This window comes from Protobothrops mucrosquamatus, unplaced genomic scaffold (genome assembly GCF_001527695.2).
Source record: "Protobothrops mucrosquamatus isolate PMUCROS unplaced genomic scaffold, P.Mucros_1.0 scaffold_22, whole genome shotgun sequence".
Taxonomy (NCBI): domain Eukaryota; kingdom Metazoa; phylum Chordata; class Lepidosauria; order Squamata; family Viperidae; genus Protobothrops; species Protobothrops mucrosquamatus.
In genome coordinates, this window is record NW_015386098.1 from 953,878 (window position 1) to 1,025,966 (window position 72,089).

A 72,089-nucleotide genomic window follows, 5' to 3' on the forward strand; every position below is an offset into this window, starting at 1 on the left:
AGGGTGAGCTTCCATTACTTGCACCAGCTCCTGCCTACCTAGCAGTTCAAAAGCATGCAAATGGGAGTAGATAAATAGGTACCACTTCAACAGGAAGGTAACAGCATTCCATGTGCCTCAGCATGTGCCTGAAGCATCTTCAGACAACGCTGACTCCCTCAGCTAAGAAACAGAGATGAGCACCACCCTCTAGAGTTGAACATGATTGTACAGGGGAAATCTTTACCTTTATATATAAATATATATTAAAACAACAACATAGCAAAAGGAGAAGAATTTGGGTGAGGTACTTGGAAGGAGAAAGCAGCAGATTTAGGAAGGATTACACTTTCCATGTTTTTTTTCCCTTTGACAATATATGCATTTTCATCTGTGCATTTTTTCCATGTCTTTTTTGTCACTCTTTTGAAAGCAATAAAATAATAAATTAAAAGAAAACTCTTTGAAAGGATTAAACAGTTCCTCTGATTGTCATCACACCAGTACAAAACTTTACTTTCAATTGTTTTTCTTACATCAGAGAAAGAGACCGAGATGATTTAAATAACATAATGAATTTTTGCACTGTCAAGCATAGTTTTGCAGAGTTTTGGCTTGAAACTTTATATCACATCATCACTGGATGCTCTCTAAATGCCTCTAGGAATTTGAATATTTATGAAATTACAGAATTTGAGTAGTTGCTTGCATAAAAATGACTGCAAAATGACTGTATTAATTCCTTTTTATTCTGGTGGTTCACTGAAGTGGCTAGTGGGTTCTGAAGAAGCTATGTAGCAGACTTACCTAAAACAGTTCTGCTGAAGCCTTTCTTTATCCGTGGGTGAGCTTAGATGTACAGTATGTCAGTATTAGGTCATGGCCTATAATAGCTGGACAAAAGTATTGTGTAGTTTAAGGTGAAAATTGAGGTGGTTAACTTTGAGCAGAGATTTCCATCATGCCCAGCATTCTATTTCTAATTCTTTTGACACTCATCAGACTGTTCCTGGTTGGGGAGATATATTGAGCCAACAGAAGCCTGATTGGCTTTATTGTAACAAAGCATCCATTTGAACACAATATACTGTCCTGAGATTTTAGTTCAACACATTCTTTAAATGGAAGAATTATGAATTGAGTTGATTTATAGTTCAGGATAACTCTGATGAACTTGAATGGCATTTTGAAGTTAGCAGGAGGACGATCTTTATGCCAGACTGAAATAATAAAGTCACTTTAAGTCCGTGGTCATGTGGCTGGCATTACACTGACAACAAGAACCATTACTGTTCTGTTTGGAAGTTGACGTGCTTTTCTTTTTGTGAGGTGTGATGCTCTGAGGAGGAGCTGGTTTTTTTAATAGTTCTATTCCATTCTCTTCAAGTGTACCTTTCTCTTTCAGAGGGATGTCTTATAACCAAATGCCACAAAAAGACAGCTGGACAGTTCTAAAATATACACAGTTCTATACAGTGCTTTTTTTCTAAAAAAAAAAAAAAAGGTGCCGGAACTCACACACGTCATACAACCCACCTTGCCTACCCTACAAAGTTCCATCCAAAAAAGGTGCTGGAACTCCGTTCTGGGCGTTCTATGAGAAAAAAAGCCCTGGTTCTATAATATACACAACCCCAGGACAAAATTAATGGAAAGATGGTGGCCAAAATAGTGTTTTTAAACTTCTATCTCTTTTTTATGTTCTCACATTAAAAACAAGTGGAGCTTCAATCATACCAACATGACTGCCATTTTGACTTTTTTTACCATATCCTGTGGCAATCGGGGCACATAAGCTTCACTCTCTCCTTAAAGGTATTAAAGATAGGAAACTCATGAACAGCTAAACTGCTGACACTGAATGGGCTAGTTATCAATAACATCAACAGAAAATACAGTTTTGCCATTTAAAAAAATATTGGTTCAGAATTCAAACTTTCAGTATAAGCATACTTTCTGTGACAGGGCCCTACATTTCTGAAAATTCTGATGAGCTTTTCAAAATTGCTATTATTCCTTTCTATATCTGGGTTTCAAAATTAACCTTGCCAATTCTCACAACCAATGTTATTCTCCTACTCAGTTTGCAAAATTATCAGTAAGTAAATATGGTCCACTGAGAGGAACAAGATCGTCTCTGATCCTACTTGCTTCACAGAGATGCTAGCCATTCCAAGAAGTTCTTTGCTATTAGATATGCACCATTTATTTGCTCAAAAATTTAGGTACATTATAGCATGGGGGGAGGGCTGGAGGTCAGGCCATTCTTCAGTCCTGGCAAATAACATCACAAAATCTTTTTTTTTGCAAGCTGCAGACATCAGCCCCCATAAGGAACAAGGGGAATAAAGGGAATAAATCACCCCTGTACATAAATACTGTTTTTTTGTATCCTTGAGTTGTTCTGTTCTCACCCACCAAACTGGTGGTATATTCACCTACAATTCACACCAAGCAAATACAGTGAAAAATTGGGAGGAGGTATTTCATAACAGCTCTATTTAGGTTTGTTCCATTCACAGGTGATAGGCTTACAGGGAGTCTGGAAAATGGAGGCCAGTTGCCTGGGGTTGCAGCAGTTAACTAGGTGGCCCACTGTTTCTTCAGCTTCTTTGCCAAGATAGCATTTGCTGTCTCTTGCTATCATTTCAATTCTGGCTTGGTATGTATTTGTCTTTAAGACTTGTGCAGGCAGGATTAGCCCCTCTGAATCCTTCAACTTTCCAGCTCTTAACCATTGCCAGGTTTTGCAATTATCTGCTTTTTCTGCTAGTTTTTATTTAATGTTTGTGTGTACTGGCTATGTGATACTTTGCATTGCCACGTCTCTTTTCTATTCTTCTAGTACACGGGTGTCAAACTTGCCGCATCACGTGATGTGTCGCGACATATCACAACTTTTTTTGCATTTCCAGAGCTGGGGTGGGCGCGGCCTCTGTATGATGCAACCGGCCTGTGGGCCGGCAATTTGACACCCCTGTTCTAGTAGGTCATTTTTGTCTCTTTGATATTCAGTAAGCTTTCTAAGTGTACTAACTTCAATGTAACTTCATTGCTCTTCAGATATTCTTCCAATGACCTTTTATCTTCTTCAACTGTCTAGTGTACTTGCAGAATTCCACATCCACCTATACTCCTTGGTAAATCAAGTCTTCAACATTGCAGTGTGGATGAAAGGCATGATTCATTGTCATTGTTTTTCTAGCTTGAGTTCAGTGCTCTATTATAGCTGTGTATTTAATGACTGGATTTGCCCAAATGTTAATTGTCTTGATGGTATTTCTTCCACTGAGTTGATCTTCTTCACTCTCATGATATATTCACTACCTTCTCTTGGGTTCAATATGCTTAATGTTAAAGCTTGAAGGGTGTCCAGGTATTTGGAGTGATCCAGACTCTTGTTATTTCCATAGAACATTAATATTGCTGTTTTATTAATGTGCCTGTTCACCGCCCTGAGTCCCGCAAGGGAGAAGGGCGGTATATAAATCAAATAAATTTGAATTTGAATTTGATTCATTCGCTTTTCACTCTTGTTTGCCCAGGTTTCACTTGCATGATTGAAAAATGCTGATTAAAATATGAGCTTTTAAGTTTGCCATCTTGAACTTCAACACTTTCCTTTATGTTGAGTTTTTCCTGGTGAGTATGCCCTGAGAAGTCAGAAGTGTCCAGGATAAATTTGGTGTTCCTTTTTGACTGAGGAAGAACTATCTTTGGGAATAGATATCAAGTTGCCTAGTTCAACATTAAATTTAGGGTCTAGATTTCACTTTTTACACTAGACAGACTTTGATCTGATGATTCAGTGGACTCTTCTGATTCAGCATTTGTTCTCAAGAAGCGAGCATTAGGAAAGATACTATGGGATTATATACATGAAAACATTATTTTTCCTGAAGTGCAATCCTGTAAATAGGAGTAGAAATAATCCAGTCCACTGGGCAGTTCTTGAAAAAAAAATCAATATAGCTGATCAATATCTCAGTCTATTTTTCTAAGTGTATGTCTCCACAGGAACCACTCCAAAGCTGTTCATTTGGAAGAAAGTATTACAGATAGTCCTCAATTTACACATATTCATTTAGCAACTGTTTAAAGTTATGACGGTGCTGAAAAGAGTGACTTTTGATGTATCCTTGCACTTAGCATTATTGCAGCATTCCCATGGTCATGTGATCATGATCTGAGTGCTGTGCAACCAACATATATTTATGATATTTAGAGCATCTCAGTGTCACGTGATCACCATTTGTGACCCTCCCAACTGGCTTCTAACAAGCAAAATCGATGGGAGAAGCTGGATTCACTTAATGGTCACATGATTCGCTTAATGGCCACAGCAAAAAAGATCATAAAATCAGGTGTGATCATGTAATGACTCACTAAATGACCACACTGCAGTCCAACTGTGGTCATAGGTTGCGGACTACCTGTAGTGAAACTGGCATTATGTTTGTATATGAGACTTATGCCAACCTCAATTTTGCCATCTCATATTGCTTTGCACAAACTTCAACTGCAAGAAGACACACCATTCAGGGCCTGGCTCAGCAGAGGGTTCCTTCTGACCTTAGCAAATGCCAAAACAAGAAGAGGAACACAGATAGCGAATAAGAAAATAGGAGATCCACAGCTTCTACCGTTCTTGCTCTACTTTTCTTCTATTCTGTCAGTGTTTGTTTTCATCTTTCCCTAGATTATTTTCCTTTGCTTCACTTCATTGAACAAACTTATAATGAAATAATTGTTTCATTCATTTTTCCCCCACTTTAATAGTGAGATCATGTACCTGACATTACCTGATGTCAGAACCTAAGCAGGATAGGTCCTGGTTAGTATCTGAGTGGGGAATCAAAACTGAAAGAAGACAATGGCAAATCACTTCTTTAATGCTGCTTGGAAAACTGCATGGGCTTAACCTGAGAGTATCGTTATATAGTATGCATATTTTAAATTAGCATGCTCTGATTTTCTTTATTTGACTATCTTTTGGGTGTGATATATAGGACTGCTAAAATTCCCAGCCAGTTTGGCCCTTAGTATCATGTGGATGTGAAGCTCCCTGAGGACCAACGTGCTTCTGGGTACATTGAAGCTAAATAGAGGATTCTGATCCTTTCAGATATTCCTGGATCTGACATTCTCTGGATGTGTCAACCCTTCAAGGTAGATCAGATTAGCATTTGATATCATGTAGGTCAGTACTATTTTTATTGTAAGGCTGCCGCAATAGAAATTTGCAAGTCTGAGTACATTTCCCCCTCTCTTTATCCTTGTCAGAACTAGGGAGGCTCTTGTCCAAGACATTTGCTCAGGTTACATTCCTGGCCCAGGCTCAGGTCACTTTTAACTAATCATGGCCTTGGTAGCAGCTCTTCCTTCTGCCCCTCAAGGCCATTCCTCCCTCCCTCCGTTTGAGATGTTTGAGAAGTGTCTCTCTGATTCTGAGAAAAAAACAAACCTTGAACTTCTGCCTATTTGTATGGAGTTCTTGTTTTAGAAATGCAGGCTCAGTTAGCCACTATTTATAGAAGGAATAGAATTGATACAAATCAAAGTTTATTCATAAGTACTGCAAAAACCTTTTCTGGCAATCTGCAGTTGAGCCCTCAATAGGATCCGAGACTCAGGCCCGGAAGAATTCCTTAAAATCTTTGGTCTACTTAAAACAGTGACTTTATATTCACCGAAACCCTGAATCTGATATACAGACACTGGCCTCGCTTATTGTTGTAGTTCAAAAACACAATTATACTCTAGGGAGGTTGGCTGATCATTCTTGCTAGGAATTCTGGAAATTAAAATCTGACTACTGTACATCCGCAGGTTATCAGAGTGCGGAATTACTTCAATTCTGCAACACAGAGAAGTGTTATAGTGGCATGTGTTATCCCACTTAAAAGGAGTTAGTGAGAATGTTTCTCTTCGCCTCCAGATGCAATTATTATATTATTTATCCATTGCTGGAGGCATCCTCCTTTATCATATATAGAAAGTCAGCATGACTTATTGCATGTAAACTGTACGTTAAAAGAAGAAATGCACAATCTTTGTTCAGAATGCACCAACTTTTAATTATAGTAACAAATCCATACTCTTGTTATTATATTACTGGTGAAGTTTGACGTGCTGGCTATTGTTTATAAAGCCCTGAGTGGCCTAGGTCCAGGTGATTTGTTGGACTGTCTCTCTTTAAGGGTATCTGCATGTTCCACTACGTCTGAAAGGATGGGTATAGTTCTGGTTCCTTCTGTTACATGTTGCCATCTGGTGGGATCCATAGCTGCTCCTGCCCTCTGGAATGCCCTTTCTCCTGAGATCTGGCAGGCACTCACCTGCCAGATCACACAATTTACATTGAGGTAGTATGAGACTATTACTATTGGTACTACCTTTGCTTTCTTTTGCCACACTCATTATGTTATTATTATCATTACTACTATTTTACTATTGTTTGTGATGTGCCCATGGTTATGCTGCATAACCATAAGTTCATCCTCCCCTCTCCTAAACAAACAAACAAAAAAACAAATCCATGATTTGTCATTTCTGAATTATTCACCTACAGCGTCTTTACATTATTGTTCAGTCATTGTTGAAATAATAAAGCTATCCACATTGTTGTTATTTTAGCACAATGATGTCTGGATGACTCTAAAAGTTGACAGAAATCATTACTATTGTGGAACTGTTGTTAGTAAAACTATTACTAATCTGAATTTAACAGAAGCAGAGATAGTAGTAAAGAGGCATATGGGGTTGCAGTGGAGAACAATAGTGAATATCAGAAACAATTTGTAGGGTCAATAAAATTTATATAATGTGCTTTTTAAAATAATTTTGTTGCATTTGGTTGCAATAATTAATTTTTTTTAATAAAGATAGCCAAAGATAGCCAAACTCTGGAAAAAGACCGCTTTGGCAGTAAAATCTAGCAAGTGCAGAATCTTAGGTGAAGAATATTAGTGTTCTAAGATGCTACCACAATTATGGGAAATGAACAGAATATCTTCCTTCTCTCAAAAATATATGATACTCCAGAAAAGATTGGAGGATGCAAAGAGATTTCTGAGACAGAAAACAGAGACAATTACTCTGATCACACTCAGAGTAATTCTGCAGTGTAATTCTACATCAATTATTGATTGATCGATCTTTCATGAGCTTTCAAAGAGAACTGGCCAGAAAACGAGACCACATAATCCCAAAATGCCAAAGACTGAAATCCATTAAATTTGTGGTCTCAAATCAATTTTAGTAAATATACAGTACTTTGGGACCTTTTCATAATATCCATACAAGTTTAATGTGCTTTTGCTTATTTTGAAAACATTCTCAGATTTGAGTGCGTATTCTGATATGGACTCAATAGTAGTTAAACCAAACCATAAACCTAGGATAGCTTTATAGGTACATCTAAAATGCAGATCAAGGAGAGAATCAAATGATTTCTCTTTTGAAAGGGGTAATTTCAAGTTATGATAGGAAGGAATTGGATGAGATGGATGAAGGTTAAGATTAAACAAAAAAAATAATATCTTCTATTTTAATTTGTCTATTAAGTGTGCAATGTAAAATGCTCTGATTTAATTTGGATATTTTAGGGATCCCTCTGACTGATTAAATAAAACAGGGCATGAAATTTGTCAAGTCTAACAAATACCAGAATCAAGTCTAACAGCATCTACATTTTTACAGCGCTAGCAAATATATTGAACCTATGCTTGTAACTGAATTTAACAGTAGTAACTGAATTTATGAGACATAGTACAATTATTTTATTGGCTTTGTTGCTTTTCAGTGGCCCTTTCTATTTCTGAAATTCTGCTGAAGTGAACAGGAATACAACAGTGTAAGTCGAACATTTCTTCCAATATTTTTAATAAATTACCAAGAGACCTCAACAGTATGTAAGTCTAATAATAATAATAATTCTTATGTAATAATACTAATGAGAAAACATTACACCTTCCCATCCTTAATTGCCTTCTTAACACCATTTGTTCATATTGCTATCTGCAATGAATAGAACTTCTGACCTTTAAGAGTTTTCACACACCATTTCAGCTTTTCAGTCCACCAATTTAGTTTTATATCTGAAAGGTCAATTTTGGCTCCTAATTCTTATCATAATTCACTGTGGAATTTTCCTTGCCATTCATATGGCTTTCCCAAGTGCTCATGTCATCTGATAAATTCTAGCTGACTCTTGGAGACTCTTGTAAACTTACATGTCATATTGAATGCGGTAGAATTTATGGCTTACAAATGTTTTTAGTGCCATACTTTATTTTTCTGATCATTCTGCTTTCTTCCCATAATTTACCTAGAGCTTCTTCTTTTTTGTATTACTTCCCACACAACATTTCTCTCATTCTTGAATTATTCTAATGTCACAAATAGTTTTGCAAATATCAATGTCCCCTTTTCAAATTCAATTTTTTCTCAGTTTTCCTTTCCCTGAATCTTGTTAAATACAATACTTGTAAAGAACTCCCAGTAAGTGCTTTTGAATTTAAGTTTTAGCTAGCAAGATTCATGTTGTCTTCTCATACATTTAAGATTACACAAGTTTTTATATGTGCTACTATATAAGAGTGCTATTTTCTACTAGTAGCAATTAAGAAGTTTAATTATTAGCCATACTAAATAAACAGCATAGGTAAGGGAAAGGATTAAGTCTATTTTTCTCCAAATTTGGACAATTATATATATATATTTAACCTATTAGAAATAGGAGCTAAGCAGACCACCATAAAAGCAAAACAACTATTCTTTTTTATACCCCCTTTCTACATAAGTTCAAACAACGTAACTAAACATTTTGTAACTTGACTAGAAAATGTTGAAATTCTTTCAGCATTTTCCCAATGCCAACTGGTGCAATACTATTTTATTGTGGAGACAATTACTGAGGGATTGTTACATGGAATAGGCTCTTCATTATTATGAACTGAGACTGGGCAATGGGATACATGTAATTTTATGAGCACTCTGGACCCTATCAAGTATTTTGAACTAGCAGAAGTAAAATTTATCTATCCCATGAAATATCTATCGCAAATAAGACTTCTACAACTATTCCCCCTTCCCTTTAAATAGCAAAGTGCTTCTATATTGTTGCCAAGAAAGCGACATGGCTGTGTTCTTGTGGCCTCTGTGATTGAGCTCCCTAATGAGTGGAACTCAGAGAGCCCTGTCCTATTCTGTGTAGATCTGGAACAATGAGTCAGGCACATTATCTGCCTAAGAGTTTGTTTCTGAACTGTTTTTATCTCCTTTCTCTTTGCATGTTTTGGTGGAATGTGAACATTCAGCAGCTGCCTAATCGATAAGAGAAGGGAAGAAATCAATGCATGTCAGCCATTAGTTCTAAATAGAGGGCAGGCTGTTAATAAGGCATACCAGCTGAAATAATGGTTTTCTGTGTGTGTATATTTTTTGGGGGGGGACGTTTGTTAGGAATATAGGTAAATTCTGTGAGAGAAATCAGACTAAAGATTAAAATTCATATTTATGAATTCTTATGCAGTTATGCCAAAAGCTATGGGCTTTCTCTCATCTGTAGACATACAAGGAACAGAGAGATATTTTACAAATCAAATACTTTTTTTTGGCTGCAAGTCAAATTAAGCAGAACATTCTCTATTCTTAAATGAAGATGTCTGTACAATGTACAATGCTATAAAACTGGAGGAAGATTTACCCTCAACTTATGCACTGCCTAGAAAAGTTGATACACCCATAGTCAAAACATCCTTATTACAAATACATCTGACATGGAAATCTTAGGGAGTTTTTCTCTGCAAATAGGGCATAAATGCTTAGGATACTTCCAAGTTCTTTAGACTGCAAGATCTGGAACTGATCTAGTTCTTTGCAATGCACGTAAAAAAAAACCCAACAACCCATAAGCCAGCATTGCAACTTTTGGATTTTGAGTTAATATATTAGGCATTGTTAAATGTAATAAGAGACATATAGCTATGATTTAACTATGGTACACTACAATAAATATAATGACATTATCTAACAAGCTGCATGTTGTTATATCTTGATTCAGACATCTGATGCCTTAAATGTAGAAGAGGCAAGGTTGGAAAGAGTATATACCTACAGTGGTAAACCCAAACAAAAATGATCAGTGTTTGGTAGAGCAATCCTTACCCAAGAAGAACACTGCTGGGGTAGAGGAGGAAACATTAAGGAGCATATCTCAAAGAGGTGATGTCATGTATTGAAACTCCAAGATGATTGACAGATTTTATTAATTGATTGATTTGTATCCAGAGAGAGAGAGGGTGGGAGAGAGAGAGGGAGGGAGGGAGAGGGAGGGAGAGATAGGGAGGGNGGGGGAGAGAGAGAGGGAGGGAGGGAGGGAGAGGGAGAGAGAGACTCTCTGGCAAGGAAATGTTGATAATCTTTTCAAAAGAAATTATTGTTTGTGACAGTTTAATACTGAAGGAATCAGAAAATGAAGAAAATCAAGCAGAAACTAAATGTTTCTTTTCTTAAACCCTTCACTGTACTCTTTTTTGTAAGCTTGTTAGCATTTTTAACTAAGAATTAAAGTCTACGTACAGCTAGGTCAACCCCATAGTGTAGAAGTAAGCAATGTACCCCATATTAGAAATGGAGTTTTAAGTATGAATATAAAAGATAAAGATGAACTGTGGAATACTTTTTGATTTTCCAGTGGAGACAACTTTATAATTCATAGGATTGCTTCTGCGTTCTCCCATAAATGTCTTCCTTTTTTTAAAAAAAGAAAAGCCAACAAAATTAGAAGACCCCAGCAATACCAGAACTGGCTAGCCATGATATTCACATGCTGGACGAATGAGGTAAGATAATAATTTCTGATTAAATAAATATTTGTGATGCAGCTATGCTTAGATTTTTTCTGTTTAAAGAGGAGATGAGAAAAATGAGAGAATCACAAAATGAGAGAATATTATATATCAATGTGCGGACAATAAAAGTACAAATACATTAAAGCAGCAATTGGGCTAATTCACAATGATTCTTACAGAGCAGTGATGTTGCATACATTTTTATTTAAAATTTGTTTTGTTCTATGATCTGCAAATCTGAAACTGTCCCTACTCTTTAGATAAAAAAAACTACATCTTTCTATGCTGCTCTTACTACAATGATACCAGGCCTACTTTCATTACAAACTCAATTGTCAGCACTTTTATGTATTTCATCTATTAGTAGATACATGTGCAACGAACAATTCCAAAATTGTTACGTTTTGTGCTACAGTTTGTTACCTGTTAACAATTGTTCAATACTGAATGCAGTCATTGATCTGTCACTCTTTTATCCCTTGGCTTTTAATTTAGCTTTAATTTTTGTACTTTGTATTTTATTCAGTTTCTTTTAATTGACTGTGTTACACTGTTGGCAGCACTGATCTTGTTACCAGAATAAAATGAAATGAAAATGAAATGCTGGTCATTTTTCAAGTGCAGGTGCAGGTGGCAATGGGAAAAACAAATCAGTTGTTTCTTGATTTGCTGAAGCTACTTCCCACAGTTTCCATCTCTGCTTAATACTTACAAACCAGAACCCCTTCTAAGAAACATCATTACCTGAATTCTGTACAAAACAGACTTGCTTGCCAGAAACAGTGTGTGGAGAGTAATAATAAAAAAAACTGCCACCATAGACAAGCCCATTGGTCCTTGAAGCTCAGCTCACAATTTCATCATAGACACCGGCTAACCCTGATTTTTTCCCCAAGAGAACTGTAAGGCAAACAGAAGAAACTCTTGACTTTTGTTCACTCTCACCTTCTGGCATTTCAAAATTTAGGGACAAGCCGGCATTATTAGAGCATCATGGCTAATAGCAATAAATGGACTTTTTCATTTGGATCCTTCCTGAAAACCCTAATCAAAAGATTATTGCTTGGTCCCATTATTTCGGTCTTTGGTCATAAAATGCTTAGGCTGGAGGAGTGCGTTGCTATAGATCAGTGATGGCGAACCTTTTAGAGACCGAGTGCCCAAACTGCAACCCAAAACCCACTTATGTATTGTCGGATGCTGGGTGGGCGTGGCCCATTGGGTGGGCATGGCTTCAGTGGTAGGGGCAGACTGGGTGGGACTAAACAGTTCAATCAATCAATTCCAACTTTGCGAGATCTTTTTTTTTCCCTGCGAGAAGTTGAAATTGATTGATTGATTGAACCTTTTTTTGTACACGGCAGCAGAGGCCTAAAGCGAAAAGGTTTTATAAAACCCAGCTGAAGGCCTAGGACTGGGGCGATGGCGCGCATGCCCACAGAGAGGGCTCTGCATGCCACCTGTGGCACGCGTGCCATAGGTTCGCCACCACGGCTATAGATTCTTCTCATTCTCTAATATCCTGAGCCTAAAAACATAATTTCTAGAATGTTGTCACATAAAAAACCCAATGGTCAAAAGAGGATTGCTGCAGTGAACATTTAAAGAGGCGGACCTGGTAAGTAATTGGAAAAGGTTGTAGACTAGATAGGAAAGCCAAAAAAGTCCTGGAAGAAAACAGCAGGAAACCATTCTGGTATTTTTTTTCCAATGAAACAACATGGAAACCAGGAATCTTTACCTAAGAAAATACTAATTCTGGATTTCATTAGCCATGTTTGATTTTTCATAGATGGAAACAACCTCGGTAAGAGAAACAAACAAATCAAAACTTTATGAACTCAGTGAGAACAGAACTCTACAAGGACTGATCGCTTAGAAGTCAAATAGCATACAGGCAGTCCTCATTTAGTGACCAACTCATTTAGCAACTGTTCACAATTTTAATGGTGATAAAAAAGTAAATGTGACCAGTCTTTGCACTTACAACCTGCAAAGTAAAGGAAAGTTTGTAAAAGCATGATGTTTATTTAATGCATGCAGGTCCCAATTGTGGTTGTTAGATGAAGACCAACTGTAGGAAACTGATATTTGCATGTAAACACAGATATAATACAAAGGAAAACTAACCATTAACAAACTAACTAAAATAAGAAACCTGACAATTAACATATGGCTGTTGCAGGAAACTCAAAGACCTAACAAAAAACACTCTGGTGTACTGGTTAAGGTGTTAGACTATAAACTAGCAAAGAATAAATGGTATCCTTCCAGTGACATTGGGCCCACCTATGACCCAGGGTAATTGTGAGAAAAATAGGAGAAACAGCAGGTTACATCACAAAAATGAAAACAAAAACCCTATAAGGCAGAAGAAGCAAATAAATAGAAAATGCTATTTCTATAATATTGCCACTTAACTGATTTGCATCAAGAGCAAAATGGGCAGTGCTGAATTTCTAAAATTTAAAAAAGTACTAGGTTTTTAATCCACTTGGAAGTCATTTCAATCCTTTCCCACTGGCTCAATATTTGTAATTAGTTTTTGATAATGGGGAGGGGAGGAGTTAGGATATGGCCAAAGTAAGTTGCCACATTTTAAAAAATCTGAATTCTTTTAACTTAAATTCAGTTCAGAGTTTAATCCTGGCTGCAAGCCTAGGAAATAGGCGGAACGCCCAGTGTTGTTCTCACAGTTATTCTCATTAATATTATAAGTATGGATGGGAGACCAAGGGTGGATTGAAGCTCTGTGAAAGAGTGTCTTGCTTTCTGCCTTTGAAGCACATGCTTTTTTATTCATTTGTCTAATCTATTTTTGACTTTAGTTCATTTCCAGATGCTCCTGAATGAATGGTTTACCATGTATAAAACTCTAAATAGGTGTAAGGACCATGAGCGGAAAGAAATGGTCTGTCAAATCAATAAGCAAGTGAATCGTATCTTAATAGTTAAATGTCAGTGCAAATGGAATTCCCTCTAATTTTACAGAAAACAATAGCTGATTCCATATTTGCATAGCAATGTATATTGACATGGCTGGTTTTTATTCATGGGCAGTTGTTAAGCAATCCTATTAACAAAGTGGCAAGAATTTAAGTTGCTGGGTTTCAAAGCGTAATCAATTGTTGTCATTATCACTCTTCCTCTTTAGGCCATTGTGCTATGTCATGTTATTAAAAATGCCGTATGTGTTAAGCAGAACTGTCTGGAGGCAGAAAATCTGGCAGCATCTGTTTATACATATTGTAAAAAAAAAAGTACCGTATATGTGTATCTAGAACTTCACTGTTGCCAATTTACTGAAGTATCCCTGGAACTGTTAGGTATTGTAGGAGAATTATGAAGGAGAATATTCATATTTTTGAATATGATTTGGATGAAAAATTATAAGCCCACAAAGTAACTAACCCATTTACTGGATGAGAATGTGAAATTCAAGACTGCTTTATAGGACCAAGTGTTATATGTAGTTATCTCTGAATCTGAACTACAATATGTCTTTTCTAAAGCTTTACCTTTTCATAAATACACCAAAATCTGTCTTAAGCAATGAGACATATTAACATTCCAAAGTAAAAATATTCAAAATATAAAATTTCACAAATATATAACATTTTTTTACAACACGACGACCAGCTATAGATTGACTACAAATGATGGATGACAAAATAGCAATAGTAGTGCATTGGAATATCTGCAAGGAATACTATTTGCCTGCAAGCAAAAACTGGTGGAATCACAAAATAGACAAAGTAATAGAAAATGAAGACGATAAAGTGCTCTGGGACTTAAGAAATCAAACAGACAACCAACAGACAAAAAGTCTGAATAGTAGATGTTGCAGTACTAGAGAAAGCAGAATGGAAGAAAAATGTAGATGATTCTCCAGATGTGTTTTGGGATTCCATGCAAAGGGCCTATTACCATTGGTACTATCTTTCATATCTTTTGCCTCAGTTGTTCTACTTCTATTTGCAAGTTTTTGTATTTTAAAAAATCACAAACTACAAAAACTTGCAAATAGAACAACTGTGCCCAAAAGACATCAAAGAAAGTACCAATGGTACTAGGCCCTTTGTATGCAATACCAAAACATCTGGAGCATCACTTGAACACCTTCTACACTGACAAATCACCAACAGTCAATTGCAAAAGGCAGCTTTACTTGGAACAATTTACACATTGCGACCATATCTTTAACACCATCAAACATCCACAACTGCCTGTCCCAGGTCATTGGGAAGATCTCTGGTGGATAAAAATGCCAAATCCAGTCTAAACATTTGGCTGATTGTGACTAACCAAATCTAATGTTATGACAAAATAATCAAAAAGTTAAATCAGTAATATTATATATATAAACACTCTTTATACTCTGCCCTCCCAGTTTATGTTACAATCAGAAGTAAACCTCAAGATATTCAAAAGGAGTATATAGGCTAGGGTTTTCGGGGGCAGAACCTTAAATATAATAGAAAGGGATACAAATAAAAAGCATATGTCATTCCAACTGTTCTGTTGATAGGCATAATATCAAATAATCTCCAGGAGCATATCTATTTATATTTTATAAGCTACCTTTTCTCCAGAGGTTCAAGATGTATTGGTTCCAATGGAGCTCCTCCATAAGTAGCAGTGAAACACGAAGAATTGCCCTCCTTATCAATTGCCAATTATGCCATATGAATTTTTCATAATGTATAGTCAGATCTATTTTCCAGTACTGTATGCTTTATTGTTCACCTCATAAGACTGGAAAGAGTAGGCTTTCCAGTGGGTGGGTCACTGGAGTGGGACCATTTTCTTAGAAACAATCATCTTCAGGGCCGTGAAGTTGATGTTTCTCAATTGTAGCCCCCCTTTGGAACTGATCAACTAGCTCCCATCTTTGACTTTTAAGAACACCATTAAAACCAGACTAAGCAGGACTTGGGAATGACAGATATAAGACTCCCTTTGACGAATTATGTTTTGATGTTTTGAGTATCGATTGGATGCAACACCTTTTGTGATTTAAATTGCATTTTTAATGGTTATCCTGTATTATTATTATTTTCCCTTTTTAACCTTCTTACTGGAAAAGGGGGAATGTAAGATATCCATAGACATTTTGGATTGGAGTGAACTATAAGCCACAAAATGTTCATGCTGTCATGAGAAACTAAACTAATCTTGAGACAATCTTTATTTTACATGCAACGAATCCAACAATTGCTATGATTGCCTTTTGCAGAAAAGTAGTGATTGTCCTTTTACAATAGCCACACATGCAAGTAACACATCTTCAACTGAAGGATAAAGTATCCAATATATTTTATCCATGTGATTTCTGCTATATGCCATGTTCTTGGTAGCTTGCCCAAAGACACTAGATACTCCAGTTTTACATAGAGTCTTATCTGTAATTGGCCTATATTCATCTTTAGCTCCATTTGTTCTGGGCTATATTTCTCTTTTGACACAAATACAGTAGAGCCCCTCCCCCTTGAATAAACACCTTTGCACATTCAAGGACAAAGTAGAAATGAAATGGATCACAACTTAACCCACTGGGATTTGCAGTTTTACAGCTTGTCCCCTTATGATGCTGACAGTATTCTCACTTTACTTCAAGAGCGAGAGAAGGAAATGGACTAAAAGGAGGTAGAGAAAGATAGAACTGAACTAAAAGGAACCTAGAAGGGGTAAATACAGAGGTGAAAGTAATACTGTATATGAGAAGCATTACATAAAGGAGCATAAAAGAAGTGATGTGCATTAGTACAGAGGAAGAGAAACTAGGAAGAATGACAAGATAATACTAATCTATATAAATAAAAATGTAAATGTTCGTTTGTTCAAAATCTTAAATCTCCGAAAGGTCTTCACCGATTGCTTTGAAATTTTGACACAACGTTGCATTCGAATACGCGCGTGTTTTTATATACCTATATTATATAGATGTCACACCTGTGACAGGTAAAAACATGCTTTTTTTGAAAAACAGTGCCATCTGTTGGACGTAAAAGCAACAGACTGAGCCACAGCAATGCGTGGCTGGGTACAGCTAGTAAATTAATACAAAAAGAAAAAAAGAATATATTTCCCAATGTTCCTCTGAATGAAATATTTAAAAGTAACTAGTGTGAACTGCATTTTGGAATGCACAGGCAATAAGCGTATCAGCTATTATTATTCATTCAGATGCATAAGCCAGTGCAATGGAGTGATTGAAGTATTGGACTGGAACCACAGAATCAAGTCCCAGTTAACCCCAGAAATCTTTCAGTAGCTTTGTGACTGTCACTTTTACTGGTAGCACAATTCACCTCCTAAAGTTGCTGTTCTGAGATAAAAGTAGAAAACGTAGTGTGTAAGCTACCTTGGGTTCTCATGTCATGAATTTTTAAAAAATCAGGTAAAATAAAACACATTTACAGCAAAGTTGGAGCTGCTTCTGTAAAGCTGATAAAGGGAACTTTATACTATATGAAGTTGCCTTTATCATGGATAGATAAAGACAGGAATTGTTGTAAATAGTGCAAATAGACTTTTCAACATATTAAAACGAGATGGATGGAAATGTGGAATTTAGATAGCAAAATTTTTTGGGTCAGCTTTGAAAAAAATGCATTCAGGCTGCAGGAATAACACCATATATCAACACATCACAACCAATTACAAAGTGCTGTCTAATTTGTTCAGAATGCCAACATTTCTGCCACACAGTCTCTTTGATTGCTGTAACTTGCATACAGACCAACTAATATGGATTTGATGGAAATATTTCTCCCTGAAATTGTCACTGCTCATCAATTATTTGTATGACCAAACTGATATGACATCTATAAAATTAAAAAGAGGAACCTTAATTACTTTTACCCTTTTAAACTACAGCTGAGTTAATGTGTCTCCTCTATATAGTTGAGTGGCATATTAAGATACACAAGCATGAAAAGCAAACTTGAGTAAACGAGGACGGATCATGTGGATTTACAAAAGCAAGCAGAATTGCTTTGTCAAAAAATACTTAATAGCTCACTACATACGTACACTATCTTAGAAGAAAATAATCGAAAAGATAAATGAGCTTATGAAACATAATCCTAGCTAGACTTCAGTTTCTAAGACATTAGTTGCTAAGAAATGCACTATAAAGCTAAATTTCATTACAAACAACATTAGCTAAAACAAACTCTACTAGTTAAAGAGATCAGTATTTATTCATAAGCAACAAGATGTGAACAAAACACTATGCCCTTAAAGACAAACCATTTTTTAGTTTACTGTAGGCTAGTTCCTACAGTTTGATAGGTATTAAAACTAAGTATCATGGGATCTAAATCTGGTTAACAATTAAATTTTAAGGAAAAACGATCACATTATGCATAAATGTCCATGTTTAAGGAAATGACTGGTTTTGTGGACAGTTAATATAAACATGAGATATATCACAGAAGTGCTTTAAGTACATTCTCTATATGATTGCAGAGGGATAAAAAGCACTGCTATTACAAGTAGCCCTTGACTTATGATCACACTTGAGCCCCAAATTTCCATTGCTAAGCAAGACAGTTATTAAGTGAGTTTTGTCCCACTATACGACCTTTCTTGCCAGTCATTAAGTGAATCACTACAGTTGTTAAGTGAATCTGGCTTCCCCATTGACTTTGCTTGTCAGAAGGTCGCAAAAGGGGACCCTGTGACTCTGGGACACTGCAACCGTCATAAATACATGCCAGTTGCCAAACATCCAAATGTTGATCATGTGACCCTGGGGATGCTGCAATAGTCCTGTGAAAAAGTCATAAGCGCACTTTTTTTCAATGCCTTTGAAACTTTGAATGGTACTAAAGGAATGGTTGTAAGCTGAGGACTACCTGTTGGTGAGTTATGATGAATATAAACTTGAGTATAGCTTTTGGGTGTGTTTAAACAATGTTTATTCATCATTTACAAAACCATGGTTTATTCAATTAATCCAATTTTCTGGATTTACAAGACACACTGAACCATAAACCAACACATATGCTGCATTCAATTATGTGAGACTAAATATGGTTCTGTGAGTTATATGAACGTGGTATTTGAGTCTTTCCCCAGAAATTATAGGAAGTGTATCATCCATAATGGAATGGGTAGACATTTGTAAAAATATTGAAGGAAAACCTAGCTGCTTTAGAAAAGAATCAGCTCGCCTTGTTATGGTCTTGGAGTATGGTATATAAGACATGTATGCAGTGATATAAGACTATTCCTTCCTATAAAGCATATGTGGCATATTCCCCGCCATTCATTCAAGCAGGGAGAACTTTTCTCTTCATTTTAAATAGAGAAACTAATCTCATTTTACTTTAAATAATAAAATCAATCCCCCCCCCCTTTTCCCCATGTTATGGTGCCTATCTAGCTCTTTAGAACTTGTCTAAGTAATATAATTTGGCCATTGCTGTTCATCTACTGGGATGTAAATAATAAGACATCTGATCTTGCATGGACTATGGGTCTTGAAATTCTAACCTCAAAGAGCATCTTGGCTAATGAGAAGCCACTACAGTTGCTTTGGCTATCAGTTCCCCATGCCATATAAAGTCATGGAAATGTTAGGACATCTGTATACATGTCCTTGCACATCTGTCAATATGCATCCTCTGATGCAGCAAAGATGCATTAAAATGATGTATTAACTGCTTGAGGACTTGTGGTGAAGCCTCCATTCCAATACATTCTCTTGGCTCAACTCTGCAGGTGATGCTTGCGAATTTATGCAGCTGCTCCATTTCATCCTGCTCCTTCTTCACAGCATAGAAACTGAGATCTTAAGGAGCAAAGAATCTCTTTAAATGTTAGTCGGCCGTCAGCAATCAAACTGTTGGATCTGCTTTTACTTCATCATCCATATAGTCCATCCAAGCATGCTCATTCCATATATATATGTATGTAAGTAGCCTACAATTGGATATTTTACTGTTTCTGGCCATATGGCTGTAATAAACTGATTTGATTCCTGTTGATGAAGCTCCAATTGCTTGGGAAGATGGTGGGGTCCCTACATTATGGTGAAAAGATGTTAACAAAGGGGGTCCTGCTGATACCACCCTACGCCTGGTAACCATTCCATATATTTGTGCATTATACACCTCTGGAGGCTTTCCTGGTGGTACCCTTACTTCAGAAGAATGTGAAAATATGACAGACATTACAGCCACAAGAACCATTTGCACAAAATACCATCATATAATACAGAAATTTTAAAGACAAACACCCCATTCTCTGGGTCATGTAGTAGTAGTTGACCCAGATATACTGTCCATTTTGCCATTGCAGCTTATGCTCCAATTTTAGTCTCCCAATCTGACATCATCAAGGTTTCTCTTTTCCAGTGTTGTGATAAGCTTACTTTTGCAATTGTTAACAAATAACTTAGCAAGCTGTGATATTTTTGGGGGGTTTCTAGAATCATACCCAATAAAAATATATGTGGCTGCAATTTGAAATGTATTGTTTGGGATTTTTTGAATATGTTGATTATTTCTTTATGGTACCTTTGAGGTTTTTAACATAACTGCCACACATGGTAGAATTGTTCTTGCTTTGTTGTGGCATTTCCAACCATCAATCTTGATTCATGCTGTTCCTATTTTCTCATTGCTAGAGGGAAAAATGAAGTCATTTTGTCAGCAACTACCAAGTCTGCATATCCCTGTCTTCTAATATCTCGGTATCTTTAAATGATCTGGTTATTTAATCTCTATTTTATTACATCTATAAGTAGCCTATCAGTCTGCCTTCATACCACAGTTGCTTGTCTCCTCTGACCCTCCCCAAATCTTGCCTTCCTACAGCCCATCTTCCTGCATCTCAAATATTTCCAAGCCCTTGCTCTCTGATATGGCAGCAAAATTTTTTGTTGCTGACCGCTGCATTGCTAGGAGACAAACACATGCCCGGCCTTGTGCAGGCCAATTTCCGCCTGAGTGCCCCAAGTCACATATCTCCAGCATCATCTCCAGCACTGAAAAGCAGATGGTAAAATAAATGAAAGCAGTCTTGCTAGGAAAATGAAGGGGATGCCTGCTTAGGATAACCCTAATTCAAAATTCATTTTTAAACTCATATTAATACTGATAATTAAATTTCAATCCTTTTCTAGCACTGTGAAGTAAATAATAATCTTAGGTATCAATATCAATTGAAACATACCAATGGCTGGAAAAAGGTGTAGACTCTATCTAGGATTTCATATAAAAATATTCTTGGTCAGTTAAAAACAGGATAACATTGAGAGAGATATGATGGGTTTTACAAACAGGGCAAAAGGCTCACGGCCAGTGCTAAAATTTGTAATATTTTCCACATTGATGACATTCGTAAGTAACAAACCTGAGCCAAGACATAATTAGTATTATTTCAGCTTAGCGAAGAAAAACAAGCTTATAGAAAGTAGCCCGCTCACATGAAGTCTTCTTTAACTATGTGCTCTCTATCCCTTCTCTTCTGCTAGCTGTCACTTCTGTTTAGCTATTTTTCCTATCCGTAAGGAATGAAAGCCACACCATGTAGTGTAGTATGAAGATGTTGAAGGAGCATTGCAAGAATGATTACATAAACATCAACGAGAGAAAGAAAGAGAGGAGGAAGAGGAGTGAAAAAAATAAATTCAAGACTATCTCATTTTGATTCTCTTTGATAGAGGGAGAAATATTTGGTTATTATATCCTAAAAAATAGAGCTTCACTAGCCATTGCAATGTCTTGCCTCTTGATCTGGTCTAACTTGAAGGGCCGCTATTAATCTTAAAAATCATCATGATTACCTCTGAACACTACTCAGTACTAGGTTGAATTCAAACATTATCAACTAACAACAGCAGTATAAGCTGCTGTGGTTCAATTGTTGCCTAAGAAAACCGTTCTTAGATCTTCAACCATGAGAATATGGAGAATAGAAAGAGCTTATTTTAGAGATTCAGCTTTTTGCATTAACACTCTCCCACTAAAGCCGAGCTTAATCTGCCCCTTTGACACATCTATCTATCTATCTATCTATCTATCTATCTATCTATCTATCTATCTATCTATCTATCTATCTATCTATCTATCTATCTATCTATCTATCTATCTATCTATCTATCTATCTTTAAGAGCTGTGTATCTTTTTCACAGAAGAAATCTGGGCAGTGTACAATAAAATATTAAAATGAGTATATAAAATTTAAAAGAGGCAAGGAATGCTAGAAATTAATTAAAAGGATGGGGGGCTTATTAGGCATAAAGAAAATTTGAAGTACCAATGTAACGTGTATTATTGCTGCATCATTTACTTGTTAATTATCCCCACAAAATATAGACATTTGAAAGAAAATTATTTTTAAAAGAATGTTGGCTAAAAATATGTTCACATATTGATGTGAATCTTGGTAAAGTCTAGATTATGTACAAATATTATATTTCAAGTTGCAGTTGTTTATGTTTTTCCTACTTTAGATTATGGATTTTGCATTTCTTAATGTTAATCCAGAACCAAGTATGAAATTGGACTGGGCTATCCCCATTATAACTTAGTTCTGAATAAGCCACTTCAGGCATAGAACCAATGGAACAACCTGCCTCCAGAAGCGGTGAATGCTCCAACACTGGAAGTTTTTAAGAAGAGATTGGACAGCCATATGTCCGAAATGGTGTAGGGTTTCCTGCCTGAGCAGGGGGTTGGACTCGATGACCTCCAAGATCCCTTCCAACTTTATTATTATTATTATTATTATTATTATTATTATTATTATTATATTATTATTATTATTATTATTATTATTATTATTATTATTATTATTATTATTATATCGTGTTATTTCTGTAATCAACCATATGCAATGTTCCATGTGGCCTCTGAGCTCATTATGCATTCACAATCAATGGTTATCAATGGCTTGGATTCAATTCATCTACATTTTACTATACGAGTGGGCATAATAGATCAGTTCTAAGAAATGATCTGCTGCTTTTCTTTAAATGTGCGTAGATTTTTAAAAGCACAAATTCATCAAATCCACCCATGTCTGCCTGCTTGCTTGAACTTGACCACTATTCCTTTACTCCTTGGAGAAGCAGTATTGTCAAATGAACCTCACACGCCATCACACATCTTTTCATTCATGCTGCCATCTGACAAGTGCAAATAGGACAGTAGCTCACAAAGGTTAAGAGAACTTCATATCTGAATACCCCAAATATAAAGCTTCCTTCAGGATCATGATAACAAAACTAGGAATGGAAAATCTTTGATAGTTCTAACTTCCAATGCAGGACTGGAAATATGGCATTTGCCAAACTGCCCAACATTCTCAATTTGCAGTTTTCTCTACCAATTATTTCAGCTTAACAAAGTACACTTAGAAAATGAAAATGTCAATAATGGTAGTAAAGGTAACTTGAGGAATGCAATTCCTTTTGGAGTTACCCGAACACAGCTAACTGTGTATACTGAAATAATTAATGTATTTATTACCTGTTGATCTTTTCTAAGTATCCAGCAATATGTAGCAATAATAGTAAGTGTGTGTGTGAGGGATAGAGAAGGTACAGCTGGGCTGTGCAAAGGGATGCTTTGTGAAATAATCACTCAGAGGGATGCTTTGTGAAATAATCAAAGCGTGCCATCAAACCTACTGCTCAAGTGTCAAGAAAGCTGCATCTCTCAAAGGTTTTGTGCAGGAATTTCAAAGGTAACTCAAAATTGTTTTGCGTCTATACATACAGATTCAGGTAGTCAGGAAAGGTGCACAGCCCTAGGGTAGTTACCAAATTTAAACCTGAAAGATACATTTAATTAAAAATTAATATACTCAGAATAGTGTAGTTTGTGACCTAACTATTCAACTCAAACTTGCTGAAAAACATTTGATATGGTCTTTAAAGTGCAGATTTTGCTTTCTTAATGAGGCAGACGACCTTTTGCAAAGAGCACTGAGCAGCCACACAAGCAGAAAAAAAGCAAAAAAGCAAGCAAGCTAGTTCAAGAAGAGCAACAGTTTTGGAAAGCAATTCTAAACTGAAGTAAATTAGAAGCAAGTAGACTTAGGCAAGACCTATCCATTTCTTGCAACAGGAATAAAATATTTTCTCCTCTGGTAGCATTGGAGACCTGATGGTTTGAAATCCTGCCTTTTTCATATAATTCAAATTTACCCAAGCAATGCACTGGCTTCATTTTTGGTTCACTCATTTTCTATGTTAGTAAGGCATATCAAATTTCATATCTGTGGATTTCTATCATTTTTGTTTTAAATTTAATCTATGATAGGTTTCTGTCCCATTTCTAGCTGGCAGAAACATTACATTTTTTTAACAATAGGATATTTTGGACCTACTGTATGTGCCCCGACCTGCTCTGAGCCCCTGGCTTATTATCTTCCCAATATAATCTTTCAGTTTAAAATAAACACATTCTTTATTATTCCCAGCAGATTCTTTGTATACCAATGATGGAAACATTGAAAAGTCCACCAGTTACACTTTCATGATATGAACAATACAAGTAAGATATGAAGAAACCCTACCAAATTAATCTCCTAACCTGCCATGTTTTTAGGACAATATAGTATTAAGAATGACATTGGGTAAAGTGGTGTCTCAACCTTTTTCTTCCATTAAAATAATTGGTCCCCTGCAGTTAGAAAAAGGCAACGAAAAGACCTATAACAATGGTTTAGCTATTAACATCCAAACAGAACTCCACCAAATGATATTTTGAGATGGCAGGAACAAAATTGAAGAAGAAAAAGCTCTAAGGATTAAGAATTAATCATTTCTACCTTTAGAAAACAAAAGTTAAAATATAATTTTTATGTTGATTTCTGAATAACAATTACTTGGTATAACTTAACTGCAAGGAATAGATTGTTCGTATTGTTGAAATGTACAGAATAATGGCATGTTTATTAATTTTTGATAGATTTCTCCTTATGAAATTTGTCAAATATTTCACAGTATTTAAACTCTGAATTCATGCAAAAAATGATAACCAAAAAGAATGTTTCTTATAAAAAGGTCCATCACAGGATAAACAATAAGCAGATGAAACCTGAAATTACAGTTGAAGAATTATAATTCTCTATGATGGAAAGCAAATGACAACAAAAATCTACTTTCAATTTTCACTGATTTTGCCTTTGTTAATTAGTGTGTTTTCTTTTTAATCCACCATATTGTATTTAAGGACACCTCACACCAATGAATGAAAGATTTCTACTTTCTCTTTGTACAATCGATGGAAAGAATTTGCCACAATGTGAAAAGGAGCTTCAAAATTTTCCATCTCTTTCTGTAAAGAGAAAAAGAAAAAAAATTACAAATGGGTTAGTAGAGTTATTTCATCAAGCTACTGCATAAATCAACCAAAGTAATCCAGCCTTTACTTAAAATGCAAATAAATGCATTTACATATATCCAGTAAAGTAAAGATACTCACTACTGATATCTCACAGTATTCCAGACCATTTGCTTCTGCCCACTGTTGTGCTTGTTTGCGCTCTACAACTCTCCTATCACTTAAATCAATCTTATTGCCCACCAGGACAGCTAAAAAAAAAAGGAAAGGAAATATTGGATTGTTACAGATAAGCAAGCTAACAAGTTAAAAAGAATAGTCTGATGTTTATCAAGAGAAAAGGATTACAAAGGAATCAGCTAGAATATAATTTTTTACAATTCTGCATTGTATGGCTGAGTAAACTGAAGAAAGCAATTGTTTAGAATTAAGGTTCTGTTTTCCAGCATATTTGAAGAGTATGAGCTGTAGAAAGAAAATATATATGCAAAGACATTTAAAATTTCCTACCTGGAATATGAATACCTGATGTTTGGATTCTCAGCCTTTCTAGCCACTGAGCAGAGTTATTGAAAGATTGCTCATTGGTGACATCGTACACAATGCACAGGGCATTGGGCTGTTCCCACTATATAATAAAAGGAAAACATTATAAATTATGCTGAAATAAATCACCCTTACATCCTCTATAAGAAGAATGACAAAATGTTGTTGTAGAAGAAACATAATAAAATCCAATTTAAAATAGTCTATTTTTTTTTTTTTTACAAAAATCCACAGGCAATTCCATTTGGAAATATCATCTACTTATAAAGGGGGACATGTTTTTTAAGTTTTAAATATCTATCCAAATAATAAGAATACATTTGTTTTAAAGTCTGGAGTATCAGCCATTTCCAAGGAAACAAAGCAATTTGTTTTAAACAGAAATAAATTAAGGAAGAGAAAATGATGCCTTTAACTGCAATTAAACTTTACTCTTTGAATTGTCAATTAAAAAAAACAAATTAAAACAGTTACAGCTACTTCTGTGTTTTAAACATGCAAAACAAGAATACATATTCAAGGTCTCTGAACAATTAAGGTATAGAAAATAACTGTACTTTCTAGCATAAGAATCAGACCAGCTACCGTTGCATGAAGACATATAGCATGTTTTCTTGCTAAAGGGGCATATTTGTTCTCTGGGACACCTCCTAAATGATGAGTTATGGTTTTCTTCCACAAAGCTGCACCCCTTAAAACAGGGGTGTCAAACTGCCGGCCCGTGGGCCGGATGCGTCATGCTGAAACCGTGCCCATCCCAGCTCCGACAATGGGGGAAAAGTCGCAACACGTCGCAACACGTCATGTGACGAGTTTGACACCCCTGCCTTAAAATAATCCATCTCTGCACTTTTTTTCTATGCAGACCCAGGTAAGGAGTGAATGAACTCAGTTAAGAAACTCAGCAAATAAGGCAGTTCTAAACAGCCACTTTCATTCCTTGACATTTTTATACTGGGAAAAATAACAAATGAAAAAAAGCTTGGGGACTGCCCTCGTGAGGAACTGGTAGTGCTTTCCTTTGGGAAAGAGGACTTCAGGGAGGGAATGGCCTTGGTTTCACAGGCCAGATGGGAGTCCTGTTGATCCAAAAAACCTGAGGCAGAATTTCTTATGATTTATCTAATTCAGTGGTTCTCAACCTTTTTAATGCCGCGACCCCAACCGGTCATAAGTCGAGGACTAAACTGGTTGTAAGTCGAGGACCAAACCGACCGTAAGTCGAGGACTAAACCGGTCGTAAGTCGAGGACTACACAACCGGTCGTAAGTCAAGGACTTTCCCTGCCCGGGAGTGCCGCGCATGCGTGGTTCCGCCCCCTGCGCCGGCCGAGGCGTAGCTGGCAAGCGGCAGAGACGGAGCAGGCCGACCACCAGCTGGCCCAGCTCAAGGGAGGTAAGGCACCCACCGGAAAAGGGGGGGAAAAATGGCGGACAGCCTTGCTTGGTGACCCCCGTGAAATGGTCAATCGACCCCAAATGGGGTCGTGACCCATAGGTTGAGAACCGCTGATCTAATTCATTTGGTAATGGACTTGAGCCTTGGTCATCTTGCATTTGAGCCCTGCAGTGTGCTCTATCTGGGGTTGCTCTTAAAGACCATTTGGAAGCTGCAGCTGGTCCAGAATGCAGCAGCAAAAGCAATTCTAGGGATACTTAGTACTGCCATGTAACACCAATGCTTCATGGCTCCCAGCTGGCTTCCGGGTACAATTGAAGGTGCTGGTTATCACCTATAAGGCCCTTCATGGCAAAGAGACTAGATACTTTAGAGACTATTTGCTGATCTGGCATACTCAGGGTCTATTAAGCAATTGCACCGAATGGAAGTCTGGAAATAGAGCCTCTGTGACTGTGGCTGTGCTCTGAAATGACATTCCCCCTAGAGAGTCGCATGTCTGTTTGCCCAACCTTGTTTAGACAAGCCCTTAAGATCTAGCTTTTTCTCTTGGCCTTGGGGTAGAGTGGGTGCACCCCCTGCTAGATTGTCTGATTTGTGAGATGGTGTTTCTTTTCTCTGGATGTTTTTCTATTTTGTGAAAAGTTTTGTTTTACATCATCTTTAGTGTACACTGTGCAGAGTCTTAAAAATTAGGTGGCATATACTATAACTGAAATAAAGCAAATAAAATAAAGCATTTTAAATAAGAATCACGGTATCCAAACAAACAGCAGATCTTCCCGGAGAAAAGACAGTTGAATGATGATTTTTATACTTGCCAATTTATCTAGTATTTCAGAAAAGAGTTCTTTGCCTGCTGAATCAAAGAAGAAGAATTCCTGAAAAGAGAACAAATACATTGTTTAATTAAAAATATTCCATAGTTCAGAACAGTTTTTGAATTCTAGAATTTTCAGATACAGCTGGGGGGGGGAAGTCTCTTTCTTCAAATGGCTAATCAGCTTGCAGCATAAAAGATAAATGTAATTTATTGAGTTAAGATCATAAATTCAAACTCCATAGACAGAATAGCTCCAGGCCATACCTAAGTTGCAAAGATGCCTTTCTCTCATGCCCCCTCTTCCCTTAAGAACCAACCGGTGGTGCTGAGTCACCACAATACACAGGTGCAATGGAGTGAGTTCAAGGAATGGTCTATAGATCTTGAACTATTTTTCTTTACACAAACCAGTAGGTCCAGGTATTATTCCCAGTTAACTTAATACATACTGTAAACAAAATAGCAAATGGCAATTTAACAGTTATATATTTCTGATGCAAAAATACAAGACTTTCAATGACTATGGGAACTTAAAATAAATTTGACACAAAAGGTGTAAAATAAATTCGCATAAGTTGTGTTGCGAATATATTCATGCATTTCCTCTTACTGGGTTTTCTGATGACACAAATACCACCTTCAAAACATTGGCTTTCCTCAAACAAAAATATACAAAACTCAAAATACTTCTAAGAAAATACTATGTTGAACATTCCATACAAATAAAGATATTTATAATATTTATTAAGTTTACACAATGCAATTTGTGTTTAAAGAAGGCTGGATAAAGCAAATATAGGTAGTCCTCGACTTTCGACCACAACGGAACTCAAAATTTATGTTAAGTGAGAAATTTGTTAACTGAGTTTTACCCCATTTTATGACTTTTCTTCCCACTTTTGTTAAGTGAATCACTGTTGTTAAGCAAATCTGGCTTCCCTATTGACTTTGCTTGTCAGAAGGTTGCAAAAGGGGATCACATGACCTTGGGATACTGCAACTGTTATAAATTTGAGTCACTTTCCAAGCATCCGAATTTTATTCATGTGACTGCGGGGATGCCGGAACCGTCATAAGTGTGAAAAATGGTCCTAAGTCACTTTTTTCACTGTTGCTGAAACTTTGAATGGTCACTAAACAAACTGTTGTAAGTTGAGGTCTACCTGTATAGTATCAAAAAAACTGGATTATTGTTATGAGCTGTACATTTGGATTGCCTGAAGACCATCCGGAAATTACAGTTGGTACAAAATGCAGAAGTGCAAGCATTAATGGGTGCCTCTGAGGATACCCATCAGCACTGCTGCTATGGTGATTGGTTGCCAATAGATTTCAGGTGCAATTTAATATGCTCGGTATTACCTATAAGGACCTTTATACCTTAGGGCCTGGATATCTTAGAGACTGCCTATCTCCAATCTTTATGGACCACCAATATGTTCTGGCAGAATGGATGTGCTCCAGATCTCTATTAAATGTTGTTGTTTTATGGGACTAAGGAAGCATGCCTTCTTTGTTATGGCCCTACTCTTTGGACAGCACCTTCCAGAGGTATGTCCTAGGGTTATGAAACAACTTTAAGATTTGGCTTTGGCCTTAGGCTTGGGATGATGTGTTTGTGAGCCTGTTTTGGTTTGGTTTGTTATTGTTATGATTATCTTAGTTTGTGGTCCCACTGGTGCTGTATATTTTTAACTGCTTTTATTGTTTGGTATTTATAAGTCACCCAGAGTTTATGGGAGTGAGTGGATATAATAAATTTGAAATAATAATAATGCAACTAATTATGACTATTTTTATTTTTTTTAATCTGGGAGAAATTCAGATTAAAAGATTCACAGACAATGAAGTGCCATCCCTATTTCTACACAGGCAATATTAACGTTCCGCATGCAGCTGAACACAAATAGCTAAACTTAACAAAACACAAACAATATTTCTGAGAAAACTATCTGTTCAAGGAGTTTTTAAAAAATATAAATCTAAATCATAGTCAATCTTACCACGCTATCATTTGTTCCTGGAATAGGTACTGTCTTCATCAATAGTTCCACTCCTATTGTCTATCGTTCAGAACACAGAAAAATATATCAAATAATAATAAATTCAGTTTACTTTACAACTTGTTAGGTCTCTCAAGTGAACCTTCACAATACCCAGTGCTCGATATTTTTCAGTCAGAGAAACTCAAATACTGGATAGTAAGAGCTTGGCTGAAAAAACAAAATTAGAATGAAAAATGATGTATTTACTTAATTTAAATATATTTTTTATTAAAAGTCTTTAAAGTTTATTCTATATTGCTTGGGGATGAGTTCATACATATATTTAGCCAACAATCTAAAGTAACACAAATACATTTCAAATAGAAAATGGGCATGTAAAGGTCAGATCGGCATTATATCTGCCAGTTCCAATTGAGCTTCTGTATAAACAGGCTACTATAGGGATGCCCATTCCCTTTTTTATGTGTATGTATGTAGTGGAAAATGGAATGGAATAATTTTCCACCTGAAAATAACTGGTTGGATAAAGGTATAAACTGCTCTAGCATTTTTTTAAAAATGTTCTAATATTGATCTTAAAGATCATAATTAATACTTAGTTCCTCAGTATCTCTCATAAGGCTCACCAGGGTATAGTTTTTCTGAAAATGAGCCCCATCATTGCAGAACATCTGGACCAAAGCTGTCTTCCCCACAGTTGAATCACCTGCATCACAAATGGATAAAAACGCTCTTTGATTAAGCCATTTGTACTTAAGAAATTGTGAGTTCTCTTCCATTTTATTATTATTGGCTATGTTAAACAACAAATATATATCTATACTAAGCTTTCTGTGGAAAGCCTAAACCCATAGAAATTCAAGGGTGAGTCAAGGGTATGCATATAGTACCCTCTAGGCTTCCTGGCTGATTTGAATTTAATTTAGTTTTTTTAAAAAAAAAAATGCTTGAAGTTAAATAGGAAGCAGACATGCTACAGAATGCACCAACCTCCAGCATTCTCTTTAATATTGGTATGTGGGACAAATTCCATGCTTGGAATAATTAGGAACAAAATTAAACAATAAAGCTCTCATTAGAATACTATTTTAATCTATGATGACTTGGCAGTAGAAATTTCATATGTACTTCCAATCATCAAACATCTCAGAAAGGATACCATGAATCTGAAAATCGGCAAAAAAGGCACACATAATAAAAAAGGTGCTTAGCATGGTGTTTTTTAGGGTGGCAGTTCTTCCTAGTGATGGTGAATTTTTTTTTAAATGGCAATTGCCCGCCTGGCGGCCTGTATGTGGTACAGACCTCATTTAGAACACAGATATACAGCCCATAATTTGGGGTTTAGGTACTTCTTATACAATATACTATTGTCTATGTCATACTACAGGGATTTACCTAGCTGCCCTTATCACCTTTCTCCACCATTAACATATCCTATAGGTATGTCTGTCTTAACTTACTGCTCTAGTCCACCCTGATTCTCATCACCCACTGCAGTACAGACCCTGTGCCAATGCAGTGTAGATCTTGGCAATGTAAATATTTGTATAGGTTTTGAGAGAGACTAATAGAAAAAAACAGGAAGTCTTTATTGGGGTTCTGGAAATTATTTTTCAGCTAACAGGTTCTGCAGCCTTAAGTTTGAAAAACCCTGGATTTAGAGATGCCAAAAGACGCTCAAGCTAATAGGCATGTAGGGAAAGAACACTGTCCTATAAAGGTAAGGAAATTGATTCAATTTGTGCTCCATCAAACTGCCTTTGAAGCAATTCTCACTGGTTAAATTTTTTAGCACAACAGTAGAACACGTGATTTGCATGAAGAAAATCTCAAAAGTTTCAGATTGCTGGCATTCCTAGGTAAGTCAGGAAAAACTCCAGCCTGAACTGTTGCAAAGCAGCAACCAGCAAGCGATTGGGTTCACAATTCTCCTAAGCCTAAGCACAGTTTAACAGTTTACTAAATACACCAGCCTGACACCAAACCAAAGAAGCCACGTTATAGCTTGGCTGCGAAATTTAAGGTTAGGAGGAATCTCATCCTACTGAGAATCGAGCAGATTCCTCGTCCTTATTTCCAAATTACCCAACTCACTTTAAGTGCAATTTTAGATAGGAAACCCCTGGGAAGTAACTGAGTTTCCTGACCCAAGTCTTGATTTAGGATTATCCAGGCCCTGTAAAAAAAAAAGATACAACTGAAAACAGTGGCGGCCAGTTTGGGGACTCACCCACCACGATGCATTTGGCAGCCAGTTTCACCATGGCCTGTATTGATCTTCACCATAAAAACGGGCCTCCGGGGAAGCTGGAGGAAGAGATGTGCATTTATTGGGACTGAGATGTGAGAGATTAAATGGAGCCCAGAGACATCAGGCTCTCATGGAAGCGGAGGGGCGGGTGTGATGCAGAGGGGAGAAAGAAAGAGAGACAGACAGAGAGAGAGACAGATTCCCTGGAGACCCTGCTAGAAGAAGACTGTTAATTTCCACGGTGGGGGACACAATAAAGCCCCACATTCACCGCCTTTCCTTCTTGGTCGCAGGGAAATACAATACGAAGCTCTCTTAGCAACAGTACACGAAGAACCCCGCTACTCTTCCATTCATTGGCTGATGCCTCCATCGGAGGATTCCAAATAGGAAAAGTCGATTGGTTAAGCGCTTCGCTAGAACGTTTCCATTGGCTGTCACTTTCATGTTTTCCCGCCTTTGGGGCAGGACACTGCCCCTGGCCTCAGTGTATTGGTTCTCAGCATATGTCGCTCAAAAGAAAATCAGTTTTGTGATTGACAAGGTCGATGGCCAATCTCTTCTTCATTGGCATGACGCCGTCCTGCCCCCTCCACGCTCAGGCAAAGGATGATGTCATTCGAAGCTACAATTTTAGCGTGCGTTGGCCTTAGCGTTGTAGTTCTACCCGGTAATTTATGATACCCCTAAGAGACTATTTTATGATTGGTTAAGTGCAGATGGATTGTACCATTTGGACAAAAATGTCCTTTTGTTTTGTATATCAATTTTCAAAGAAAAGCTTGTTCTGATTGATGAGATAATCTTGTATATATTTAGTTGTGCTTTCTCTGGAGTCTCCATTTAGGCCCCAAAGCGATGGAGAAGAGAATGAACCGTCCCTTTCAACCCCGCCCCCGCCGTTCTGAATAATGGACTTTCTTACACCGCTCTTTAGCTCTCATGTACTTTCTCGCGTCTGGCTCGCTACACGCAAGGTTAACTGAGTTTTTGACGCCTGCGTACTCGGCTGCAGCCGCTCCCTGCCCCCCATCCCGCTTTAGGAAAGGGCAGCGAGGGGTTGAGGCTGCTGCGCGTTTGAGACATTTCTCCAACGGCCTCAACCGCTCCTTCCTTCCCCCTTTCATTGTGATTGACTGACAGCCACATTTAAGACTTGGCAGCCACTGCCCTCAAATCTGTGAGGAGCAGGAACGGCTTCTGTGGTTGACTATCTGCTGAAGTAGCCTCTGCTATCAGCCCTTCATGACTTCCCAAGCAAAAAGCCGAAACGAGATCATCATTATTATTTTTTCGTATTGTTTTACCAGAGTTTTTCCCCCTTTCTTGAAGGAGTTCAAAATGGAACAGTTGATCTCGGTCTCAAACCACACTCCTAACTTTCTCAGCTGTTCCAGCTTTTATAAAACTGCCCTTATTGTCAAAATCCTTTGTGGGGGACAAAATGGAAAATGATTTAAGTTTGCCTCAAAGCCTGAATCCAGAGGTTGATCTCAATCAGGCCATAGCAGCAAGCTGGATCTCTGTGTAAACCAAATGCTGTAAAAGTAATGCATTTTGGATGGTGAAATTAAATAATCAGAACAGCTGAAATAAGAAAATGAGTCTCTTGAACTGTAAAATGGGTGCTTCCTTTTTTTCAGTCGCCACAAGTTGAGGTTGTGTTTATTTTTCAAATTGGAAACAGTTCTGCAGAAGCAAAACCGTTAGATGCATTGATTCTCTGACTTGACAGGGTCAAGGTAGCAGCTCTCAAGTTTGGAAAAAGCTTGGCATAACAGAAAAGTTGCCTATGATATTCCCTTGGAACCGCCAAGATACAGTTCAATTCCCTCTTGTACTCATTTCTTAAGATTCAATTCACACTACACTTCACTTTCTTTTCTGTAGAAGTTAACAGTTTTGTTTTTATTTTACAAAATGGTGAGGCAGTGTGAGAGACAGATCTAACAAAAAAGGGTATAATTACAGTGCCAGTATAACTCATTCTGAGTATGCTCTAAAATCAGTGTCTTCAAAAACCTGTCAGTCCACCCTGAGAAGCAGTCAGTCAGTGATAAAGTTTCTGAAAAAAAATGAGACATTTCAAAAGAAGGACAATAGCCAAACAAAGAATGAAAATAGTCGATGAAGAAACCATTACTCAAGTTTTAGAAATTTGGCTGTTACCAAAGAAATTTATATTAAAAATTTTACTTGCAGGGATTATACGTTTATGAAAGGCAAATTTGTGAGTTTGAATATGATACAAAAGAAACTACAAAAGCATACTTGTGGTAATTTAATAATAGTTTATTCAGCTATTCAGCTCAGGATTTGGGGTTTACATAACATAATGTCCATAGTGTTGATAGTTGATATTCATTTGCTCCATCTCATTGTAGCCTGATGAGCAACAGTTCACCAAGATTTTTATGGTCATAATATCATTGAGAAAGTCTAAGCCAGTGATGGCGAAACTTTTAGAGACCGAGTACCCAAAAATCGGACCCTCCCTGCCACCCCCGCCCGCTCCTGCTCCGCCCCCGCCCCTGCTCACTCTGCCCCAGCTCCGCCCCTACCCACAGGGCCATCCACCGCCTCTACGGCCTGCCGCAGATCACCCAGGCGGCCCAGCAGTACTATGGCAGCCACGCCTTCCACCTGTGCCTCGCAGCATCAACTGCGCATAACAGGGCGCAAGGGCGGAGTCATGTCCCTGCTGCCTGGCTGCCATATCCTTGGCTGCATTGCTCCGCGCGGGCCATGCTTGAGGGCGACTCTCCTCTGGGGGGGGCTGCTAGTGAGGATGGGGCCGTGGGGGGAGGCGGGGCTGGGGCGATGGTGTGCGTGCTCACAGAGAGGGCTCTGAGTGCCGCCTCTGGCACCCGTGCCATAGGTTCGCCACCAGTGCTCTAAGCCATCTTGTCTTGTACTTTTGTCTTCAATGTTTCTATTTTCTATTGCCTTCAATTTTTCCAAGTTCATAATACTTTAGATTAAATGTGGTTAGCAGTTTTCAAATAATTAAAAGGCTGTCATATGAAAAATGAGCAGTTGGTGATTATTTAAAAAGAAAAGGCAGGAGACAAAGCAGCTGCAGAGAAGACTTAAACTAAATAGACACTTCACTTTAAGCCATAGCTTGTTTATCTATGGTTTGTTAAGCCAGTTATACTTTCTTCTGATTTATTCTGATATGCTGAATGTATATTGAGGAATTGGAAAAAGATGACCATGATTTTTAAAACTGGAGGAGGAAACATCAATAATCTAAGCTGCACTGATGATACTACTCTATAGCTGAAAATATGAATGATTTCCAATCTTAGTAATGAAAGTCAAGGAGCACAGTGAAAAGGGATCTAAGATTATAAAGAAGACTAGGAATTCACAGTAAAATTATGTTGAACTGTTCTGTCGTTAGTATTAACAATAAAGGAACAAAAAGTCAAGGAATATACCATAGACTAGCACTAGCAATGAAATCTTGGAAAAGATACTCATGCTGTGATGTGTCTGCTTACAAAGATCAAAATTATGTAGGCAATGTTTTTCTTTTTCTTTTCTTTTCTTTTATTATTTTATTTTATTTTATTTTATTTTATTTTATTTTATTTTATTTTATTTTATTTTTTTATTTTATTTTATTTTATTTTATTTTATTATTTTATTTTATTTTATTTTATTTTATTTTATTTTATTTTATTATTTTATTTTATTTTATTTTATTTTATTTTATTTTATTTTATTTTATTTTATTTATTTTATTTTATTTTATTTTATTTTATGGACTCTAAATAAGCAGAATAGAAAGAGAATTGATCCTTTTAGTATTGGAGAAGACTCCTGAGCATGCCACGGATAGCCAAGGAAGCAAACAAATGGATCATTGAACACAAACCATTCCAGACTTCTCACTTGATACCCAAACGGCCAGGTTCAAATAATCATATTTTGGATATCTAGATCTCTTGATAGTCTATAATGCTGGGAAAGGTGGAAGAAAAGAAAAGAGGGCTCTTTTCAAGATTTTAGGGATAGGAAATGTAGTACTATTTTAGAGTTGAAATATATAATTACGACTCACAACCTGTAATATCTTTCTATTTCTCCCTGTGAGGGAGATGGGCAGTTTCTAAACATGATAAATAAAATAAATGCTGGAACTGCAGAAAACATAGTCTTGATTGAATCTAACCAACTAAGGGGAGCTGAAGCACATTGCACTAAACAATCTACTTGGTACTATCTGCAGTAATATTGGCATAAACATTTTTGCAAGAATAGATAATCATTGTTCTTAATCTCTTACTACTGGCCATATTGGAGCTGATAGAAATTTTATTTCAAGCTATCTGAAGAGCACCAGGTTGCAAATATATTATCCCTGCACTCATATATGTAGACTGGTAAAAGAGAATCCATCATCATCATCATCTTCATCTATTTAGTTATGAATTATAATTTTGATGGTTTAGAAGCATTGGGTAGAGGAAGCAAGAGTTAATATTACTGTAACGCATGGGAGCTGTTTAATAAAATATAAAGAGGATAGCATTTACTAATAATCTTTTCTTATTATCATTGAAGAATAAAGGGCAAGGGCAGAAGGACAGTTCTGATACAGCAAAAAATGCTACGTATCATCTAAACTGCTACATGTCCAGAATTTGAGAAGTATTTTCATGAGCCAAAGGAATAAAACCCTATGTAAATTCTGATCACATTTCTGCCTAGAATGTTCTCTAATGAGAAAGCCATCCAATGTGAATTCTAAAGTTAGTGAGTATGAATTGAAGCTGGAGTAAATCACAAATGTTAGAACAAGCAGCCAAATGTAAAAATATCAGCAAAGCAAAATACTTGGATGACAATAACACAACATCTTTATTACCATTTACTTGTAATTCATGCTTTGTGATTTAGACAGATACAAGGAGATAGATGCATTGAAAAATATCTTAGCAGCCAAATGAAGTAATGCTGTTCAGTATTTCTCTAAAGTGTCTTCATTCATTGTTTGGGATATGAAACTTACAACACAAAATAGAGATTTCTGCAGGGGAGCAGAAACCACCAGGCATACAAATGGTATGGCACAATCTCTTATTTAATTTCTGTGGAGTTCATTGGTGCTACATAACTCTGCAGAAAGGGAAGCATGTTCTTATTAGTCCACCCCAAATGTCTAATGGGGTTTATTGGTTTCCAAAGGAAATTTGGGTCAGATTATAAAGATATAAATTTTAGTTTAATTTAGCTTTTTACATTTGTTTTTTCAATTCTACAATCATTCATCTGTATGCCTGGGAAAAAAATCAAGATGCAGCCAAACTCTGCTTTTTTATGTGCATTGCACAGGTGTTAAGATATGTGTCTATTTTATCAAAAAGCTAATGGAATAGCAACAAATTGCTATCTCAGTAAAATTATGAGGTATCTGGTTCACTGGATAGAATACATTTTCTTATTCTTGTCCCCCTATGATTCTGTTATATTAAATACTGATTCTCACAGCTGGAAAAGTATTGAAAATAGTATTCGGGGTAAAGTTCCAGGTTCCACACTCCCCATTATTTGCAACTTCTGAATTTAGGTTGCTAGGCCAAGCGTAACTCTTGTTCTTGCATAATCACACATCAATAGATTATTTCAATAAATACTAAGCCTAATTTATGTGCATAACAATGAGAATATAGTTTAGTCCCTGAGTGAGCAAGATTGACCTACATTTCTTTTAGAGCTGCCTGCATCCTCCAAAGAAATTGATTACTAATTCTATAATAGCAGGTTGTAATTACTGAATATAATACTAAATGATGTCTCCAAATATTATTTCTCCTTTTTTGTAAACATTTCATGAAAATGTATGAGGGCTTGGGAGACTGTTAACAGGCAGACAATAATTTTGCCTCTTATAAAGAAGAAAGTTGATTATCTTAAAAGTGTGGAGATAACCTGGATATATGCTAGGTGTGTACTTTTAATCTCATAATAAATAATGTGTTGCATCTTTCTGCTCAATCATCTGGACATGTTATTTTTTTTTTCTATTGCTTTTTTCCCAGTAGAAGATAAGCATGTTTTTTCTTGACTGGGTTTCAACGACTATCTGTTTAGCTTTTCAATACAGTGTGCCAGATGGATCATACACATGACAGGTAGGGCAGGTGTCTTGCTATGTGGGTGGCAGTGGCAAGGGAGCATTTATCTGAGACAATGCTGTCCTTAAGTAATCTTATAGACAAGCCATGTGATATGTGTCTGCTCAGTAAGGCCTAGGACAGTGATGGCGAACCTTTTAGAGACCGAGTGCCCAAACTCCAACCCAAAACCCACTTACGCATCGTCGGGTGCCGGGTGGGTGTGGCCCATTGGGTGGGCGTGGCTGTGATGGTAACAGCAGACTGGATGGGACTAAAAAGTTCAATCAATCAATTCCAACTTTGCAAGATCTTTTTTTTTCCCATGAGAAGTTGAAATTGACTGATTGATTGAACCTTTTTTTTTTGTACACGGTGGTGGAGGCCTAAAGCGAAAAGGTTTTATAAAACCCAGCTGAAGGCCTAGGACTGGGGTGATGGCGCGTGTGCCCACAGAAAGGGCTCTGAGTGCCACCTGTGGCACGCGTGCCATAGGTTCGCCACCACTGGCCTAGAAAATGCATTGTACCATAGTCCCAGGCTTATACTGCTGCAGTTAACGCTCTCTGTAACGTCTTTTCTATTAGGTTATTTTCAAGAATTTTGATTATAAATTGATTTTTAAAAATGGCAAATCGACTATGATTAACCAATGTGGAACAAATAACAGCACAATTTAGAGCCATTGAAAAAAAAATGAATGAAAGTTGTATGGAGCCAATTCATACATTTACAGGCATAACTTGATTAGTGAATAATTATTATCCCATAAACTCAGCTGCAGGTGTGAATCAATCCTAGTTAAGAAGTTTGTGCAAGGTCATGTGGAAGTCAGTCTTTATTACTTTCAGTAGTAGTGGTATATATAGTAGTATATGTAATATCCAAAGTCCACAGAGCGATGGTCTAGCTAGCATACTAGGAAAGGATCAGCAACCAAACATCAGGGGCATGTTTAAGGCTTCAGCCTGCTGTTACTGTATGAAACTAAATTATCCATAACAAATGGGCAGCAGAGAAGAACACTTCCCTCACCACTAGTACATGAATGCCCTGTCTTACTTTAGACATCCAGATATGGAGGCAGCCTTCAGAAAGGATGAACCCCATGTCTTAACAGTAATTTGTATCCACTATTGTCTCCTGCTGTGCACATAATGTCCTATCAAACAGCTAGGCAATATTGCAATTCAGATTGGTTATGTGTGCAAAGGAAACCTAGATTTTCTGTCAGTTTTCCTATCTGCCCCCATGAATGCTGGTAGCTAGAAAGTAATATCTGATCCATACTGAATATTGATAAAGAATACTATATTGATACAAATCGGTACTACATGATACTACATGATTTCTATATTGGTTTTCTTTCCTCTTTATTTTAATCATTAAGGTGCATATAGGATTTTTATATTGTCACTATTGCATTTTGTTCCTGTTGTAGTTGTTATATTTCGCCAATAAAAATATTTTCTAAATATAAGGAAGATCAGCTTTTATTCTAATTCTCTCCATCACGTTAAGAGATCTTTAAAGAAATCAGACTAAGCTTGTGAGGAACTGATTTTTCTCCCTTGCATATGATTACAAAAATGTAAAATCATGCTTTATCACCAACCTATCCCATTGCCATGATTTTAAAGGGAAGGAATGCAAATAATGCTGAGTTTGGCATAATGCTGTTTCACATAATTATTGCCCTAAAATTAATTAACAAGAATTACCTTAAAAAACACTCTACAACTCAATACCCATCCCTACTATGTGTTCAACTTTATGCCAGTTCTGATCCAGATAGCAGGATGGGAAAATGCCTTAACCTCACTGGCTCCCTTGAAATTGCTGCTAGTCATGATTGATGATGCTGGACTTAGAACAAACATCAGTATGACTCAGGAAAAATCAGCTGTTTTCAATACCTCAGGCAGAGTAAGAAAGATAAAGGTAATCTCTGTGTTTGTTATTATTGCAAATGTTCTGCTCAGTTGGACTGCACTCAGGCAGAACCTATTTATTACTATGGGAGAAAGATGACTCTCTGTAGAATTGTCCATAGGGAATGGGAATAAAAACACCAACTACATCAACAATTTAACCTAGGTTTGTTGATTAGAAGCATTTTACATTGTACTCTACTAATTACCGGTATTCCCAAAGGCCAATAATTTGACTTAAAGATAATGTAATGCCACCTTTTGGCCATGGGAGGTCAGTGGTTGCTGAGAAAAAGATCATTTAAGACACTTTCTGAATTCACAATCCTGTATTGAGAAAATGAGATTTAGTTTTCAAAAACCTGAGATGTCAGTCTTGATCACAGGAGAGAGAAGAATGCTGCTGGTATGTGCCCGCCTAAAGAACTGATGGATGATCATCTCAGATTTGGAGGCAGTCTGTGGTTTAGATGTTAAAGTGGCCCAAGAGGCCACAGCGTAGGACGAGCTCGTCCAAGATGGCTGTACTCTGATCTGTGACAGCATTTGGGATGTATGAATAGTATCTGCATCTGTGTTGTAGATACCCTGTTAGGTAGAAGCCAGCCGAACCAATCCTGAAAAGGTATGTGTTTGTGTGCAGCATATACAATTGCCACACATAATCACTGGAGTGAAGGGCTTCCAATTGCATGAGGAATAGTTTGGCTGTGATCTGCATTAGCCCAATGACATATTGGTATTTCCTTTCCTCCAAGCCAGAATATGAGGACATTCAATGGCTTCTGCTGCACCAGGAAGACATCACTTTGGGTAAGCCTTCCTCTGGAGGCTTCTGTTTTCTGAACTGAATCAGGCCATAAAAAGGGCTTCTTGGAGGAGGTTGACTTGTGGAAGACTGTTTTTATGGAGACTTACCAGACACAGAGGGTTCTTTTTCTCCTTTAAATGTAAACCTCCTTTACATTTTCAAAGTGAATTCCTTTGCTTTAGCCTGCTTTTTATGTGCCACAAGGAAAAGAAAGTTCAATGCTTTTAATGGTCTCCTTCCTCATGGTTTGAATTGTGGTAAGAGAGGAGCTAGGTTTCCATGCCACATGTGTCATATAGTGAACATCTGCAACAGAGAGCCTCGGTATTCACCTATATTTCTCTCTCATTTTAGAATTATGCACGGTCACAGAATGAAGTTACATGTAGACTCTTCAGAAATAGAATAGACTCCAGAAATGGGGGAGGGTGGAAGTAGTAGAGCTGATTCCCTTCCCTCCCTTCCAGGAGAGATCCATCCAAGGTGTCAAGAACCAACGAACCAATCCAGAGGAGGGTAGAGCCAATTGAAATTCTTCCAATCTCTTCCTCCTATGATTGCTATGACACATAGTATTTGAAATGGCATGAATCCCAGAATGACTTTGCTCTGTTTTCTGTTGGTTTATTTATAAACTAGAAATATATTTTTTTTAGGAAAGATTGACATATACATGTTTGTCATAGCCTACTATTCAATGACAGCACAATCCTAAATGGAAAAAAACAAATCAGAGAACTCTTTTTAGTGGGCTTTTGTTGCCATTGCTTAGATAAGCCATTTCACAAATGGCTGTGAGAGTGTTATCTTGTTGAATTTTTACAATATTTGTATTTATTATTCTTTCATCGAGTTCTAGGCAATGTGTGTTGATTTGATATTATTTGATCCCATGGTAATCTACTGAGGTTAGACAGAAGGAAAGTGATCTGGCTTTTTGAATATGTAGCATTTAAATCAAAATATTCGGTGATGCATTCATCTGGCAAGGGAAAAAAGCAAGAATAAGACTGAAAATGTTACAAGAAGACCCCTTGGAGACAAGCCCTAAATTTTTGACAAAGATTGAAGAATTTGGAGAAGTATAAGACCAAAGTGATAGTCAAAAACCTCACAGATAAACAAAAAAACCAATTGTCAGAAAAAACAGATCTCCTGATAGTTAAGAAAGTTTAATAATAATAACAACAACAACAACAACAACAACAACAACAATAATAATAATAATAATAATAATAATAATAATAATAATAATAATAAAGTCCAACCCCCTGTTCAGGCAGGTAACCCTATACCATTTCGGACAAATGGCTGTCCAGTTTCTTCTTAAAAACTTCCAGTGTTGGAGCATTCACCGCTTCTGGAGGCAGGTTGTTCCACTGGTTAATTGTTCTCACTGTCAGGAAGTTTCTCCTTAGTTCTAGATTGCTTCTCTCCTTGGTTAGCTTCCATCCATTGCTTCTTGTCCTGCCTCCAGGCGCTTTGGAAAATAGCTTGACTGTCTCTTCTTTGTGGTAGCCCCTGAGATATTGGAACACTGCTATCATGTCCCCCCTCGTCCTTCTCTTCATTAAACTAGACATACCCAATTCCAGCAACCGTTCCTTATATGTTTTAGCCTGCAGTACCCTAATCATCTTTGGTGCTCTTCTCTGTACTCTTTCTAGGGTCTTAATATCTTTTTTACATCGTGGTGACCAAAACTGGATGCAGTATTCCAAGTGTGGCCTTACCAAGGCATTGTAAAGTGGTATTAATACTTCATGTGATCTTGATTCTATCTCTCTGTTAATGCCTAGTCTAGCACTGTGTTGGCTTTTTTGGCAGCTGCAGCACACTGCTGACTCATATTTAAATGATTGTCCACTAGGACTCCGAGATCCCTCTCACAGTTAGTACTGTTGAGCAAGGTACCCCCTATACTATACCTGTACATTTGGTTTTTCTTGCATAAATGTAGAACCTTACTTTTTTCACCATTGAATTTCATTTTGTTAGATAGCGCCCACTGTTCAAGTCTGTCCAGATCCTCCTGTATCCTAAGCCTGTCTTCTGGAGTGTTGGCCATTCCTGCCAGCTTGGTGTCATCTGCAAATTTGATGAGTTCCCCATCTATCCCCTCGTCCAAATCGTTGATGAAGATGTTGAAGAGCACTGGGCCCAGAACAGAGCCCTGGGGATATACCTGGGGATATACTTAACAGCAAGGTGTGCGACATTAAAAGAAGATAATTATCTTAAACTATTAAAACAAATTAAATTAGACTTGGAAAAATGGAAAAATTTACAACTATCAATGTTGGGAAGAATAGCGACAGTCAAAATGAATATTTTACCAAAACTACTTTTTTATTCCAAACAATACCTATAAAATTAGAGATTTTTTTTGATGAGTTAAATGCATCGATTTTGAAATTTATCTGGCAAGGGAAAAAAGCAAGAATAAGACTGAAAATGTTACAAGAAGCGAAAGAAAATGGAGGATTTGGGTTACCAGACTGGGTTCTATACTATCAAGCAGCTGCATTAACATGGTTAAAAGAATGGATAACCCTTAGACACAAAAGATTATTATACCTAGAAGGACACGACTTACAATTGGGATGGCACGCTTTTCTATGGTACGGGAAGAATAAAATCCATAAATACTTTCAAAATCACTATGTAAGAAATGCCTTGCTTTTAACATGGGAAAAGATAAAAATACTTTCCCATCCTGTCCCAGAATTTCATAGAAGAGAACTGACATAAAAAATAAAATCCCACTAATTGCTGTGTTTCCACCATAGATTTCATCCCTAGTTTAGGTAATGATTTCTGAATAGTATTATATATCACGTGCTAATATTCAGATAACTTCTGTATTGTGCATATATCGCATCATAGATATGGTGGCAGATAAATGAATTGTCTGGGCAATGCAATTACTTCTTGGCAGACAATTCAATGGAATTCTACATGTCTTTTGTCTCCTATTGATTCATGATAGCCTTTAGCCATTATTTTAAACTGGAGGACATATCATGGCCCTTGTACTATGTATTGTACTTTGTGCCATAGAATCCAGAGTCTATTTCCTAATACTTTCCCATCCTGTCCCAGAATTTCATAGAAGAGAACTGACATAAAAAACAAAATCCCACTAATTGCTGAAAATTAATGGAAACTGAACTACAGCATTCAGTAAAATACATGCTAGTATGTATAGTATTTCTCTAAATTGAGGCAACAGAAAGCATTAAAAAAGAATATTGTAGTGGTAGGTGACATTAATTTTAATATTTACATCATCCATTTTTGGATAAATATATTTTACATGTAAATACAATAATTAAATCTGAAAAAAGGATGAAGTTTGTCTTAATTTAATTTTTTCTCCCCCCCCCCAAGCTGAGAGATGGTATGCAGTCAGCTATCCCTATCCACTCCGTTCATCTTAATTTGTTCTGCAAAATTTGCAGTGACCAGCTCTTCTCAATGGCCACATTCCCAGTTACCTAAACTATTCCAAGGTTATACCTTGATTTTGTCCAGTATCTTGTGATAGAAGAACATCAATAATAACCTGAATTTCTAGAACTATTGTAGAGAAGAGTTACAGTGGATATAAAAAATCTACATACCCCTGTTAAAATGCCAATTTTTGAGATGTAAAAAAAAAATCAGATCAAGATAAATTACTTCATTTCCCCCCACCTTTAATATAACACGTAAGGTTTCCCTGGAATTGCTGTTCAGACATTTGCAGAAGCCTGCACCAAGTCCACCTGGTTGTCCAGCAATCTGATAACTCCTTGGTTTTGCATACAGCCCCCTAGAACAGCTTTTTTCATTTTTATTATTTTTTTTGCCATAGAGAAAACCTTGAAATAATGTTCAACTCTCAGGGGACCTCTGCATACAAATTGCAGAAAATACAAAAACTCTGGAACCATTGGTGCTCTCTGAGCTTGGTTATTTGCTTGCAAATGTTTCATTACCCTAATAAGTAACCTAAGCAGTATTACCAATCATTAGATGTTATCTAATTGGGTAATGAAATGTCTGCAAGCAAACAACCAAGCCCAGAGAACACCAGGGTTTCCACAGTTCAACCCTGATCTACATATATTCTCCTCTAGTGGAATATGAAAATGTCACAATACAATTACTTTCTAACCTAGACCAGGGCTTTTCAACCTTTTCACCCATTGTACCACTTTTAGGATATGGCAACATCTGAGTACCACCAGTCGCCTAGCAAGGTGTCAAAAACTTGATGACCCCCCCCCAAAAAAGGAAAAAAGTGATAAAGTAACAGGTAGTCCTCCACTTACAACGGTTTGCTTAGTGACTGTTTGAAGTTACAATGGCACTGAAAAAAGTGCCCCCCAAGCCACAGCCGAGCAAGACACCTGCCTGCCCGCCCAGCAGCGCTCTTCCTCCTGTCCGGTTTTCATTGTTGTGAGCATTTCTGTTGGGGATTGGCAGCGGGAGTGGGGTGGGGGGGTGTTTGGTTTTTATTCCCCGTCTGCTGGGTGGTTGCAGCAGGTTTTGGTCATTTCACATGACCCTGGGACACTGTGACTGTCATAAATATGAATCAGTTGCCAAGCATCTGAATGTAAATCACAAGACCCTGGAGATGCTGCAACATTCCAGCTGATCGGCGCTTCTTCTGGGCTCAGCAGAAGCGCCAGGATCAGTGCCGAGATCCAGCTGGAGCCTGGTGCTGATCCTGGCGCTTACACTAAGCCCTGACAGCCCTGAAGAAGCATTGATCAGCTGGAAAGCGACACTGATCCTGGCGCTTCCGCTGAGCCCTGACAGCCCTGCAGCTCCAGCCATCTCTCGCTCAGGCTTGTATGATGCTGCCACCGGTTCAGCTCATTCCCCTCCCCCACTACCACTTTTCTAGGATGGTCGCGTACCACCTGCCAGGTGCCAATGTACCACAGGTGGTACCCGTACCACTGGTTGAAAAGCCCTGACCTAGACAATCCATGTTTTACAATGTTTACAGCAACGGAAAAGTGACAGATTGGCAGCTGAATCGTGGCATGTAAAATTCCCACCACTGCAAGTGCTTGCCAGCATTGTGTGGCAGGCAAAGTGTGTGCAAAGTAGAAAAAAAAGTTTATTTTTTATTTTTTAATCACAGTCTCTTGGTACTCCCAGCAACCTCTTGAAGAATCCAGTTAGTAAAGGCTATGAGAGGATCAGAAGCCACAGTGGAGAAGCTCTGCCATAATCCAAGTAGTAGGAGCCAAGTAGTTGCAGACTCCTATTTTTATTGAGTTGAAGGCCCTAGATCTAATAACAAACACATGGTAGGTACGACAGCTGGCAGATACACACAGTTTTGCCAACCCTTGATGGTATCCATAGCATCCATAACTTGCTACATTTAAACCCTGCCTTATTCCATACTCTAATACAGGTGTATCCAACTTGCAGCCCGTGGGCTCCAAGGTGACCCTGCACAGTTAGTAATGTGGCCCCACAAGACAATAAAAATATAAAATATAAGGAAAATGTGTTAATTATATACATTAACTATAGTATATACATTAATTATATTATATACATTAACTATATTTTATATACTGTATGACCCAAGACAATTCCCCTTCATTTAATGCAGCCCAGGCAAGGTTGGATAACCATGGTGTTACACAACCTCAGCTCCGTTCTTTTTTATTCAGATATATGCAAGCTGCCTGGAGCAAAAGTAGAAGGGAAGAACTAAAGTTATACAGGACTGCAAGCAGGCTGCACTACCTAGGAAGCAGGACTTCATTGTACAAAGAGTACAATCCATCCTGAGGAAGCAAGCTGTTTTGACAAGGACCAAAGTTGTTAGAGTTAAAAATGGATCGCCTTTTACACTGTCCGGGCGAAACTTTCATAGGTATGTATTCACCCATTTCTGAGTGAGGGTTGGAAAGAGGTTCCTTCCTTCCTTCCTTGCTTTGTTTATTTATTACATTTAAGAAGCCACCCATCTCATGACTCTGACTTTGGGCAGCATACAATAAAAAGCAATAACAATACATTTAAAATGATAAAAGATGCATATAATAAGGCCACAGGAGAGTTCTAAAAACTCATATACAAAGATCTTGCCAGCTTCCTATTCTCAAGGGAACACTGGACCTGATGATAAAACCAAGGGCCTTCTAGGAGATCTGTTGGGGGGAGCCCAATCTCATGTCAGGGTAAGATATTTCACAGGGCGAGTGCTACAGCAGAAAAGTCTCACTTCCTGGGTAAACTCCTTAGCAGACAGGACCCATAACATGCCCTTCCTACCCGGCTGATGGAACAGGTAGACGTAATAGGGAAGAGTCAATCCCTCAGATACTCTGATCCCATGCCATGTAGTGCTTTAAAGGTCAGAATCAGTATCTTTAATTGTACCTGGAAGCAAACTAACAACCATAGCAGGTCTCATATTGTTCCTTTCTGGAGGCACACGTAACTGTTTGCAGTGTCACCCTTTGTACCACATTTTGAAGCTTCCAAATATTCTTCAAGGGCAGCCCCATATAGAGTGCATTTCAGTAGTCCACTCAGGAGGTGACCAGGACACAAGCAGCTGTGAGCAGAAATAACTAGAGAAAATAACAGACACGTCTCAGTTTTTGACAACAGTTCACCGTGTCATAAATTTGCTGCAGAGAATAGCCAAGATTCAGGAGCAAGAGAAATGGTTGTGTTGTACATGAAAATTTCCCTTGCAATGGATAAGATCTAGAATAAAATTCTGTTGCTTTGGAAGAATAAACTCTGCAGCATTTTTCTCCTAAGGCAGGAATGGTATTAGTTGCACAGAAATGTCAATAAAAGTATTTCTTTTCTGTTCATCTGAATTTTGGGGAAGTGGTATGAATCATTTTGTTTCCCATACAGGCTACTTACTGGTACTGCTGGTAGACATGCACTATTGTCTGTTCTAGAACTGATTGGCTATTCTCTGCCTCTGGATGAAATAGCTGCAAAGGCTGTGCATAAGGTACCTTCCAGACATGCATAATTTCTTGAATATATGAATAGGGAAATAGTCACCTAACATTTTTGTAAATAAGCAAAATCTGAGGCAGGTAAGAAATATTGTAAAGTATTGTGGTGATTTCATTTAAAGGATTTGGCTGTCAAATGAAGTTTTGTAACCGCCATCACTGTAGATTTGTAAAGTTCCTATGAACATGTGTATGTGTGCATGTGCAGGAAAGTTTTGGAAAAAGAAATCAGTCTTGCCAGAAAGCAATAACAAGATAAGATGAGATTAAATTAGGCATACTTGGAATATATTTTATTGAAATAATGCCTTCCCAATCCTCTCAGTGTCCCTTCCCCTTCATGCCAAAATAACATAAGAGAAGCAGCGAGAACAGAGTCCAGATTGATGTGACCTTTATTATTTTAAGAGCATTTCCAGCACAATTACAGTGTTACAGGACTTCAGCAGAAAGTTGAAGTTTGAACAAGATAGATGAACAGGTGAAGATCAAAAGAGGCCCATACAAACAAGTGGAATCAGGTGGTAAATGATAGATGAAGATTCAGATGAATCCAAACCTTTATGATTGATTCACCAGGATAATAAATTCTGGAAGAATGATAAAGATGAGAAGGAAACAAATGGTCAGTAAACAGAAGAGATAGCTGTGACAGAAGCAGCCAACTTTGTTGGTTATTTTTTATAACTGTTTTCCCTGTCTCACAGCAATCAAGGGGTAAGTGATAGATCATGTATTTCCTGTGCAGAAGGTTGTCTCATATTCAATTTCTACACTGTCCAGATAGAATTGGGAAAACATCAATCCATCTAGCAACACTAAGTTAGACTTGACTATATTAGGCTAGATAGATCAAGGATAAAACTTACAAAGCAGCTTCTTATGTTCCTAGATATTATAATTCTCAACCATCTGTAGCTACTGTTGCTAATCAGGAATTTTGAGAGTTGTAATCCTAACATTTCTGGAGAGCATCAGGTTGGGAAGATTTGTGAGCTGACATGAAGCATCTCTTTGAAAGAAATTATGTTACCTCAGAGGGAATTGCATTGCCTCTGGTACAAAGTGGTTCATCACAAACCAACCTGGCCTGTCTCTTGCAGGCCTAATATTTAGTCTTGAGAAAATGGGATTAGAGCAGCACTTTGTTGACTAAGGTAATTGATAAACTGAACATATACATATCTACTGACACAGAAGCAGCCTGATAGTAGAACCATTTCATGAGAGAGGGGTTAAACCCTTTCACTGCATGTGTTCAAATACTCTGAAATCTAAATTATAGTATTTGGGGGAATGCTATAATTTAGATTTCTGGACTGAGCAAGAGGTAAGGCTCGATAGCCTGAACTGCCCCTTCCAACCTTATGATTTTATCGCTGTCTTTGAATGCATAATTATTAGTTCAGGTTCTTTAACTCTGAACGTCTGGTACGAAAGTTGAGATGTCCAGGGCAGCACACTTACCATCAATACCTATTTTGCCATCCTCATCTTTATCTCCAGCACTCATAAATTCCTGGGTTTCTTTATCAGTGAGATGCCTGCTATTGGGGGAAAAAATCTGCAACATGAACCTGTGAATGGAAAGAAAAAGAACAGAAGAGCTGATTCCAGAGGTAATGGTTGTATAAATATTTATATTTGTTATATAGATATAGAATTTTATTTTATTTCAAAAAATGGTAAAAATAGTTTTCGGGAGAATACTGAGATAATATAAAAACTAATATCTAGATCTTAAGATCTTAAGAAACGTCTGAATGTCTGACCAACAGAAGGAAACAAAAGAAAAACCCACACAAATTGAAACAGAACTAAAATGTGTAATGGAAATTAAATCTTGTGCAAATCCAGACAGAATGAAAAGGATTTTAAATTAAGAACGAAAGGCTTCTGTGTAATGTATCTAGTAGACATGTATAAGTAGTCTGTTCTAAATTCAGGCTTAGTTATACAAATCAAATTAATTTGTAAAATAAAGCTTATTTGTGGTAGTCTAGTTTCCAAGAAAATTTATTTATGTATATCTTAGCTTATTGAGGAGGGAGGTCATATAAGGAATGAGACAGGTTCTTCAGTGTATGAGACCTAAAGAACAGAGGACTTTAATGATTGACCAACCTGGAATTAATGGCAGCAACTGAACATCATAGGACAAATCCTTGTGCTTGCAGAAGTTAGCACCCAATAAAGATCACCCTCCTTTATTTGGACCACCTGAAATTTCTAAATTATCCTGAAGGTCATCTTCATGGAAAATTGATATTCAAGTGAAATGTCTATGGAGATTCTCAATCATCCAAGTCATGGTTATCCCAAAGATGCTTTTCTGAAAGGCAACTGGACTTTCTTGGGGGTTTTTTCCTTGAAAATGTTTCACTTCTCATTCATTCTTCATGAACTGAAGAAGCTTCTTGGCTGAGAAACAAAACATCTTCAAATAAAAAAATAAAAAAAGTCCACTTGCCTTTTGAAAAATCACCTTTGGTTCAAGTGGAATGGATTACAGCAGAATGCAAAGTGGTGTGACGATAAAGTATACTTCTGCCACATTCATGAACTGAAGAATATTCCTGGAATATTCTTATGTTTAAGCCATCCACTTACTTAAGGGGAAACAGGATGCCATTAATTCCTAGTCAGCTAAACCACCCATCACCCTCAGCATCTTCCTCTCTGACTTATCTAGATTTATGGTACGTGCTTTCTCTTTAATGTATGTTTGTGTTATAGAGGGGAAAAAACCTTGAATGAATAACCTTAAATTTGCCTAGGAAAGGATGTTGTCACATGTTAGGTACTTAACAAGAAAGAGAATGCAACTAGAAAAAGCACAATTTCAGATGCTATGGTGGTTATTTCAAGCCATTCTCCATATCTGTAATTCAAACTATATTGGCTGAAACTGCCCTACAGAATTTTTACACATAAAAGGATAGATGGACTCTTAATGGACTTAAAACCAGAATAGATTTAATGGAGTTAAGTTTCAGGAGAATAGATTTTAGTTGAACATCATGAGAAATGTTTCAAAGTCAACACAAATAAATAATAGATTTTACCCGTTTGATGGGCTGGAGGGAAAATTGTTATTTTGATTTATTCGATTTTATGTCTGCCCATCTTATCTAAGTAACTCTCGGTGGTTCATAACAGGTAAAAAAAACAAGTTAAAAACCAATATGCAAAAATGTAAAACATGTAAACTGTCTATAATTAGTTTAAAAAATAGAAAATCATGATCACCAGCAGAATTCATTCTACATCAGCTTAACTGTAAGAGCTCCCCAAAATGGCATGCCTCCCTCTCCTTTAGCAGTTCAGGATGGTGATAGGCTTGGACAGTTCCATGATTTGCTCAATATGTATAACATAGGTTGTAGTCTTTAATGTAACTTTACTGTTTTCCCCTGCCCTCCCCTGCCCTCCCCTGCCTTGCCCTGAAAGTTAGCTAGAGTATTAGGAATAACATTTTAATTCAGTTCAGAATTTTAGATTCAGATTCCATTCTGATTTTATTTCTTTAATGATTTATTAGTGACAAAGAGTAGTATAGACAGGGTATACTTTCTATATGGCTAGAATTATGGAAGTTTATCAACTATGCCTGCATTTTTCTGCTAGTAGCCAGGGTCAAAAATATCAACCTGTATTCCACATTACTAGCATATAGCACATTTCAGTTGGTACATGTTATGAAAGGAATATTAATCTTTGCTTACTGTATTTCACCGGGTTCAAGATAGCCATTTTTATCTGTATCCAGAATGCTAAAAAACATTTTCAGTTCTTGGAGGCTTTTCTTTTTCAATCCCAACACCTCAAAGAATTTCTTGTAGTCAAAAGAATTGGTAGCTGCAGGAAGATGAACAGAATTTGGCTTGCATGAGCAATTTTTTTTCCTTTTCTAGAAGACATGGTCCATTCATTTTCACAGTATAGGAGCAATTAATTGATACATGTTTGTTCATTTTTTGGGGAAAGCAACGTCAGGTGATTTAATGAGTGCCATCACAGCTTGAACCAATAATCGTAAATAAAATAGTGGAGATAGTTCACCCACCAAATGTAAATAATATTGTAACCAAAAATGACCACATGTTAGTATCCATTTCAGCCTTACTTATTCTGGTGCCTTCCAGATACATTGGGACCAGAACTTCTCATACAGATTGCAGAAAGCTGATCTGTATGCACATATATAAACATTATTTTAATTTTTGTCCTTCACATTTCATTTGGCATCCTTTCTTTAATGATTCTATTCCACCATTTTTTGATACTAGTGTAACTCTTGTTCCACTGCAAGTTGGCCACGGTGAGTTATCCCATTCTGTGACTATAGTGTTTGAAAATGGGATCCAGGCATGGACTTGTTAGGAGACTCAGAGAGAGAAATACTATCTGGTGGATGAGATTTATGTAAATAATAGAGAGATTTATATAAATGAGATTTATGTAAATAATGTCTTAACTGAGAACAGAACTGTGGTATCTGGTATTCCTATACAGTGATCATATAGCTCATGTACAACGAACAAGAAATTTCTCGCATCTCTGATCTATTGCTTCCACTGCTGAGCAATAGCAATCCTATGGTGGAACATGTATTCAAGTGAAAAGAGAAGGAAGTGATGGCTGATATGACTTTGTTAGTATTGTAAAGATATTACAGCAGAGCATAAAATCTACAAATGTAATGGCTACTTCAAACATCTACTTACTTTGTACATACAGGAGAGACCGTGCAAATGGAATTCATATTCATTGGAATGATTAATGTGACAAAAGTCCACTCTTGCAGCCTTTGTGCTCAGCAGCAACTTAGCACAGTAAGTTGTTCTGCTTTGTTGCCTTTAGCTCATTTCCAGGCTATGAGTGAAAAGCACTAAAGTTGTCATTAGGTGTGTCCCTTTAAGATGACATTGTCCTCACCACAGTTTTAAAGTAGGTAAAATCTAGACAGCCCTATCCGACTGTCAGAAATGATCATAAGTATATATGGGGAGTACTGGGAAGTGCAGAGAATCCTGTGGTCACTATCCAGCATTCTCTCTCTGCTTTTGCCAAACCTCCCTTCTTTCTAGGGCTGTTTCTCCTTCCTTCCTTCCTTCCTTCCTTCCTTCCTTCCTTCCTTCCTTCCTTCCTTCCTTCCTTCCTTCCTTCCTTCCTTCCTTCCTTCCTTCCTTCCTTCCTTCCCTCCCTCCCTCCCTCCCTCCCTCCCTTCCTGAAAGATGCCCAGCTTGTGCAAAACTGGTAGAAAAGCTAGGATGGACAAGCCTACGCAAAGTCTTGAAAGCCAACCAATCCCATTCTTCTTAGTGTGCCCTGATTGCTGTATCTTTTCCTACCAGCTGAAACAGGAAGTAGGCAAGATAGAGCAAATAACTATTAACCTTGCCTTTAATTATTGGCATGCTCATAAATAACCAAATAGCATTTGGCAGTGACTTGAAACAGATGCAGTGGAAGCAGGATAGGGATTGGCAATGGAAACAACAAAGTTTATGATTCGTGGATGGATGGATGGTCCATTCATCCTCAACTCAAGGTCATCTGTTGGCAGGAAGAGTGCAAAAATTAGATGACTGTAACTAGCGAAACTGCTGCTGCTGTGTGTAATCTAAGTATGTATGTATGTATGTATGTATGTATGTATGTATGTATTCATTCATTCATTCATTCATTCATTCATTCATTCATTCATTCATTCATTCTATTGTTCATTTGTTTCCTATCTTTTTTCTATTACAAATAGTTCAAGGCAGAAAACATGTCCAACACACCTTCCTCCTCCTGTTTCCTCATAAAAACAACCCTGTGAGGTAGGTGTGGTTGAGAGAAAGTGATTGGCCCAAAGTCGCCCAGCTGGAAGGTGGGACTTGAACTCACCATCTCCTGCTTTCTAGCCTGGTACCATTTCAGCTTTGCACAAATTCATTTTGTTCCTCGCTTTTCTTCCTTTTTTATTATTTTTAGGAATACCTAGTACTTTACATAGCATATAGTGAGTATTCACTTGGAAAGCAGCATGGACTAGATAGTGAATAGATGACCATATAGATGTGTGTAGATAAATACATACTTGTGACAACGGTATAAGCAAGACTTCTTATCTAATTGCTTTGAACACAGGCATGGATTGTACCTATCTTATTATGGCAGGACCCTGTCAGTTTATATGAAATAAAACTGCTTTTAATTGGGACTGCCAAGGGATGACTGCAAATTGATTGCCCCGCAAATTAGATGTGGCCAACATTATGTGAACAAAAGAGACTATTAGGTTGCAGTTACATCCTCATGCCAATTGAAACTGCAATTGGGAAAATGAGCCTAGGAAATGATGTAGTTGCTTTAAAGAATTACAGACAATTCTGTTGTCTACTGAATACTATTCTCATGTTCTGTCTTGCTAGAAGCACCATCTCCAAATTATTTGTGAAGCACTGCATAACCATAATGGAGATAATAAGACTATTTTTGTGGTATTTTGGAAAGCACAGTAGGGAACATCAAACCAAAAAGGATGCATATGTAACTTTAGTTTTTAAGAAGGAAAAGGGTTAAGGTAGGGTTAAAATGGGAATTGTAAGAACCCACTGTCTATTGACCAGGCATATGTTATTCTAAATTATTTATATAATTGTACCATTTGCAGTAAAGATCTCTGCTCCATGGTATTTACAGCCAACATTTCACCTTTTTGTTTTATTTTTTGTTTACTTATTTTTCCATTAAGTACCACAAGTGCTTTTCCACTAAGTCCAAAGCCAGATGTAGCAATGTTGCTATAATTATTAATAGATTTATATTCCACCTTTATTTTATAAAGCCCAAGGTACCACAATTAATGCTTTAGTCTCCTATTTTTCTCACTGCAACAATCCTGAGAGGTAGGCTTTGCCAAAAGAGGCTGACTGACCCAAAGTCATCCAGGTGACCTTATTTGCCTTCAGCTACATTTCAGGACCTGATCAGGAAACCAGCCTAAGAAGCTGAAAGATAATCACTTCTTTTCCTCTCTCTCTGTCTCTCATCTCTCTGTCTCTCTCTCTCTCTCCCATCCCCTTTCAGTCTACAGATATGTCCCAGCTGCCTAATAGAGCTAAGTGTGAACTTTTGCTAATGAGGACTAAACTCAGTGTAATACAGGAAATTAATATATTCATGATTGCATGATATTCACACAGTTTCACCCAAAAGATTCAAGACACTTCAGGTTGTAAAGAAAGAAGTATTTTAAATACCAAGCCAAGAATTTAAGGGGTGCTTTTTTGGGGGTGGGGGGCAGAGACGGATACAGGATCTAGCAGTTCAGTGGCCTGGTTATAGCCCAGAGAACAAGAGAGGAATTTTTCTGAGGTCCACTGGATGTCCAGGGCATTGGCAGAGTTCTACAAGAAAAGAAGTAGTACTTTCAAGAAAATGAGAAAGTAAGAATATTATGTTAGATCAGTATATGATGAGTCCTAGGAGAAGAGAAGACAAGGCAATAGATATTTTAACCATCATTCTGTAGTAGAAAAAAAAAAATCCTGGGAGAATTTCCCATTGTCAATCAAGAGTGCAGAATACTGCTTCCTTAATTTCCATATTTTAAAATTGCTGTCTACATCTTAAGCAGAAGGGAAGGCTAGAATTAAAGAGGGTTGACAAATAGCTATTTGTTTAAGCTTTTCTCCAGTGGATATTTTGTATAAATTATTTCACGGTGTGCAGGGAGGCGATGAGATATTACTTAGGAGATGACTATAAAACAGGCTTTGTACTATATCACAGCCATGACATGAGCTTGTCTCTCTGACTCTCTCTCTCTCACACACACATGCACACGCCTCACACAATAACAACAGTAAGAACAACAATAATAATGTTGATGATAATCCTCAAGAGTTTAAATGGCTCAATTTAAATAGTGAGATAATTGTCACCTTGGTTTATACATCCAGGAGAGGTAACGGGGAAATCTGATACAGTGACTTTAAGAAGTGCTCTGATTGGCAATGTCTTTCATTTGGACAGATTTCTTTTTCTGGAACTGCATGTAAATTTAGAGGAAATCAATGAACAGAAAGAGGAGGAAGATGTGAGTTGGAAATCAGTCCACTCCTAGAGGAATCTGTTCTATGGCACACTTTCCTTGTGTGATTGCTATTGTTTCATTCAGGGCATTTACCAAGGTCACAGCAAAATCACACAAAAATTGCAGTGTTTAACTAAAAGGGGAAAGGACACAATTTAGTCTGTTACTTGCATTAAGCAAATATATACAGAGAAGCAGAGATTAGCCCAGGACTGGACCATAGAAACCCATTTCTCTTTTTCTGGTGGAATGATCAGATTTCTGCCTCTCGAAATGAACAGGATCTTCTTCCCCAATTTAGGGGATGAAGAAAACCATTCCATAACTAAACTGTGAATTCACCTGTGTTACTAAAAATAAATTCATGGATTAAAAATTGTTTTAATTGCAAGCATATGTCTAGTCATGAAGCTGATATGCTTTTATTTGGGGTTGATTCATAGATCGTAGGGTTTTTACAAAAAATAAAGTGGATTTTGTAAGTTTCAGACCTGCTCATTTGTCTCTCAACTGTATGATATCAGATAGTTTGAGAGACAGTTCCAGAAAGCTGATTTGGGACAGTGTTTAAAGTGCTGGACCAAAACTGTAACTCTCTAGTTTTGTGGATGGCTTTGGATCAAACACTCCCTCAACCCAACCCACTTCATAGGATTGTTGCTGTGGGGAAAACAGGAAAAAGGAACATTATGTATACACCCTAAAGTGTATAAAAGAAAAAAAAAGGCAGGATATAAATATAATAAAGAGAAAAATAAAATCCCATAGAAGAGAAGAGCCCTGAAGACACTTGGGTGAAATAGCACTGGCTTGCTTGAAGGAGACTTCTAGGTAAACTAATCCAGATTTGTCTTCCACGTAAACTACTCCAGATTTTGGAGGAAAAGAAGCCTATGCCAAACAGACAATGTTGACCATGCAGTCTAATATATTTGGAGGGCACCAGACTTCATAATGCTAAACCAGATAGTTCTATGTTCAGCCATGCCCATTGGTATTACCTGACAGTGGTACATCCATCTGCAGTCTGGGCACACTCAAGTTATATGGAATTTCCCAATCAGCTTAGCCAATGGCCATTGCTGAGAATTGTGTGACTTAAAAGTCCATAGAACAGAAGCAAACCAAGGAATGCTTCAGCAATACTTATAATATCAAAGGAGCATATACATTGAAGACATATCCATTAAAGCGATAATTTGAGAGATTAGAGTGGCCAGATCTCAAAGAAGGCAGGAGAAGAGATCTTTGATAGAAGGAAATTCAGCAAATCTGGTCTGCATGCGAAGCAACACCTGGAGAAAGAACCTTTTTGATGCAGCTGGCAATGTGTGGGAGCTTGTCATTCTTCTTTCTTGCATCAGACCACTGTGGATTCCTTCCTCAACCCCCCCTCCCAGAAGAAGTAGAATAAGCTGAACCTGGCCCTGTGTTTTAACATGACCTTTCTGCCCCTTGAGCTCATGGTCACAAGAGGGCATCTATGGTGTCCAGAATCCCCATCTAGTGACAAAAACGAATCAATCACTATGTGCCAACATCAGATAATTATGGGAATTTGCAAGGAAATTGGACCATTCATGTCTTCGTTCTGCCCTTAATTGAAAGTAATTGATTTCCTCCCTTCCTCTTTAAAAAAAAAAAACCTGTCTCCTGGAAAGCAAATAAAAAATAAACCAAGTCAATGGCAAGAATTTGAAACTCTTGGAAAGATGGGGAAACAGAGGAGAATATTGCTAAAAAAACGTGGCCACCTTGCTTTCTCCAGGTTTGGGGCAAGGCAACTTTTATGTGCCCTGGTCGTAGAGAGCCCGGCTTTGCGGGAGCTGCAGTGCAAAAGATCTCGCGTGTCCCTGGCTGAAGGGTAAAGCCAGAACTTCCTTTGGGCGCTCTTCCTTGGGCTGATAAGATGTGCGGTCTCCGCTAGCGCAGCACAGCAGCAGCAGCCTCCCAGCGTCCCCCCTCGGACAAGCTCTCCTTACGCTCAAGGAAGTTTTTGGCGCAGGACTCGTCCCCGGACTCTTCCCGGCTGCCTGCCTAGGCTCTCTCCCTTCTCCCCGCGCCTCCAGTTCCCTCTCCTGCCTGAGCTCCACTTTTTTTTTTTTGTTTTTTTTTTTTCTTCCAGCGACGCGGACCTTCCCGCTCCCATCCCTCCCTCCCGCCCCGTGGAAAGGCTCACCCGCAAAGGCTCTCAACATCTTCTTGATCTCCTCGCCGGCGAACAAGTCAGCCATCGCCATCCTTGCAACTGTTGGGGGAAAGAGTGGGAGATAAAGTGCAAGGGAAGACTTCAGATGGAGGGGGGAGGGGGACAGTGCCCTTCTCCTCGGTTTTGCTCATATGACCAGAGCTGCAGTGCTGGGCGGGGATGGCACACCGGGATAAGGCTGGACCCGTGCCAGACACCACCACCGCCACCACTGCCAGCAGCAGCAGCAGCAGCAGAAGTGCGGCGAGGCGCGCACCGAGGACGCTTCTGCGGGTCGCTCGGCCAGGCGCACCACTTTGCAAAGGGACCAAGACCAGATCAGACTTGTCTTGTCTGGGGGAAAGAGCCATTTAGGGCACGGAGAAACGTGTGCGTGTGTGTGTGTGTGGAGGGGAGCAGTGCAGCAGAAAAACGGGCCAATGCCAAAACCAGCACTATTATTATTATTATTATTATTATTATTATTATTATTATTATTATTATTATTATTATTATTATTATTATTATTATTATTATTATTATTATTATGGATCATCGCACAGTCAGCCAGATGTTCAGACTGGATTTGGCATTTATTATTATTATTATTATTATTATTATTATTATTATTATTATTAGTCACGAGCAGTTGTAAGATCGCTCCTATCTTTCCTCCGAGCGCCGGAAGATCCTTGCAAAAAAGAGAGCGAAGTTCTTCCTTTCGTGCTACGCTCAGCATTAATCCGCAAGGCAGCAGAAGGAATTTGCCCAAGGTCACCCAATGAATGAACTCCGGACGCCCGCACTGTAAAAAAAAATAAATCCCGCTCTCTCGGGGCTTAGTTCTAGAGAGGAGATAGGCTTTCCCCATTCCAGCAAGCAAAGCTATACCTCTCCATTCACTCCATTTTGTATTGTGAATTAAGTACCGCGGGGGGGTGGGGGGGCGGTGGCGGGAAGGCGGCAGTGGGAGGCGGTACTTGCATTTGGTCTTCCTTGCTGCTCCAGACAAGACTTGCGTTGTGCAGCCATCCCAACCTCACCTTTTTGATAGATCAGAAGAGGCTGCCTTCCACATGTATCCCTTGCTTATTTCCCCACCATTCAGGTTTTTAGAGGATGGGCTCCTCCACCTAACTCCCCCAACTCTGTCTAGGATACTTGGCCCCGTCCCTGCTTCTCCATCTTAATGGATTATTTCCAGTAATGGAAGGAATACAGATGGAAGGAGCTGTAGGAAAATACAGAATGGTTATATATGGCAGCAAGGTTGTGTAAAAGGTTCACTCTTGAAACAATATTCAGCTACATGATAGCAGCCAATCAGGTTCAGAAATCTAGATTTATTTTACCAGATCTTATGCTTTTTCTTCTCATTTAATCAAATTTTTTATAACTTGGATATAAGATGTATTTTCCCTTCTGTAGTTGGTTCTCCATATTAACTAAGGCAGCATCCTCTTGGGATTGCTTCTTTCACATATATTTTGAATGAGCCATTGTAATATTTTAAAATAGGTTACAAACATCCCTTTCGATTTTATTTTAAGGACAGCTTGATTTTGTTCAAATTTCTTTTTTTCCTGAAATTGCTTATGATCTTATTAAGTGTTCTCAGCAATTTAACTTTTACACACTGGCTGAAAAGCAGCTCTTTTCTCATTGTTTCCAGTCTGATTCAGAATTTAGCTCAATGTGTTACCTTCATTTTAGTGTGCTCTGTTCTAAAACTGCAGCTATAGTCATCTATAGTCAGAATAAAGTCTCTGCACTCAATATGATGAGTAGCTGAATAAATGTTCCTAGTATTCACTCTAAAATATTTTCCAACATATTCTTTTGGATCCTGTATACGGTATATATTTTAGTTAAAAACATCAGGGTATTTCTCCTCCTCCTCCTCCTCCTCCTCCTCCTCCTCCCTCCTCCTTCCATAATTATAATTATAACAATTCATTTTTTATTCTTCTATGAGTCTGTAGGGACTATAAAATCAGGAGAAAACAAAAGCTTTAAAGACTGCATTAATCATAAAGAAAAAGTGGAAATGGAAAGAGCAAGAAATTTCGATAAATGTGCTTAACAATAAAAAGAGGGTAAAAACCAGTCAAAGGAAATCTGAGAAAAACATAGATCTTACAAAGTCATTTAAACAAGGACAAAGAGTATCAGACCAATTTTCAGTAGGAAGAAAATTACAAAAGTAAGGGCTTGAGGAAATGTAATGCATTATTCCTGCTGATCTTTCTTGGAACAAAAGGGCCATACTCCAAAAGAAAGAAAAGAACACAGATGAAGGATAAAAGATAAAGAGATCAAAAGCATAGTCTGAAATATAATGCTCAAATAGCAGAAGCCAGTGGGGCTTGCAAAGGGAAGCTGTACCCAGTCTAAATAGAAAGAACAAAAAGTAAAGTATGCTGCGCCATTTGCAAAATGTTGATCGTTTAGAGATTGCTCAGGGAAGCCATAATTATATCCTCCTGCTTGGTACCTCAAAATTATTCTCAGAAAGTTTGCCAGATGGCTAAAATCTTTTTAGTATTATATTGTGTGTGTGTGCAGGGAGAGGTGGAGCACTGCCATTTCTGACTACAATGTTTCTAATAAAGGAGAATAGTTATAGCGCAGGGTCAAAATGAGGGGTCCTTGAAAAAAAGTTTAGTTGTTTTTTTGCAGATGTTTCATTATCCAAACTGGATAACATCATCAGGGCTTGTCATATTAGTACAGTGTTTCTGTAAAGATGCTTGTATAAATTTACTGTATAGATGACTTTACTATATATGACTTTTGTTGTTTTTTACTTAGAGAAAGCCACCCTTTTTGTGTCCTTTGGGTGTCATTTTCTATAGTGATAGCTGTATTGTACTGATATTTTTAGGGCCACCAGATTCTTGATGGTACCAGCTTTTGCATGCTCCTACCTTGAATCTGATGCATGGACATTGGTGTATGCCAGGAGTAAGAATTTATGACACTCTTCTCCCAAATGCTAAATTGTATCTTCCAATATTCTTTTGCAGTGGCTAAATTGTTGGGACTTATGAGAACTGTAATTTGGCAAGGTCTGTAGAGACCATGAATTTCTCATGCATATAATGATCTTTTTCTTGTGAATTCTGCTCTATAATCCTAGGTTGTTCTTATTTATTTGCCAAAGGTTATATCCTAATCCAGGCCATAGCTATTCTGCTTCCCTCCAAACAAGTGTAGTTATCTTCCCATTTTATTCTATCAATAACCCTAAGAAGGAATTTGATAGAGAAATGGCGACTATTCTAGATTCATATGCTTTATTGAAGTTCTGTATTAGATTTGAGATTAAAACTGTCTTTTCCATCTTGGTCAAGTATTCTAACCATTCAGCTATACCAGCATCAAAAATGTCCTTAACTTCTATAATTCATCTGTAGTTAACAGTGACATTCCTGTTCACATTCTAAATTTGACCCAACTGGATTTATTGCAACTGATATATCTTTGCTCAAAATTTATTTATTTATTACATTTCTATGCCACCTATTTACTCTGGGCAGCTAACAAATAATAAAAAGAGAAATACATCTAGTCCTCGACTTACGACTACAATTGAGCCCAAAATTTCTGTTCCTAAGCAAGACATTTGTTAAGTGATTTTTTCCCCTCATTTTACGACCTTTCTTGCCACAGTTGTTAAGTGAATCACTGCATTTATTAAGTTAATAACATGGTTGTTAAGTGTAACTGGCTTCCCCATTGACTTTGCTGGTCAGAAGGTTGCCAAAGATGATCACGTGATCCCAGGAGACTGCAACCGTCATAAATATGAGTCAGTTGCAAGGTGTCTGAATTTTGATCATGTGACCATGGGGATGCTGCAAGGGTCATAAGTGTGAACAACAATCGTAAGTCATTTTTTCAGTGCCATTGCAACTTTGAATGGTCACTAAATGAACTGTTATAAGTTGAAGATTACCTATATATTGGATCTTGATGACCAAAAATACCAGTTTAAATGCATAGAGCCAGTTTCATGTATTGGTTCAGGGAAACCAGGAGACTGTGAGTTCTAGTTTTGCCTTAGGCATGAAAGCTGACTGGATGACCTTGGGCCAGTCACTCTCTCACAACCCAACCCACCTCCCCGGATTGTTGTGGGGAAAATAGGAGGGAATAGTATTATGCATGTTCCCTGCTTTAATTTATATATACAAATAATAAAGACAGGATAAAAATCAGATAGATAGATAGATAGATAGATAGATAGATAGATAGATAGATAGATAGATAGATAGATAGATAGATAGATAGATAGATAGATCTTTTGTATTACTCTTTTGTCTAGAGATGGATGCATTGAGCACTAATTGGAAAGAGCAGGCAGGAAATGAACAAAGTTGCCTGTAAACTGGACGGATAAATAGTTCTGCAGGCATGCTCAGTTCAGGTAGTTCAGGTAGTTCAGGAAGTTCAGGTAAGAAAAGAGAGACAATTTGTTGTAGTGGTGAAGGCATCAGGCTAGAAACTAAAGCCAGATCTGGGTGACCTTGGCCCAGTCACTCTACAGATAGTCCTTGACTTACAACAGTTCATTTAGTGACCATTCAAGTTTAGTTTAGTTTATGTTTATTACAGTCAAAGACTAAGACTAGAATAAATAAGAACACTCATGAATATCCCGTTAAAACTCTAGAGTAAAATAATAAATAAATCTATATTAAAATCACAATTTGGCATCCAGTCTGTCAGTTACACATGACCTAACTAAAAAAAACAACACTAAAAACTAAAAAAAGAGAACTAAACTAAAGACCGTTCAAAGTTCCAATGGCACTGTAAAAAGTGACATATGACCATTTTTCATACTGACAACCATTGCAGCATCCCCATGGTCATGTGATCAAAATTCAGACGCAACAGACTCATAATTATGATGGTTGCAGTGTCCCGGGGCCACTGGATCCCCTTTTGCAACCTTCTGACAAGCAAAGTCAATGTGGAAGCTGGATTCACTTAACAACCGTGTTACTAACTTAACAACTGAAGTGATTCACAGTGGCAAGAAAGGTGGTAAAATGGGGCAAAACTCACTTAACAAACATCTCGCTTAGCAACAGAAAATTTGGGCTCAATTGTACTGAAGTATTACCTGTACTTCCAAAATCTTGCCAAGAAAACTGCAGGGACTTTTATAGGCAGTTGCCACAAGTAAAAAAATGGCTCAAAGGCACAGGGCACTTGTATGTGCATGTGCACACTCACTCATTCACTCACTCACTCACTCTCACACACACAAGTGATAAAAGTTGCAAAATGACTTTTCCTACACATGCTTAATAGAGAGGTAAGAGATCTGAGTCTTAACCAGATGAACTCCTAGTAAAGCTGAGGGGTCTCTTCATAAAATGCAATCCCTAAAGAACCCACCTCATTTCTTTTATGGCTTCTGATAAAACTTCAGCAAGGAGTTCTGAGATTTATTGGAGTTCAAGAGATACACAGACAGCTGGAGCTCCAGGAAGCAGATAGTTCATAGAAGAGACAGCCAGGTGAGAACTTTTGCAAGTCCCCCCCCTCTCTTTTGCAAGTCAAAAGAGGATCTTTGAAAAACAGCCTTTGCTTGATTAGATTGTCTGGAATAAATCAGGAGAAAGGGCAGTTGAAGGGTCCAGTTGAAACTCAACTCTGTGAAATGTTATTGTTAATTGGAGGAGGGGACGATTGCCCCAACAGCTGTCCTGCTGTCTTAGTCCAGATGAGTTTTGTACTCAAGGCAGACCATCAATTCAAATAGACAATCCCAAGAGTTATGCCAGTGTTTGGGTTTTACCAGCACACTTCCAGATTACTGGCTTGGAAAGACAAATAGAAGAAAGAATGAGGTGAGAAAAGCAGTGTGAGTGGGTGTGTTTGTGTGTGTATATATGGGGGATAAGGATGGGCCATGAACATTTGGTCCCCACCCTCTTCAGAGGTCTGGGTGACAGTTCTGGAGTGCATCTGGTTGAAGACCTGAGTGAGTGCAGGAGGGATGGATGTTCTTTATTATCAGGGGATTGAGTGAGGTCCCAGAAAAAGCATTGATATGGCAGGGGTCTGCAACCCTGACAAGTTTAAGACTTGTGGACTTCAGCTCCCAGAGTTCCTCAGCCAGCTATGCTGGCTGAGGAATTCTGGGAGCTGAAGTCCACAAGTCTTAAACTTGTCAGGGTTGCAGACCCCTGATCTATGGGAATTACAGATCTCCAAACCCAGGTTTTCCACGCTGCAGATTTCCCTCCCTTCCCCCACTCCGCTTCTTCTATTATTTCTATTATCGGCGAGAAAAATGTCTGTGAGAGGTGCATAAAAAAGGCCGAGGAGGAACAAAAACGGGAGAAGAAAACTTCTTGCGCCTTAACTTGCGTTCTTTCTTTAATACGAAAATAGTTTTTCAACAGTCGCCCGTTCCAATTGGCACTCTCCCCGCCCATTTGGATCGCACCAAATTCTGGTACTATAGCACGGATCTGTGTCGGATCGCCCTGCTTGGTTCAAACTGAATTATCTGCCCTGGAAGATAATTATTTGTTCCTGGAAGAAACACCTGTCATTCCAAGAAAGAAAGAAACGGAGACTTGGGCGCCTCTTCTCTTTGGGCGACCCAATTGCTGCCTCCCTTCGTGGCAGACTTACTCAGTAACTCGTGGGATTCGAGATCCTCCCTGAGACGAGGCGGGGTGAGAGGTGTCGCCAGCAGTAGAAATGAGCTGTTTGCTGGTCCTTACGGTTCCTCTCCCGCTCCACTTAGAGGGCAGATTTTTGTTAGGGAAAGTTCATGTCGGAGGGGACAAACTCAGTCGGGCGGGGCAAAGGGAACTGACTCCCTCTAGACAAGACGCGTTCTTGTCTAGATTAATTAATTAATTAATCAATCAGTTAATCAGTGGAACAACCTGCCTCCAGAAGCTGTGAATGCTCCAACACTGGAAGTTTTTAACAAGAGACTGGACAGCCATTTGTCTGAAATGGTATAGGGTTACCTGCCTGAGCAGGGGGTTGGACTAGATGACCTCCAAGGTCCCTTTCAACTTTATGATTATGATTATGATTATGATTATCTGCAGGACAGATGTCCATAAAGGTAGCTGAAAAACAAAGGGTTCTCACAAGCCTGCGCAACAAGTGCAGGTACTCATTAAGATTGTTTGGTATCGATTGGCAAGATTCTTAGTTCTGAAGAAAAAAAGAAAGAGAGAGAGAGAGAGAGAGAGAGAGAGAGAGAAAGAAAGAAAGAAAAAGAGGAGGGAAGGGAAAGGAAAGAAAGTAACCTGGAATGTGAAATTTTCATACCAAAGCTTAGTATGGGGACAAAAAATTGAATGAATTCTGTAGTCAAGATTTTGTGTTGAGTGTCTGTTCCATACGCATGGATTGAGGAAGAGGGTCCCAAGGAATGAATGTACAAAACGAAGACATTAGAAAACGGGGGTGAGGGGTGGATGCAGATGCCGCCTTCAGAGCGAAATTGCAATAGTTTCTGGAGTAGAATTTATTTAGCTAGATCATGTTTGGGCTACTATTGCTGGTTAAGTTCAGAACAAAAAGCTTTAGTGTTAAATAGGAGGAATCTGCTTCACGGACGAAAGCTTTCTTCCATCTCCAAGAAACCGGCGCGTTGCAAAAATGCCGCACGCAATAGGTTGAGCTCGGCTTTACGGACGCGGAGCCCAACGTATCTCGTCCAACGTAGGGAGGCATACAAGAGAAACAAACTTGTCTTGTAGTAGGGGAAATTGAAACGTTAAAGGAGAAGCGTGGCTAGGAGGGGTAATTGTAGCATCCGTGTCTCAAATCTACCAGTCGCCTCAGCACGCGCCGCGCTTCACCGGCCTTGTCTGCACGGTCCCTTTGGACCACGTGGAAAACAGATTCTGGGGCCTGATTCTGTTTTTTATTCCTGTGTGTGTGTGTGTGGGGGGGAAAGCTACAGTAAATTCTCGGCGGATCTTTGGGATCCTCCTCCTCCTCCTCCTCCTCCGCCAAAGCTAAACCAAGGCGCGAATGGAAGAAGAGTGACTGGCTGGCATGTAGTATCCTCAGCCCTTTTGGCGCTCGCGATTACCAATAGGAAGGCTCCTGCAGAGCTCCTAGGGCTAGGCCAGGGGTAGGCAACGATTGGCTCTTTTATGACTCGTGGACTTCAACTCCCAGAATTCCTGAGCCAGCATAGCTGGCTCAGGAATTCTGGGAGTTGAAGTCCACGAGTCATAAAAGAGCCAAGGTTGCCTGCCCCTGGCCTAGGCAGAAGCTTTCAGACAAACGCGATAGCAAAAAATCTAGAGACGGAAGGGGAAAGGAGGGGTGGAAGGGTTTGCTGTTCTCGTTTTCCCCTTCCTCTTAGAGATCCTGCCTCCCAGGGAGAAGTTAGCGGGCTGGGGCTCCGGTTATAACCCCCCTTCCCTTTGCTCGGCTCTTTCCAGCTCTTTCCTTTCTTGCTTTTCCTTTCTTTTGCAGGGTCAATCCCCTGCTCTCCTGGCCGCGGTTCCTCCTCGCCGCCCGCCTGTCGAGTTCTCCTCCGAGCGCTTTGCGCGCCCTCCTGCTTGGGAGAGGAGAAAGGCCTCGAATTCTGCTTTATTTGCAGGGTGGAGGAGAAGAGATGCTGAACTGGGGGGGTCCTCGGTGCTCTCTGAGCTTGCTTGTTTTGTTGCAGACGTTTCATTACCCAGACTAGGAAACATCATCAGTGCAACCAGGCTCAGAGTGCACTGAGCACCCCTCATTTCAACCCCAAGCTACAAATATTCTCCTTCATTGCTACCACGTATGGGCGTCAAAAGCTTCAGACAACAGGCAAATGGAAAAAATTTGCCATAGGCACACTTCCACCAAAGAACAACTTTTCCTCCTGCATGAATGCCTACCTACCAGTGTCAAGTACAAACCACCAAGCAACTGCACAGCTGGACATAAAATAGCCCAAGAAAGTGGGGGGAAAAGTGATATGGCTCATGATCACAGAGGCACACCTCAGAGGCTAGCACTGATGATGTTACCTCCTTAGGGTAGTGAAATATCTGCAAGAAAACAAGTAAGCTCAGAGAGCACAAAGGACCCCCCTCATTTCAACCTTGAGCTACAAATATTCTCCTTCATAGATGCTGAACTTTACCAGAATGCCTGGAGGTCAGCAATGGGTAGGGAAGCACTTTGACCACCAAAGCATCAGGCTGGCCCTCAAATCTGGAGGTTGGGCAGCCTCTTTTTCCAGGCAGCCCTATCTTAGCTCTCCAGTGTATGTCACTAGGGGTACTGGTGGGTTTGGGAGATGCTCTTAGGGTTTGGGAGATGCTCTCCAGGTGTCTACTTTTAAGGGCTCCTGACTTTTCTTTTTTGGATAGGTCATGTCCCCCCTGCCCCCCTTCTATACACACTTGTGTCAAATGCCCTGGATCGGTGGTAGTGGTATTACATGTATCTTTTCTAAACAAATCAATAACTAGCACCGTCTTTGGCTCTTTTCTGTAACTCACCTCCTTACCTTGAAAAGCAGAACTGCTGATTTTAAACTCTATTGTCCAATTTAGGATAAATTACACAGCATTTAGCACATTTATTTAGTATTCAGATATGAAAGGCATGTCCCCTTCTTTTTGCTCTAAAACAGGATTTAAAATGGGTAATAGTAATAAATTACAGATTAAAAAAACCACAATGCCAATTATTTGGCCAAGAGATCTTAAAATCCCATCATGTGAAAAGTTTGTTCAGCACTTTTTGTCTTGAGTTTTCCTTCAGAACCAAAACAAATAATTTTTGAATACTTTTTTCAAAGCCAAGGAGACTAGAAACCTAGGAACTGGGATAATGCCGAGCCATGCAAATTTTATAGGTAGGAAATTTTATATTATGTCAGAAACTGTGTAAAAAAGGTGGGTTTTTCCTTCTGTGTTACCTGATCACCATGACTTGATTTATCTGGACTGACCTGAGATTTTGGTATATGAGTTTGCCTGCTCTGTTGCAAGCTTAATTTTGCATCCAGCAACCCTATGTATTATATTCACTTCATAGATTAAATCACCTTTAAAAAAATTTCACTGTAGTAAGGAAACAGAAGGTGGGAATAAGCAACCAACTTTAGTCTTTTCTCTATTAAGAGTTCTTAAAGCTCTAAGTCCAACTTTTAACTTATCTATAGCAATCACAATAAGAGTGAACAGAGAGAGAGAGAGAGAGAGAGAGAGAGAGAGAGAAAAGAGAAAGAGATAGAGAAGGAATAATACTATTCTATTCAACCTTCTCCAAAGTAAGAGGAATGAATGTGTTCTTTGATCCTAGTTGTCACAGTTTTAACTATATGGAGACATCTGATCACTTCTGATAATGGTCAGATCTTCATGGATAAATGGGTTTCATTTGGTTATTCCTGGTTATTCCTGAAGCTTACATAACAGACAGGTTGTCCCTGCAGTGAGAACCAGTACTTTTCATTGAGGATTCAGAATATATGCGAGACAGAAAAGTCAGGCCTCTTACATTATTTTCTGCTCCAGTTCTGCAAAGCTAATCAGAGGAGTTCAGTGTTAGCTGGGGATTTATTCTAGTCACAAGACCTAAAAAGATAGGAACATAAAATCAGATATCAGGCTATCTTTGTAATAAGGACTATGTTGAAAGATGTGATAATATGTTTGAGCCTCACAACAGTTGTGCTTGTCTGACTTCAATTAGCAATAAATACATCAGGCTTATTTCAAGGTCAGCAGTGATTCAGGCTCGGGATTGTGGATTCAAAGGTGGTCTAAGTCCATGGAAACAGCAAGAGAAAAAAAAAATCAAACTAAGTCAGAGTTCCAGGCAAGAAGTCTAGGCAGCTAAGAATTTTAAGGCGACAATCAATGAACTTCATAAATTATTTTTTCCTGTTTTATGCAAAAAAATCCATAAAGGATTTCCAGTCAGCAATAAATGTAGATGTTGCCGTTTTTCTGATCAAAAAAGTCAATTTAGCCATTTCAGCTAGTTCCATCGTTTTCACGAACCATCCTCCATTGTGGGAAGTGCAGAATCTTTCCATCTTTGTGCATGCAATTATGTATACAATACAATAATCATGCTGTAGTTGTCATGTATAAAAACAAAGTTCTATGACTTTTTTCCAACTGTTTGTTCATCAATCCTTCCAATTTTTTTTAACATGACCACCAAACATGATAAAATATCCTTTCTCCTTCACATTTCCAATATAAATTTGAAGTACCTTTATACATTCTAGATAATAGATAACATAATGTACATTTTAATCCTTTCAGCCATGTATTTCCCATTGTTTCATCTGTATATTATAACTTAAAATTTTAGTTTATTTTATCGTACATTCTCTTACTTGTCCTTCTGTTTCAAATTTCAGTAGAACTTTATACATTTTAGCAATTACATGTTCATAATCTGTACACAATTCTATTTCATTTTATAAAGTTCTCTCCAAAAATCTGTCTTCCAAAACCTTGAATAAGAAAGCCAGGTTCAAATTGTCAAAAGTCTCCTCTAGATCTAAGAAGATAAGTGGGGCTTCTTTTTCATTATGTTGCTCCAAATATTCCAAAATGTCCAACACATTTTAAAGATTGTCTTTTAACAATAGTTTAGGTAAACATCAACAGCGATTCTTTGATGGCACTATAGTTACAGTGAGCATTACAATCTGGTTTACATTACCGTTATCTTTTGTTTTGTAAAATCTATCAATCATCTGCACCATTTAATAAAATAAAATTCCTGTGAAGATCTGATTTATTTGTCTAATCCAACTCCAATTTATTCAAAAGCACTTTTACACAGAAACAAAATCTTTGATGGTAACTATCTCCTTCATCTATTTTAAACTTTCTTACATCAAGTCCTTGTTAGACTTTTTGCTGAAGGTTGAAGCTTCTACTGAGAATTCAAAGTGAACTTGATGTCCCTTGAGGAGAGGGGATGGCATTGTGGTAGAGATTGGTGGCCAGATGATGACCAGCAAAGTCTTTCCAGAAAAAGGAGACCACCCACTTGCATTCCAGACAGCTGATCCTCATGAGTAGACTGTAGGAACTGAAGTTTTTGCAGTCTGCTCATGAGTTGAGTGACTGGAAGCAGAAGGATTTCAATCAAGCTCACAGTAGTAAGGCAGCCTATGGAATACGTTTTGCATGAGCCTTATTTCTTAAAAACTTTAAAGTGTAACTAATTTAAAGCTAAAGAGATTTTCTGAATGGCAGGATAAAAATTCTACTTGGTGAGTTGGTATTTTTTCTGGAGTAAAAAAGAATGAAGAAAAAAAAAGGTTTTAAAGACACAACAATATGCACTTCTGATCAGAATTAAAGTCACATCTGCTGTTTTGGGTGGTAAGAATTTGTCGGTCTACTTTTGGTTCAAAGTATTTTTCCAAAAATGACTACCCTTAGCAAATTTAGAAGAAAGGAATATGGTTACAAGAATACTGGATAGCGAAGTCTTCCTCACTGTCTTGTTAAAATCTCCTTTCCGTGATTGAATAAACTTGCTGATGTTTGCACTGATATTGAAGAAGTTTGCAGGTGACTATTTATCAAAACATCTCCCGAGTCCTCATTAGACTGAGGTATAATAACTAGGTATGATAACTGTAATACGTACAATCTTACCACACAATAACTTAACTCTGTTGGACTTTCTCTGTTAAGAGAAAAGTTCTGCACTTCTAGTTTATACCTTTTGATCTCATTTAAAAGCATTGTTCAGAATTGCAAATAGATAAACATATTAACAAAGTAAGATGCAATCTAAATTGGTGGTGGGGTTAGACCCTTCATTCTATATTTCTTATGGCTTCAATTTCAGCTGTAGTATGAATCACAGAATTAAACTGGAGATTAAAAGCTATATTGTACAATCCTTTGCTATTGAAGGACACCAGCCAGTGTTTGCACTGAAGAAGAAGCCACCATTTCTAAAACCTTGATTTCATTACTGTATAGCAGTGGTTCTCAACCTTTTTAATGCCGCGACCCCCAACCGGTCGTAGGTCGAGGACTAAACCGGTCGTAAGTCGAGGACTAAACCGGTCGTAAGTCGAGGACTAAACTGGTCGTAAGTCGAGGACTACCCAACCGGTCGTAAGTCGAGGACTTTCCCTGCCCGGGAGCACCGCGCATGCGTGGTTCCGCCCCCTGCGCCGGCCGAGGCGTAGCTGGCAAGCGGCAGAGACGGAGCAGGCCGACCACCAGCTGGCCCAGCCCAAAGGGAGGTAGGGAACCCGCCGGAAAAGGGGAAAAAAATGGTGGACAGCCTTGCTTGGCGACCCCCGTGAAATGGTCGATCGACCCCAAATGGAGTCACGACCCATAGATTGAGAACCGCTGCTGTATAGCTTTTATATTTATCTATTCACTTTTCATTAGTTGATCCTAATCTTATCCTCTGATCAAAATATATTTCACTGTCTTTGTTTCAATGCCTTAGTATATTGCAGGATCCAATCTGAGTCAATCACCAGGACCAGAGTTTTAGTCTTCCAAGCTTTTGAACTCGTGCTGGAGCCCATCCTCAGGGACTTTCTTTCTCCAGAACATTCTGGAGAGAAAGAAGTTCCCTGAGGATGGGCACCAGCACGAGTCAAAAGCTTGGAAGAATAAAACTCTGGTCCCTATGATCAAGTCAGATTGGATCCTGCAACATTATCCTGGGTTATGCATATTTGTCTTCATTCACGACTTAATATAAGATCAAAAATATTCAATAAAATTGAATATTTACTTAATTTTTTTAAAATATTTATTTTTAAAAAA

At 38.1% G+C, this 72,089-nt stretch overlaps 2 protein-coding genes across 2 annotated transcripts; both read right to left on the bottom strand.

Moving 5' to 3' along the window:
* Window positions 1-24,721: 24,721 nt before the first annotated feature.
* IFT27 (intraflagellar transport 27) lies at window positions 24,722-32,502 on the bottom strand. Its single transcript, XM_015831889.1, has 7 exons — window positions 32,149-32,502; window positions 30,542-30,621; window positions 29,913-29,972; window positions 27,908-27,967; window positions 25,653-25,770; window positions 25,284-25,393; window positions 24,722-25,136 (listed from the first exon to the last, which is right to left on the bottom strand). The coding sequence occupies exons 1-7, from the start codon at window positions 32,180-32,182 to the stop codon at window positions 25,038-25,040; spliced, it is 561 nt and encodes a 186-aa protein (XP_015687375.1). The 5' UTR covers window positions 32,183-32,502; the 3' UTR covers window positions 24,722-25,037.
* A 14,963-nt stretch (window positions 32,503-47,465) lies between these two features.
* Window positions 47,466-58,366, bottom strand: PVALB (parvalbumin). The gene is made up of 5 exons (XM_029287276.1): window positions 58,306-58,366; window positions 51,763-51,895; window positions 49,505-49,614; window positions 47,937-48,054; window positions 47,466-47,613 (listed from the first exon to the last, which is right to left on the bottom strand). Exons 1-5 carry the CDS (start codon window positions 58,364-58,366, stop codon window positions 47,466-47,468), a joined length of 570 nt encoding a protein of 189 aa, XP_029143109.1.
* Window positions 58,367-72,089: the final 13,723 nt, after the last annotated feature.

Excerpts from the sequence above, each read along its gene's own strand:
- IFT27 (XM_015831889.1), bottom strand. The coding sequence starts at position 32,182 with ATGGTGAAACTGGCTGCCAAATGCATCGTGGTGG. Across the intron at positions 27,968-29,912 it reads CAGGAACAAATGATAGCGTG|GAATTCTTCTTCTTTGATTC; the intron begins GTAAGATTGACT and ends TTCTCTTTTCAG. Across the intron at positions 25,394-25,652 it reads ATCAGGTATTCATATTCCAG|CTGTCCTGGTGGGCAATAAG; the intron begins GTAGGAAATTTT and ends TTTTTTTTTTAG.
- PVALB (XM_029287276.1), bottom strand. The coding sequence starts at position 58,366 with ATGGCGATGGCTGACTTGTTCGCCGGCGAGGAGATCAAGAAGATGTTG. Across the intron at positions 51,896-58,305 it reads GATGTTGAGAGCCTTTGCGG|CTACCAATTCTTTTGACTAC; the intron begins GTGAGCCTTTCC and ends ATCTTCCTGCAG. Across the intron at positions 49,615-51,762 it reads CTTGAACCCGGTGAAATACA|GTTCATGTTGCAGATTTTTT; the intron begins GTAAGCAAAGAT and ends TTCCATTCACAG.